Below are 72,089 nucleotides of genomic sequence, written 5' to 3'. Positions count from 1 at the left end.
CACCTGCAGATGGAGCCTGAGCCAGGGCTGAGTCCAAGACCAGACCATCTTGGTCTTCCTCCAGTGATGACTCCCCAGGCTGGGATCTAACAATCATTCACCACTGGGGACACTAGAACCTTCTTCAAGTGTTCAGTTTGGGCATGTGGAGAAAACTCCTACACATTCCCCAGCCGATGCGTGTTTGGTATTAACCTGAAGGGACTAGCCATATTTGTGCGGAAGATTTCCATGTGGATGGGACTCCTGCTAGTCCTTTTTCCACATTCAGATGGAATGCCTGAAAAGAGCTTATTATACAGCCACGAAGGTGACTGTATACTATAGTCAGTAGGGATTTTTCACGTTCTACCATGTTAAATGAAAATACCCCCTCACCCCTTTCTGGTTCTTTCTATAGTCCCAATTCAAAACAAAAACTTACAAGTCTTATACTGCTGGATTCAGAATCGCTTGCTCTACAACTCTGAAAGTTTTCTTGGTGATACACAACCCCCCCCCACGGAGAATCCACAGGTTAAAGTGAAAAACGGGAGAGAGAAAAACAAGAAGCCGTTTGGACTTTTTTCTTGAGAAATTCTCATAATCTGTTGAAATTCATTAAAAATCAGAGATGACTGTAAGGTATCTCTAATCAAATCCCTGAGCTTGCCCCAAACACAAACCTTCATCTTCAGTAGGTTTAAAGTAAAGAAAGGCATGGTTTGTTTTTAATTAATAGATTAAATTGCATTACTGTGGGTTATAACGTCACGCAGGCGCAGTAGAAAGCAGGAGTTCTTTCATTTCACTCCCCCTCCCTCCTCCCATTCCAGTTACTTGGAGGAAGCAGGGAAGTCTGCTCCTGTGATTGGTGGGCAACAGACATGTGACTCACACTGGCCTTCTGCTGAGCTTGCTCTTCCCTCGTGCTCTGTGTGAGGAAGCATGAGACAGAGAGAAAAAAATGGCTGGTGGAGGGAGAAAGCCAGGGGGCAAGGATGATGGAGAAGGCAGCAGCAGAATGGAGGTGAGTAACAGTGATGTGTGTGTGTGTTCCCACCCCAGCTGTCTCCCACAGCCTGCTCTTTCCGCTGGCTCAATTGCCCTGCCACCCCCACCCCTTATCCTTAAATGGGTTTATAAATGACGAAAGCTCAAATACTTTTTGTTTGCAATGTGTGTGGCTGTTTGACCTGTGCTCATAACATTGCTGTAGTTATTTTGAGATTTGATGCAACTCTTTGTTTTTAACACTTTAATCTTGAATTTAGCTTTTGGTTGTTTAATCTTAAATCTCTTTCACTCACTCACTCACTCACTCACTCACTATCTGAAAATAGTCCTGTGTTGAAGCCCCCATCTGAAATTAGTGCTGTGTTGGCTACTGCCTCACACTTTTGTGAAAGCCTTTGCTGTATAGGGAAGAGGCATTTTCCTCTTCATCTTTTGCAGAGAACAGAAGGTCTTCATCAAACATTTGCAGGGGCATCAAACATTTGCAGTTAGTGTAATACCATATTACACTAATGAGGTGGCCAAGTGGTTTTTCTTCTTGTGACCAGTAGTGGAGTAACAAATTAAAAAGTGCAGGGTCTCTTCATGATAGTCACAGCCATGCCCCTCCTTCTTTTTTTGCTGCTGGGTTGAGAATGAGATCCTTTTTAATGTCGTCTCCCATAACAATAGACGTCCGTAGGATAAGCACAAAAGACAAGAGTGTTAGCTACTGAAAAAAGTCTTCTCAGTGACTGACTCACCTCCTTTCACTCTGATTGGCTCCAATCAGCAGGAAAGGACAAGAAAGCATGTTAGAAGACTCTTCTCAGGAGCTAACACATTCCCATTTCATGCTGATTGGTTCATAAGATGCTGGACACATAAGGACCCTGCTGGGACTCTGCTCCCAAAAAAGTAAAGGGTCTAAGACCCTGTGAGACCCTGGACGAGTACCCTACTGTTTGTGACTTAAACAAAAAATCCTTCTGCATCCATACACTGCAATGTAGAGTTCACCCCCACCCCCACTCTCTCCCCCTGTCTGTGTCTCTGCACATTCAATCGACCTGCCCCCAGCCCCCTGCTCTCTCCTCCCGCCTGTCCTTGCTCACTCACTCAATCGCCCTGCCTCCCCAACCCCACTCTCTCCCTCTTCCTGCATCTCTGCTCGCTCACTCGTTCAATTTAAATAATAAATAAGTTAGAGGTTGGCTTGGAAAGTGACTTGGCTGTAATATAGCCTTCCTTTGCAACACTGCTGTTGCCTGCTATGATTTAATTTTAATCAGTATTTTCCATATTGTAGATAATGTGACTCTTTTCAGGTTTAAGAATCTCAGAACACACAGTTGCTTCTTAAGTGTATAATCTGTCACAGTGAGCCTTATGACTGGCATTCAGAGATTAAAGCAGAAGAGGTAGTAACTGCTGATACTTTGCAAAGTAATATAGATTGCAAGATGCACAATGTTTAAAGAAAGAGTCTCAAGCATATTTCTTTGTGTATCCCCTGTAGAGTATAGGAAACATAGGAAGCTGCTTTATACCAAGTCTGGCCATTGGTCCATCTAGCTCAGTACTGACTGACAAAGTTTCAGATAAGGATCTCTCCCAGCCCTAATTGGAGATGCTGGGTATTGAATGTGGGGACTTTTGCATGCAAAGCATGTTCTCTGCCACTAAGCCATGACCCACTTGTAAAAGTAAAGGCATTCCTGATGATAATATAACATTTAAAATACACTGCTGAACTATTTCTGTCACTGCTGGTGCTAACTTGCACAGGATCTCATCTCTTATCTCCCGGATTAAAAAGCAGGGAAATTCACTAATAGGCAAAAAACCTTGCGGTTTAAGAATGTACCTATAGCCCACAGATATTTCTATCAAACTTTAAAAAGCAGGGAAATTGGGCAGCTATAGTGAATGCACCAGGGGAGCAGGAGACCTGACCTCCTCTCTGAGATATTGGACTGCCCTACAAATTGGTCAAAATGCAAACACAATTTGAGTTGCTCTTTCACAGTCCAATCCACTTCCTGTGTAGCTTGGAAGAATTTGGTAACATGTGCCTCTGAGCATATGGTGAGTGGTGGCAACACCTGCAATCAGCCCAAATAATAGAAAGAAGACGTGCTGTGCTGATCTTGTTTTAGCAGGGCGGAAGCAACATTATTAAGACAGTTGATATAGTTCAGATGGTCACTTTGAATATGTCTGATTTCCTTTGCAATTTTAGTGAATTTTCCTATAGGAAATAATTTTCTTTTGTTTCTATTTCTGCAAATATGTGAAGTACAGCAACATTTTCCAAATTTACACTAAAAAAACTCCAAACATAATAATGGCACTGACTTCTGCAGAATAGTCTCCAGTGGACCTCAGGGGTGTCTCAATTTGCACAAGATAAAACAATGGGAGGTGAAATATATTCTAGCAAAATGCTAGGTGTGCTCTATGTTTTTATTTGACCGTGCCCACCTTGCCTTAAATGAAGTGGTTTAAACATAGCAGGCTGAAAACATGCATCTTCTTTTTCCCAGCAGCTAGAGTCATTGCTGAAGTAGCAACATATTGGAATCAGTCTGATTTTACATCAAACTACAGTTTCAGATTCCACTGTTAATGCAAAAATATAATTATCTTTGGAGATGGCAGGTGTGGCCACCACTCACCATGTGCTCAGAGGCACATGTTACCAAATTCTTCCAAGCTACACAGGAAATGGATTGGACTGTGAAAGACCAACCCAAATGGTGTTTGCATTTTGACCAATTTGTAGGGCAGTACATTATCTCAGAGAGGATTTCAGGTCTCCTGCTCCCCTGGTGCATTCACTATAGCTGCCCAATTCCCCTGCTTTTTAAAGTTTGATAGAAATAGCTGTGGGCTATAGGTACATTCTTAAACTGCAAGGTTTTTTGCCTATTAGTGAATAACAATAAGTACTCTGTGTACTTTGACTTTGTTTCCCGTTAAAGGTAGAAGGAAATCAAAACAAAACAATGAATCAACATAAATTAACAAAGAGATCACATCCAGTTTTGAGATAAAAGCATTTAGTATGACCAGAGGAAACAAAAGTTAACAGTAGTATATAAGGACATAAATATACGTAGCCAAATGCTTCTTTCCAAAAAGATTGATTGGCTAAGCAGGGTTTATGAAAAGATTGGTTATGATTGTATAAAGGGATATTGACCAGCAGAGAAGATATCAGGTTTGACTAGACGACTAGGGAACCAAGTCTGATAGGTCAATTTCTCAATTTATTATTGTTTGTTTGTTAAATGTATTTTCTGGCTTCCCACCAAATAGTGCTCAAATGAAATACAATAAACAACAATAGAATACAAAGTAAAATAAAAATCATAACAAGGTACAGGGTGAAATAATAATTAGATCAATTAAAAAAGAGAGAGAACCATTAAAACATGTTATATCTCTTTTTAATGTTGTAAGTCGCTTTGAGTTTTCTGGAAAAAAGGGCAACAAATAAATATTAAAAATAAATAAAAATAAAACCAATTGTTGTATACACATCTCAGTTTATGGGCCTAAGGTCTGTCCAAATAGGTCTGTGAGTAGGAGCCCTGGGCTCCTCCTGGGAGGAAGGGCGGGATATATATTATAAATAAATAAATAAATGTATTTGCCTACATGTATTTGTGGGCTGCCCCCCATACTGTTTTAACCCTTCACGCATGCCCCAGGACACCAGTGTAACATGTCATAGATCTTCAATACCAGGTCTTTAGAATTATGTGCGCTTGTTAACTCTAGCTTCTCAAAGGCATAGTATTTCCTGAGTAGGGTTTGTGAAAGATCTGACTTAGTGCAACTGAAACCAATGAAATCTAATGGGCTGGAGACACTCCTGCCAGGGCCAGCCTTACCGTTAGGCAGAGTGAGGCAGAGACCTCAGACGACAGATGATGGGGCGGCATGAACAGAAGCTCCAAGCAATCCGCCTAAGCCCCCTAGCCATTTCCCTCTGTTGCTATATCTCCTCTCCTGGACCCTCTAAATTGACTCGCTGCCTCAGGTGCAGTGGGAGATGTTTTCTTGTCACCAGAGTTGAAATCAGATCCTGTATATGAATGGGCAGGGGGAGGGCACCATCTTGTCTATCTTGCCATGGGCTTAGGGTTGCCATATTCCAGTTCCACAAATCCGGGCAGGTTAATTTGCATATTATGTAAAGTATTTGCATATTATGCAAATATTTGCATATTAATATTTGGATTGTCCAGTTGTTTTGTTTTTGTGTCTAGGAATTACCACCAAAAGCTGGGGAAAGATGTGAGAAATCTTTTTTTAAAAAGCAACATTTTCAGCCTTAAATGCCTAGACTCTAGTTTCCAGCACTATGGAGTATTTATTGATTGATTAAGAGAATTTATATCCTGCCCTTCTGCTGTTAAAAACAGAGCTCAGCACAGCTTACAAATATAATAAAAACAATAAAATACACAATCAATATAAAAACATAATAAAAACACAAAATAGCAACAAACATAAAGTAAGTCAGGGCAGCAGTACGGTTAACCATATACAATATATTTCAAAGATGCGGTGGGTGGAGAAAAACAAGAAGCCAAAATGTTAGGAAAAGGAGTCTTTCACACCACATGCTCAGTTCTAAATACTGTTGCAGCAAGTTTTACAAGTTTCTCCAGTATTCCGCTGGTGCAGGCACTCAGACATTCAAAGTATCTGTATGTTTCTTAGGTTTTATAAAAGCAGAGCTTTGCTTAACTCAAAATTTCTTCTCTCTTTGATCAACCACATCTACAGAGGTTCCACCTCCATCCTCAAAATGAAACTGGGCCTGGAAGTGTGCAACAACCCCACACATACCTTGCTAATTAGATTACCAATGCCAGGATGTCTATCTTATCGACTACTCTCCCGCTCCCCCCCCCCGGGCATCATGAAAGACCCAGTCCTGGGCTCAGAAACAAAATAAATATCTGGTCCTCTTCAAAGTATTGATAAGCCTCTTGTTTTAATTGAAATAATAATTATAAATTATTGTTCTTATCACTAATGGGAGTTAATTATCTTGCATATGCTGCTGTTGCTTCTATGGCTGTAACGGAGTGAGGTTAAAGATAAGTGAAATGCAAATAGGAAAAAAAAACACAGAAGGCAGTAACACTTTCCTAAATGTAATACCATACCAACCACAACAAGATTCCTATGAGTAAGGCAAAAAACTAAGCATCTCACAACCAGTCAGGATTCCTAACCAAAAACCAAAAATATGATAAATGAAGAAATATTTATATAAGCATGACTATCAAATATATTTATTATTTACACAAACTGTAAAGATATTTATAGTGCAATCCTAGGTTTATTTATTCAGAAGCAAGTCCCAGTGTATTTAGTGGGGCTTACTCAAACAGGGACAGATATTCAACTTCAAGTGATAAGCAACTTCATTCACACAACCCCAAATTCCTAATCATGCCACTTTACGCTGTTTTGCAACTGTTTATACTTGTTTTCATGGTTATTGGATTTTAAATGGCTTTATTTCTTGTTGTGAGCTGCACTGGTTTCCAACCCTACCTCACAGGGGTGTTGGAAAGACTCCATACACACACACGCACACACTGCAGATGTATAAATACATACAGCCCATATAATAATTTATTGTCAAACCAGTTGGTCATTGCAGAAAACTCAGTATTAGTTTTAAAAAAAATCAGTATTACTTTCCTACAGAATAAAAACTGTAATACCTAAGTAAGCCCTGCCTACTTGCTTTAAAATAGGACTGGGGGGGCGACAGAAAGGGTTAGAACACAAACACAATTCTTTTTTACATTCACTCCAAAGTCCCAATGATTTTGAGCACATTCATAACCATGTCTAGTCAAAAGTAAGTCCTATTGAATTAAATGGGATTTACTCTGGGCATATGGGATTAGCAATGCTTTTACAAAAAGCAAGTATTGGGAAGGTTTTCAAAACACTGCCCAAGCTCTGACTCCTGCACACAAGAGGAAAAAAAACTGAAATGTATATACTTACCCAATTTATGAGATTTTCAGATAAACAGGGGTGGGTGGGTGAAACCACCATTTTGTTTTCTAGACACTGCCTCAGGTCAATGAAACTGAAACACAATCCCTGATTGGCTGCAATGCTGAACGGGCGGGGTTAAAGCTAGGAAGTGCTGTAGTACTGTATACAGTACTGTTTAAAGAAAGATTTAACAGTCGGGGGGGCGCCTGATGTTTTTATGCATATCTCGAGAACTGGACCACCTAGAAACTTAATTTTTTAAAAAAATTAAAGCTGAGAATCCGGGCCACCTAAGGGGTTAGCCGGGCGCCGGGTGGCATGTATAGAATCCGGGTAAAACCCAGCTAACCGGGCAATATGGCAACCCTACATGGGCTGGCCCTGGCCCCTGCAGATGTGCTCCAGAGGAGGACAACCATATGCAAACATACTGTGCAAGTAATACAAACTGCACTGCTTCCATTCTTTAAAATCATAATTTCATGCACTTCCTGGATGGTCCAAAAATGGGAGCAATTCCTGGCTTGGCCGTGAAGCTCACTGGGTAACTTTTGTACAAGTAACTATCTCTCAGCCTGTTTTGTAGTGGTGCTGTTAGCCCTGGACTTTGGGGCATAGGTCCAGGGCCTCTGAAGTTCAGGGGTGGGGGTCACGTGACTGCCAAACAGGCAGTGATAGTCAAAGGCCAACAATGGCAAGCTCGTCTCCTTGCCACTGCAGAACTCATTGGCTCTGCAATCCTCCAAATGGCATTGGATTGATTGACCTCGTTGCCACTCTCCTCACTGGGAAAAGTTTGTTCAATTGAAATGGTGTTGTGCACTGGCAGTTACCCTTATCCATTATCTGCCTACTCCAGCTGGCCAGCCAGTGACCTAGGCAGCTAGGCTGAAAGATATGGTGGTAGCAGTTGGGGAAGACTGGCAATCTCAGAGAAGATAAGTGTTTGACAGGACAATAGTGGCCCTGCTACCCAACAAAGGTAAAAAATAAGAACAAAGGTGGCCATGTTTCAGGGGGTGGCACCTGGGTAGCAGGAGTGGCCAATGTGGCGGTGGTAGTGGTAGAGGAGGAGGACCTCCTTCCTCCAGAAGTCACCTTGCCTGAGACCCCCTCAGACCCAGCAGAGCTTTGGGGTTATCATGAGGATAAATAAGTAGCAGCGCAATCCTATGTTTGTCTGCTCAGTACCAAGTCTAGCTGACTCTCATGATTTCAGCATGGATCTTTGACAATTTGGATCTTATTCTGTATGCATTTCATTGACAGCAATGAACACTAAAATTTTAGAATGTCAGCATTTCAGCTGCAACAAAATGATAATGCTTAAACTGCAAATTCTCATCCAAATAAATACTTTATGACAGAGAATTGGGTGGAGTTCAGCTGACAAGACCAAGCCCCGCCTCGTGTGTGTGTATGTGTGTGTGAGAGAGAGAGAGGGGGAGAGCGTGTAAGAGAGCTTTTTTTACCCTTTAAATCATGGGGCCGAAGAGTTATGCACCAAGGCAAATAATTTGATTTCTTTGTGCCACAATTCCCCAAAGTTTAAAATAGAATTAATGGAATTTGGCTCATAGTGATTGAACGTCTTAATGAATGGTGGCTGTAAAGAACTTCAGGGGGCTAAAGGCACTTTAGAAGTGCAAGCGCTTTTATTATGACTCTCTGTCAGTTTTTTTAACAATGTCTTGGAGGCTTCTACAGCTGTATAGCACACTTGGTTCTTAATTTCATCCTGAGGGACTCTCTGGTTACTTTAATGCCCAGTAGCTTCAAAAGCACATTTACGTCCAATGTGCTAATTTTTTCCCTTGTAGTGTTTTTGAGCACATGTTTGAAGAAATCTATATAACGTTAGCTGGCTGCTCCAAATTGCCTTCCCTGACACATCCCTCTGGCACAGGAGATGTCACTACTGGGCTTCCTGTAGAGAAAGTAAAAGCTGGGAGTATGTTTTATTCATATATAATATCTGGATTCTCCTTCTTGTTTTTTTAAGTGTCCACAGATCAAGCAAAGGACATGATTCATTGGTCTCTAAAAAGGCAGGTTATTTATTATGGTTGTAAAAGCTTCTTGAAACCTTTTTGAAATGACAGTGCCTAAGTAAGTTGTTTGAAATGAAAAACATTTACTTGAATCCTAATGTAAGTCCTATTTTGTTGATTTTCAAAATGATAGGCGAAAAGCTATGCCATTGCATACAGTTGTCAACTTAAAGTCACTGCTACAATTCAGTTAAGTAGAACAGTACATGTTAAATCCTGTTAGGAGGAGAGAGGGTATATGCAATTATGTAGCACTTCTGATCCTAACCAGATCCAGCTTCTGCTATGCTACAGAAAGAACATGCCTTAGTCCCACATACAATATTCCTGACTTCTTTTACCTCATCCCCCATAAAAGCAACAGCAGCCAGGTACACATTCTCCATGCTGCTTAACCTGAGCTCTCTCTTGGCATCTGCCAAAATCTGGGTTGAGATGGTATCACAAGACTGAACAACATTTAATGAGAGAGCACGGACTGTAGCTCAGTAGAATAACTGGTTTACATGCAGAAGGTCCCAAGTGTAATTCCATGCATCTTCCAAGAAGGGCTGGAAATGTCTGCCATCTTGAACCCTAAAGAGCTGCTGCCAGTCAATATGGACAAGACTGAGCTAGATGGACTAATAGTCTGACTCCATATAAAGGCCGCTCCAAAATCCCTATGTTCATGTTCCAGATCTGAATGGGCCCTAGGCAAGCTGCTCTCCACCTTCTCAGATCCTTCCTGGTCCCACCACTCCCCTCCACCCAAGAGAAATAAAAGTAGTTGTTAACACTGCAGAGTCATGTTCTGGACTAACTGCTGTTTCTGAACTGGCTTCAAAGCCCTATGTCCAGCACTTTACAGCAATCTAACTTGGAAATGAATATGGCATGAATGAGTGAAGCCAGGTCCAATTTCTCAAAGAAAGGATGTATTGCAGAGTAGCAGAGAAGCACCTGAGCGAGCTTTCTGTGAATTTGAATTCTTGTTGAATAGCACACGTTTCCTGGAATTAACCACAATAAGATTGTAAGCTTGAAAATAAGAAAACGACTTTATTCTGGAAATACATACTTTATAGGAAAGAGTTCTACATCTAGCTAAGTTGGAGATGCAAACACTGAATCCAGGGTTTTTCCCCAAGCTGTGAGGAGAGAGACAAAGACAAAATGTCTTTGCTGTCCCTCAAGAGAATGAAGAAGCCGGCACATGTGGTCAGCATCCTAAGTATATCAGTTTACGTAGGAAGGAACAGTTAGCAGCAGATCAAAGGAAAGGTGTAACCTAGGAACCAGGAGGCTTCCTTTTTATCTACCCTTTTTACCCCATGAAACCCACCATTTCAAGTATTTATTTATTTATTTAATATCCTGCCCTTTCTCCCACAATGACCCCAGGCACCAACCATGTATTTCCAACGGGATGCAGCTGAATCAGCATACCAGCTAAAGCTTGTAAAAGGAATTCCTGGCTACCACTGCTTCCTTATATTCCAAGAGTAGGACTCGGTCCAGGAGCATCATGAAGCTGCAAACCTGATTTGTAAAGTGGTTTGCATTGCAACCATATATAATCAAAACAAATTCAAATAGCTCAAAGTAATAACAACAATCTAGGAACACCCTTGAAGTCACCTGCAAATTTTTTTTACTGACTGTAAAAATACTCTTTTGAACGGCAGATACAAGAATAATAATTAATAGATGGTTAACATGCACACATACACACTGTATGTAGGTCTATGTGTGTGTATACACACATATCTCATCAATGAATTATTCACACATTGTCTGCCTCTTTTCAGATGAATTGTTTCCAATTAATGATATGAAAATTCTGTTCATCTTTTTTCATTGACTATGACTGTTTCATTCACAAACATTTGTATATATAAAGAGTTATACCCCCCTCCTAATACAAATGTATTGTCCAAGGCAGCTGACAGTGATTAAAAACAGGTTACCTTGGTCTTCCTATGTTGTTGCACTCATGGAAAGGAAAACCTAGAAAGCTGCCTTATTCCAGGTTAGGCTGCTTGCCCACCTAGCCCCATACTGTCTACTCTTAGTGGTGTGGTGGCTCTACAGGGCCGCAGGGAAGGGTCATTCCTACCACTGACTCTTTTCACTAGCAGTGCCAGAGATGAGAAAGGGGATCTTCTGCATGCCAAGTTATGATCCTTCCCCAAACCTGCATGTCTGAGCACAGCTTTAGACCCAAAACCTCTTCAGCAGAGACTTCCCTCACTCCATTCTACTATTTCTCCATTTGCCATTGAAGGCATCTGTGGAGCTACAATGGGAAGGGACAACATATTCCAAAACAACAAGGGGAAAATTCTGACTCCCAATAGACCATTACGGAAAAACAGTCTCATATTTTTGGAACTACCAAGATTCTTGGATTTCCAGACTTTCACCCATTGAATGTTTTTAAAAATCTTCTGATCTTCAAGCTAAATTTATAAGCAGACAAGTTGTCCATTAATAACTATTTCATTGCTCATTTGAAAGGAACCAGATTTTCCATGGGGCTGAATAATTTCATCACAGTGTTTCATTACCCTTCCAATGTGTTTGACTATTATATTTCAAATTATGGAAAGAATTCTAGGCTACCACACCTGGCATTTTGCTCTTTGGAATAACACAAATTACCTAAAGGTACCAGGAGTTTCACATCAGTTAGAGCCATAAATGACTAGAAATAGAATTACATGTATATTCCTAAATAGTCAGTTCAAGGGTTTCAGAATTGTGGACACCAGAAGTGCCTCTATTGCCACCTGCTGGGCTTTTTTGATTCATAAACTGGACAGTTTGGTTCCTTTCCAAATACAGAGTTGGGGCTATTGCTGGCTGGAATGTCACTTGTACAAACAAGCCATGAGCTATTTTTCCCCCCTCAAGTGAGGAGGTCTGTTTCAGAAATAGGAACATCAGCTTTTGGTGTTAATTTATAGAGCTAATCTTTTGCAAATATTTAAAGCACATGTTAGCTCGCACAGCTGAGAATTTCTTGTCTCAACTAAAATTTCATGTTGAACATTTCTTCTCTCAACTAATCAATCATGCTTTTCCCACAAGATTTCAGTGATTTTATTTGGGTCACACATGTGTACAGTATTATTAGAATAGTGCAACCCTCCCCCGAAAAGGTTGCAAAGAATGTTGGTCAGTGCTGAATGAAACATGTGCTATTTTCCTTCTGCATTGGAAATGTTTTTCATTGACTTAGTACGTATGCTTAAGATTGCCACCTCAGACATAGTGCTAGGTCAAACATGGCTCTGAAATAAACAGGATTTATGGAAGCGTGATGAGATATAGATTTTGAGCTTCAAGGGCGTGTGTGGAGCCTGGACGTTTCAGATGAATTATTGTGATCACTTTAAGTGGTAGCAAATGGGAGGGGGGCATTTTAATCCACTGATATACTGTTGAAAAGGATTGTAAACTAAAAAAGGGGGGGAGTCTTTACACAAAAGAGTATAGAATCACAAATCCAAAACTCAGACAAAGATGTTCCACTAGGTAGATACAGAGAATAGTTTAATGAAATACAATGTATGTTCCAGTGCCTCTTGAGATTCCTTGCAAGCATTGTAAATCTCAAGATAACAGCAATATAAGCACAACTGCATCCATTAAAAAATGACACTCATAAAAATACAAAATAGATAAATGTTTATTTATTATTTAAATTTGCCCATTGTCTCATAGCATGAGTTCTCAAAGCGACAATTAGCATAACATAATTATATCAAAATAACTGCTATCAAGTAGGAGTAGAGAAGAAATTTGGTTTGCTTAGGATTTTAATGCAAACATTTCTAATTCACACTTTCTGAAACTATATGCAAACTGAAACACAGCTATCACTCAAGATTCACACGTCCAAATTTTGGGATATATTGTTCTTCAGTCAAATAATACTGTATATTAGAGGAAATGTGCATAAAAACGCATGTATTACTGAAAATAATATATATGTAATGCATTATATTAAAGGGAAATTGCTTGCAAAATTATTACGATTGTTCTTATTAATTTAATTTATATCCCATCCTTCCTCCCGAAGGAGCCTGTGTGAGTGTGTCTATATATTTACAGTATATACCAGTGGTTTCCAAACTCCCCTCCCCCATGGACTACTTGAAAATTGGTAAGGGTATTGGTGGACCACTTAATGATTTTTCCACCCATTGTAGCAATTGTAATGCACTGTGCTAGATGCTGAATGATTTTTAATTGTATTTTTACAGATATCTCCAGGGCTGGCTCCAGGTTTCTGAGGGAACCATGTCAGTAGAAAGCTGGTCTCACTCCTCCCATTCCTCCTTCTTGCCTATGTATTTCCACTGGACATGAGGGGCCACCAGGCTGGGTCTACCATCTGCTACAGTAGAAGGGGACGAGGATGGCAATGGTAGTGGTAGCAGCACCAGTGCTCCTCTGATGAGCAGCAGGTGGCTGCCATTGTGATTACCTACAGTGTTCCAGAGCAAAATACCATCACTGCAAGGCAAATATTGTGGTGGTCATCTGGCACACATCACGGCACTAGGAAAAGAAGCCCAGGAAAGGAATGTCTGCAGCAATGTGCTGTCTACAGTCGCTTGAGGTTGCTACCGCTGATGCCAGATCTGCATGATTTTCCTCCTTAAAACTCTTCTTTTCTCTACAACCTTGGCTTAATCCATTAGTCCTTCTCACCAAAATGAAGGCCATACTCCATCCTAATCCTTCACCCTCCATTCTTTCTTCTATTCTCCCCCACTGTTGAAGTTTAGACCAACAGGGGTTCTTAACCTGTGGTCCATGGACCAGGGCATGAGAGGGGCCTGTGAACTGAGCGCAAACACAGAAAAATCAATTTCCAATGCAATAACATTAACTGCATTTATTTATTTATTGAAATCCGTAGCTTTCATCAGATTCTCAACATGACCTCCAAAAAAAGGTTACGAACCACTGGTTTAGACAGTAAATTCTTTGGGGCAGGAAACCAATGTATTTTGGTTTTGCTTATGTTGTTCTTTAAAATGTAAAAAAACCCAGAATTCCACCTCCCACCCCAGATTCTGGATACTTTTGAAATATTGCTATAATTCAGGTTGGCATTACTAATACATATAGTAAAGAAATGACATTATAAACCTCTGCACGTTTTGGAAAAAATATTTTCAAGAATTATTAATGAGAGTTTTTAAGCAATTTTTAAAAAGTTATCAATTAATACATTTACATATAAAATCTCCCAGAAGCTAAAATGAGTGCATGGCAAAAGGATTACAAAGGACAATCCATGACACATGCTGTGTTTACACATGTACATTGATGTCATTTTCCACTTCAGTGAGTAAAAGCAATTATGGGGTGTTCACATTTTCTAGCTGATGAGCTTTTGCCATATGCTGCCCAATTTTATCTCTGTTAAGAAATCAGGCATGGAGTAAAGATGAAATCACATTTTAAATACATCTGATCAGTTCTGAAATATGTCAGCCTTTAAAAAATTGTCCCAGGATTACATATTCCACTGTATGAAAATCCATTCCTCAGTTTACTGCATTAGGATTTATGCTTGGTATTTTTTAATTTTAAATTTTAGCTGGATCATGACTTTCTCATACAATTTTCTCAGTGAACAGAAATTTTGGGTAGCAGCATTGTAAAATCTGATTTATTACCCCATTAATAATATGGCTTCTAGTTTAAAAACTTTGATGTACATCAGTTGGTATTTGATCATGTTTTTCAGCCATATTTAAAATTACATTATTTTGTCAAAAGAACAATATTCATTATCTGCTTTTCCCCTTTAGAGCAGAAATGAGGAACGTGTGGCCCTCCAGATGTTGTTGGACTCCCAGCTTCCATCAGACTTAGCCAGCATAGCCAATGGTCAGGGATTATGGGACTTGTAGTCCAAGAACATCTTGAGGGTACTAGGTTCCCTAACCCTGCTTTATAAGTGTGCCCTGTCCTTTATACTGAAAATAGTAGCAGATTTAAAGCTGCAATCCTATTCCCACTTATCTGTGAGTAACCTTTGTTTAAATAATGGGACTCACTTTTGAATAGGCATTCATAGAATTGCATTGTACACTGTGTTTTGGCATCTACAGCTTTTTACTAATTTCTGACCAGAATCCCGAGATCCCTATAGATGCTAACACCAAGGCTTATACAATTTGCTCTTCCCAAATGAAGCTTGTTGTGCTGCTCCTGAGGGTTCCCTGAATTCTAGGAACAACTTTTTAATTGAAAATGCAGCAATTACAGAAAAAGAAAATTAAGTGAATGGACTTACATTATCACTTAATTTTTCTTTTCAATAAATAAACAAAATCCAGTTTTAATAACTTTTTTTGGCTATCGTTCACTTCTTAACTGAACAAGATGAGCCGTTTTGAACCTGTATACGGTGTCCCAATCCTGTAATGCCAGTCCAGAAGAGAGAGTTGTGGGGAGGCTTTTCTCTTTCCAATGAAAAGTAATTGACATTTGCTGATCTCTGAGCCAGTGTGGTGTAGTGGTTAGGATGTTAGACTTGGATGAAACCGACTTTCAAATTCTCAGCTAGAAAGCTCACTAGGTGGCCCTGGGCCTGTCACTCATTCAGCCTAATGGGTAACAAGTTTGCAAGACACTTTGAAAATAAAATCGCTTGCATCTGTCACAACTTTGACTCTACAATTAGTGTAGTTCTATTCATAGAAGCATCCAGAACACCAGCAGGCCTTGTTTTATTAGATGGCTTTCAGTTGTTCACACCTGAGGATGTGGTCAAGGTGCTTGGCCCAAGTCCAGTCAACCACCTATGTGTTTGATTTTTGGCTTCATGACTTATAACATCAACAGGAAGAGGACATCCAGCAACTGTAAATTTCTCCTTGAGTGTGGGAGTGGTACCAACTTCTTTAAAAGAGGCAGTAGTGATTCAGTCCTGAGGAAGCCTAACCTGGAAGATGTAAACAGCTACAGTTGGTTGCTAACATCCCTTTCCTGGGCAATATGTTTGAGCACGTGGTCACCAGCCAATTCCAGACATTCATGGATGAAACTGGTTTTCTAAAATCAGGCTTTAGGCCTGGTTTTGGAATGAAACTGTCTTGATCACCTTGTAGGTTGAATCTGACTAAGAGATTGTGGGACTGCAACTCTGTTGAGTCTCTTGGACTTCTCAACACATTTCAATACCATCAGCTATAGTATCCTTCTAGATAGGCTGCATGAGTTGAGTGTTGGATATATTGTGCTTCAGTGGTTCCATGCCTAACTGAATGGCCGACGTCAGAAGGTAATGCCCCTTTCCCCTGTAAAATCTGGTGGGAGCTGCTTGAGTATGTGTTTTTTTTTATTTGCTTCCATGAGATTTTATTTATTATTTATTTATTGCATTAGTATACCGCCCCATAGGCGAAGCTCTCTGGGCGGTTTACAACAATTAAAAACATTAAAAACAAATATACAAATTTAAAAACACATTTTTAAAAAGCAATTTAAAAACACATGCAACATCAACAGATAAACCTGTTCTTCCTCTGGGTGTGGTTAATGGAAATGCTTTGAACTGGCAACTAGTGTGTTTACAGCCTATAATTTGCCAGGCTCTGTCCATTCAGGAGGAGTTACTGTACATTTTTTCTAATTCCATCACAAGGGGGAAAAGTTAATTTGCCCATAATAGTGAATGAGGAAGGCATGGAGTTTTGTTTTTCTAAAGCAGGATTTGGATTTTGACCCAGACAGAACGGAGCAGCCCCTGAAGTGTTTCAGACTGAACTGAGTTGTTTTTCGAAGCACTGAGTCAGGATCTAAATCAAATCTTGTGATCAGTGCAACCCCTACTGCAGTTATCCATTTTGTGGTAACCTCTCATTTGGACTACTGCAAAGCATTTTATGAGTGGGTGCCTTTGAAAACAGTCTGGAAACTTCAGCTCATCAAAAATAGGGCAGCAAGATCAGAGCTGCCCCTAGGCACCGGGAAGTGAGACAGTTGCCCCGGGCCCCATGCTTTGCCCCCCCCGTGTTTGGTGATCTGCTCACCAGCCGGCTCCTCCTTCCCTGCCTGCTCGCCTTCGCCATGCCAGGAAGAGTGCAGCACTCTCTCTCTCTCTTTCTCTCCACCCGGGACAGGGGCTCCCTTGCCTGCCCGCCGACCATGCCGAAGCCGCCACCGCCGCTCCTGCTGTGGTCAGCGAGCGGTAGCCGCCCCAGGGACAGCGAGCTGGGCCGGCAGTTCCGGGACTGGTGCCTGCGCGACTTGGCCAAGACCAAGATGGTGACCCAGAGCAAATGTGTGTGGGGGGGCAACTAAGCTTTTGCCCTGGGCCCCGCACATGCTAAGGGAGGGCCTGAGCAAGATTATTATGCAGGACTGAATGATACATTCATTTAAGCTAGTGCTTTGCCATCTGCACTGGCTTCCAGTCCATTTCAAGGCCAATTCAAAGTGCTGGTACTAACTTTGAAAATCCTAAATGGCTTGGGGCCAGGTTACTTGAAGGATTGTCTCCTCCTACATATATCTCCCCCAAACCTAAAATCACCTTCTGGGGCCCTTCTCTGAGTACCTGGGTTTCAAATGAGGCCCAAGAAGTGACAGCTAGAAATGTCCTTTTCAGTGTAGCACCATTCCCAGACAGCCTCAGCTGGTCTTGTAGTCTTTTCCGCATCTTCCTTTTCTTAGTTTTATTAATCTAAAATATTTTTAGGACTTTTAAGATCTATTGTATTGATATTAATTTCTGCTGCTGGTTTTATTTTGTTGCTAGTTTATGCTGCATTTTTGCATGTCCTATGGTTTTAATATTTATATTCAAACTTCCCAGATGTTTGCTATTGAGTGGTATATAAATATTGACAATAAATAACCTACTTCACAGGGTTTTATGGAAATAATATGTGCATGTGTGGGTTATACAAGTTTTTACACACTGTTCATCACAGGAAGAATGCCAATAAAATTGTATTTTTTTAATGCTGAGTATCAGCAAATGCAGCATCATTTCTAAGTCACTATTATCTACTTGATAGCACGAATGACCAAAGAAGACTGTTAAAGGGTCAAGGACAAACATTCAGGTGGTGGAGGGGGCTTCATTATGGAGCTTCCATATAGTCATTTGGATCTCAGCCTGTCTGTTGAATTGCTAATGGCTAGTGGTGCGTAGATAAAAACAGCATTTAGTTAACGAGACAGATTTTTAAACAATATGTTCTGCAAAATGCTGAAGAGTTTTTTAGGCTTTTTGCAGTGTCTGGCAAAAAAAATTATCTCCTAGATGTGTGGGGAAAGCATGGAAACCGGAAGCACAAGACACAGGTACTTCCTGTTCCCCTCAGATCTTGGGCATCCAAAGGTGCTTTCAGTGCTAGGAGAGTTCCTTTACCAGTTGAAGTTTCTACTGTGAAGTCATGATGATCAAAGTGTTCTTTTAGGTTTATGCAGTGCAGAACTTCAGTACAGGAACTGACCTGTTGTTTTAATAAATTGAACATATTTCCTCTTCTGCAGATTAAAGGGACTCTTGAAGTGCCATTGATTGATCTGAAAACCTTATTCCTCAAAGAATATGGATATCAAATGCAATCTGAATAAACTCAGAAGGAATGAACGTCCTTCAGTGTCTGGGGATTTTGAATTTTTTTACTTAAAAACCTATTATACTATTTCTTGTTTTCATTACAAAGTAAACTGTGAAGCATGATAGCTTGGCAATGAGAAGCAATTGAATCTCATTTAATTTTAAATTATACAGAGACTTCCAGCACACTTCATCTGGAAGCATAGGTGTTGATGACAATTCTCCCAGAACAGTCAAATTTGTTACAAAATACCCACGACCATTTTTGTGACATGAAAGTGAAAACTCAGACAAGGTTCATTTCCTTCTTGCAGTTCAGGCAGTTCACACTATCATTTCACAACACAGATTGGATTTCAGCACATATTTCCAAATATTTTCACTGGCCACTTAATAAAACACTTTCTGCAAGTAGAAAAAAGTATTTTCTGTTTTTTGCTACCCTGTTAAATTGTACTTGGCTTCTTCATACATTTAAACCTTTCACATTAACATTCACTTTAGTGAGCTGTTCCAAAACCAATTACAATTCACAAATAGGCAAAAAACCTTGCGGTTTAAGAACGTACCTATAGCCCACAGATATTTCTATCAAACTTTAAAAAGCAGGGAAATTGGGCAGCTATAGTGGATGAACCAGGGGAGCAGGAGACCTGATCTCTCTGAGATATTGTACTGCCCTACAAATTTGCCAAAATGCAAACACAATTTCGGTTGGTCTTTCACAGTCCAATCCACTTGGTCTGTAGCTTGGAAGAATTTGCCTCTGAGTTACCAAATTCTTCCAAGCTAGCCTCCCACCCAAATTTAAAACAAAGCTGTCCCTGGCCACATCCACACCAGGCCTCTATTACACTTTGGACAATCATGGCTTCTCTCAAAGAATCCTGAGACGTGTAGTTAGTGCTGAGAGTTGCTAGGAGATGCCCTGTCCCCCTCACAGACCTTCAATCAGAGTGGCTCAGTGTTAAACCATTCTCTCAGGGGAATAGGAGTCTCCTCTCAGCACCCTTCACAAACTACACTTCCCAGGATTCTTTGAGGGAAGCCATGACTGTCTAAAGTGAAATCAAAGTCTGGTGTGGCTGTGGCCCCCTGATTAGCCAAGCCCAGCAGCTGTGAGGCTTTTAGAACACTGACAGTTGGTTCTTACTGAGCATGCCCAACGTTATCATTGGCTTCAAGCCAAAATTTCTTAAATTATTTAAAAATCAGCCAGGCATTGTTTAAACTTTTACACTGCAGAAGATGAAGGTCAGAGTATGGGGCAAGGTTAGTATTAGGATTACAGGTACTCTATGAACATGGCTGATTTTTAATGAATTTCAACAGATTATGAGAACTCAGAGAAAAAAGTCCAAAAGGGCTCTGAGGTTTTTCTCTCTCTTTTTACACTTTGAACTGTCTGTTCTCTCTGACTGTTTTGTGTATCGCCATGAAAATTGACAGGGTGTTAAGCAAGCGTTTCTGAGTTCAGGACTGTAAGTTTGGTAAGGTTTTATTTTGAAATGAGCTTATAGGAAGCATCAGAATGGCATGGGGGTATTTTCAATTTATTGCAGAATGCAAAAAATCCATGCTGGCTATAGAATACAGCCACTCTCTTGACTGTATAAGAATTATAATGCTAAATATAAATGGTTGTCCAATGTAACATTGATAATAAATGTGATCTTTTAAATTATTGTTATTTTAATATTCTCATGGACACTGGACAGTCCTATTGCTTTTTAAATTTTGTAAATTTTTAAATATTTTAATTTAACATTTTAAGCTTAATATGATCTTAATTTAAATCTCAATGGCAATTTTATTAATGTTTTATAATTGTACTATATATATATATTTTTTCCACACTTGCTCATATTTTAATTGTGATTTTATTTGTTGTACACCGCCCTGAGAGCTTTCTGCTATAGGGCGGTCTAGAAATGTAATTAAATAAATAAATAAATATTGTCTGTGTGTTCTCAGCAGAGCCTGCTCTCCTCTTAGAGTGAGGCCATATCTGCACCTTAAGTTTAAAGTAACATTTTACCACTTTAACAGTCATGGCTTCCTCCACAAAATCCTGGGAGCTGTAGTCTGTTATGGGTACTGATAGCCCTATTCCCCTCAGAGAGCTATAATAATAATAACAATAATAATAATAATTAGATTTATTAGTTGCTTGTTACCCAAAGATCTCCAAGTGATTTGCACCATTGTTAAAAACCAAAATAAATGTATTATACCATAAAACAAAATAATAAAACCACTGTGATGTTCCTGTATTAGTGTATATATGGTAAGTGCTGTTTGTATAGGAGATACATGGTAAGTGGAATGAAAGAGGAGGGGGGGGTGAATGGGCAGTAGAATGCTGGATGATTGGCTGAGTGTTGAGAATGGCGGAGAGTATAAATGGAAGGATGACAGTTAAATCTAAAAGGACATGAGAGCGTTGTTTTGGTGGGTTTGTGAGAGTTGTTTGAGAGGTGGATGTCAGGAGAGTGTGGAGAAAGAGAGAGTGGGAGTTCTAGTTTATGATAAGTCAAGTATCATAGTAATAGATGAAACCATATGCTTATGTGCCTTTATAAAGTAATCTTGTTATCTTTGTTATTTAATAAATACTGTATTTGGTTTACCAAAGGTCTGATCCTTGGCTGGGGTTTCACAGACCAGAAGGGAGGGTAAGGTAATAACCAAGGCTGAAGAGAAACTGTGACAAATGGTGGCAGCGGGGAAGGGAAGAATAACACCACAAGTATTCAGAGCAAACCAGGATTATCTGCATTGATACAAAGGGATTGGGACAGCTTAAGCACGCAGTCACAGAGGTAACCTGATAGAGAGACTCAGGCAGAGTCTCTGGGAATACGGGTTATAGGACGTGACTGGTGGTGCTGCCTAGCAGGGGGATCTGGTGAGGTCTATGCTAGAGCGGGGAGAGAAACCATAAAAAAGGACAGTCCGGACTGGTGGAGTCCCTGGTGGTGCCTAGTGACAGGCAGTAACCACGAGCAGGTAGGAACTTGACAGGGAGAGCCAGGGAAGGGCGTCACAACCACCCCCACCCCGATATAGCCATAGAAAGCATTGGCAGCACACTAATACAGATGACATAATTAGTCTATCAAATGCCTGGGGGGGAAAATAAGGCTTGATGTGGTGCTGGAAAGATGTCAATGAAAGTGTCAGGTGGGAGTGTATTCCACAGATGGAGAGCCACAACTGAAAAGGTCCTTTCCCTTGCCACCACCTTCCAAGCCTACTTCAGAGGGGGATCCTGGAGAAGGGCCTCAGAAGAAGATCTAAGGGTCTGGGTAGGTTCATGTTGGGAGAGATGTTCCATAGATATTGGGTGTTTGAGCAGTAAAGAGTTTTATAGGTCAAAAGCAGCATTTTGAATTGGGTTTGGAAGCATATATGCAGCCAGTGTAAGTGGAACAGAATTGGTGTTATATGCTGTATGGTGTTATATGATGAACTCATTAACAATCGGGCAGCCACATTCTGCACTAACTGAAGTTTCTGAATCATTTTCAAAGGCAGTCCCACATAAAGCACATTGCAAAAATCCAACCATGAGGTTACCTGTAGCCAGGTTATCCCTGTCCAGATAGGATTGCAGGTGGGCCACCAGCCTAAGCTGATGGAAAGCACTCCGTGCTACTGAGGCCACCTATGCCTCAAACAACAGCAATGGATCCAGAAGAACCCCAAAATTACAAACCTGCTCCTTTAGAATAGACCACACACCACTCAGCGGGTCAGAGAAACCATTTACCAACAGCACCTCAGTCTTGTCTGGATTAAGATTCAGTTTATTGGCCCTCATTCAATCCATTTTCACAACCAGGCACTGATTCAGCCACATCCACTGCCTTACCAGCAGGTGATGAAAAGGAAAAATAGAGCTGCATTAGGGTTGCCAGGTTAATAGCTTGAGACTGATCCTGTATCTTTAGGAGAAGAGAAAGTCAGCCAAGTGCGGGTGTTCTTGCAACTCTGTAATGGGAAAAACCACAAGATGGAATTCTTGCCAGGCCCAGCCTCCAAGAGGTCTTCTGTATCTTTAAAAGTTGTGCAGGGGGAAGGGAGAATTCCATCAGTCTCAGGCCATGAACCTGGCAATCCTAAGCTGCATGTCATCAACATACTGACAATGTACTCCAAAGCTCCATATGACCCCATTCAGTGGTTTCACATAGATGTTAAACAACATGGGAAACCACTCTCTGCGGGGTCCCATACAGGAGAACCCAAGCAGCCAAACAATGCTCTCCAAGAACCATCCATCCAAGCAGGAGCTGAATCACCACAATGCAATGCTCCCAAAACCCAATTCAGACAGTCACCCCAGAAGAATATTATGGTCAGTGGTATCGAAAGCCACTTGAAAGATCACGGAGGATCAACAGAGTCGCACTCCCCCTCTCTCTCTCCCAGCACAAGTCATTGTACAGGGTGGCCTAGGCAGTTTCCAGACTTCCTGGGAAAGAGGGATTGATTGTTAAACCACTCTGGGAATTGTAGCTCGGGGGGGATATGGGTATTCTAACAACTCTCAGCACCCTTCACAAACTACACTTCCCAGGATTCTTTGGGGGAAAGCCTTGGCTGTTTAAAGGGGAATCATAGCACTTTAAATGTAAGGTGTGTGATCAGTCTCCTAACAGCACCCTTTCCAAACTACAGTTCCCAGAATTCTTTGGAGGAATCCAAGACTGTTAAAGTGGTATACTTATAACATTGCTTTAAATGCCAGGCACTGATGTGGTCTGAGGCAATTGCCTGAGGTGGGAGATGCTGGGGGTGGGGCAACAGCTGCCCCTCCAGTTCCTCCTGAGCCACCTGACTATTCTCCTCTGTTGGAGATCAGAGCTATGTGTTCCACTAGCCCGTCATGCACTCCCTCTTAACTAGCCTCCTGCCTTCAGGTGACCTGGAGGATGCTAACCTGTTGTCAGTGCTGAAGTAAGATTAAGCTACCACTCCAGTCAGCTTTTGTTCAAGGAAGGGGGGGGGAGAGAAGTGTGACTTTGTCCTTTGCCTCAGGCAGCAAAATGACTTGGTTGTCAAATATGTCAATTCTGAACTCTAAGTAAGTAGAATATTCAAATCCAGACATTTTCATTTTAATATAACTCTTACACCTAGAGGTGACCTCTAAAAGTCTGGATTTGGTAAAATTATTTGAGCAAATTTGTGTCTAGAGGTCTACTTTAAATAATGTATTGCACTTTGACAAAACTGGTTTATCAAATGCCTACATATCAGATAATAAGGGAAAAGGGAAATACATGAAGCTTGATAGAGCCATGCAAAAAAGCAGGAAGAAGTGGGAAAAGGGCTATTGCAGAATATGAGAGAACTGAAAACACTCAGTCCTCTCTGGTTATGAGGCCCATCATATGCAGCCTGTGTGTTAAGGCTGCCAATCTTTTCTCTGTAACTATCAACTAGAGATGTGCTTTCTTCAAAATTAAACTTAAGTCCTTGCCCCGGAAACAAGTTATCAGATATATGGAATGCACTACTAGAACTCATAATTCCTCTATATTGTGATATTGCTTGTGTAAAGCCCACTGTGAATTTGGGGTAATAATATTTTCCAGAATATCAGAAATGAGAATATGTATTCTCACTTCAAATTGGGAAACTTGCAAAGTGTACTTAAAGCAAGTACAACTTCCTGCATGCTATTAGAGGTATATTTGTATATCCAAAATAAATAGATGCCCTGTGTTTGGTGGCCTACTAGGCCTAGTGCAAACACCTAAGGAACGTTCCCTAGGCAATTGGGTCAGGGCAGCCATCATGGGCCTTATTCCCTGTTTCCTTTCCCTTGAGAAACCTATATAGCTGATGCAATCCAATGGTAAAAAGCATGAACAATGACCTAATTCTCACAAACAGCAGATGAAGTGATAAGCCTGTGTGTGGACCATGTGTGTGGGAGTTTATGATGTAACATTCCTCTATGCCAAAGAAAAGTATACACATAGAAATCTAGATCCCAGGGAGAAAGGTTCTAACCTGTCCCTCTTTTTGACAAGCTGGTGTTCCATGTGTAAGAATATGTTTTCATGAGGGAGCATTCTATCATGTGAGCCCTCAGTCACAGCTTGAGATAATTTATTGCAGACACAGTTTAATCACTCATCTACTGTTCATAAGGACTAGGCATATAAACCAGGTATCTTCAGTCACCATGGCTGGAATTCACAGCATAGACATCATAGGCAAGCCAATCTCCTTCAACCTCAGATTTGCTTTTTATAATGACCACTGAAATAATATGAAAACTGCTTTGCATGCTTAAAAGCACTATAAAAATATTTATTAGTAGTAGTATTTTTTCAAATCTAAGAGAAAATGTGCTGTGGAGATTTTGAGGACACAGGGAAACCTTTTGGGTTGTGGGGAGTTGGAATAGGCAGGAGGCTCTGATAGGCCTAGGATTTGGACCTTTGTACAATTGGCTAGTTTCTTCACACACACTCACACCCTTCTCTATTCTCCATTCAGATAAGCAAGAGGCATTATCAGAGTTCAAGGTCACATTCCAGCTAGGCAAACACACTTGGAGTGTGAAGCAGGGGCAGTGAGTGGTGTGGCCCTTGGGAGAGTTCCAAGGGCCACACAGAGAGGCCTGGAGGGTCTCATTTAGCTCCCAGGAGTAAGGTTCCCCACCCCGGGCACATGGATGGTGGGGACAGGGAAGTGATAAAATGGGCCTTGAAATACTGAAGAGACAAAGAACAAACTGTAGGGTTTAAGCGGGCACTGTAATGTGAGTAGGAACTCAGGTGAATTAGAAATAGTTGTATGGGGGAATCAGTTGGGGGTGGGACCAGCAAGAAAATGAAAGAAGAGCTCTCTGTCTGGGTTAGGACATTACAGGTCTTGGTTCTGCTGCAACACACTGTTAAGTAAAGTTTGTTCCTTCTAACCACTGTTTGTAGTTCATTTCAAATCTTGTAAATATTACATGGTGTCAGAAGACTACCTGAAAACATAAGGCAGTGAAAAATGGACCAGCTGAAGCCTCCAGGAAAGTTGGTGTTTGAAGGAAATGCAGCAGAGAACTGGAGAAGATGGAAGCAAGGGTTTGAATTGTACTGCATTGCAAGTGGAGCAGATAAGAAAGATGAGAGACTCCATTCAGCATTATTTCTGCATGTGGCAGGTGAAGAAGCAAGAGAGGTATTTAATACTTTCCAGTTTGATGACAATGCAGATAAATATAAAATTCAAGTTTTGATGAATAAATTTGAAGCATATTGTGTGCCCAGAAGAAATGTTACTTATGAAAGGCACAGGTTTTTCACTAGAATACAGAGTGAAGGAGAAAGTATAGACCAATATGTGACTGATTTGAAGCTTTTGGCTCATATCTGAATTTGGGGAGCTGTGTGATTCTCTTATTAAGGATCACATAGTGTGTGGCATTCAGAAAGACAGATTGAGAGCCAAGTTACTGAGAGAGAGTGATTTAACCCTTGAGTGTGCAGTGAATATATGCAGGGCAGAAGAAGTGGCTGCGAAACAGATGAAAGATTTTGGGGCAACGGATAAACAAATGGATGCCTTACAGGGCAAAAGTACCTTTGAAAAGCCAAAAGTAAGCCAGCCTCAGAGCAAAGGGAGCCCTGGCACTACTACCAGCCCCCAAGAAAAGGAAATGCCACAGAGGCCTATAGAAGCCGCAAAGGCCTGCTACAAGTGTGGTATCAGTCATCATGACATAAATGTTTGTCCTGCATATGGGAAGGAATGCAGAAGATGTGGCAAACTTAATCATTTTGCTAAAATGTGTAAAACTAGAGATAGAAAACTTCAAGGCAGACAAATGTCTGGGGCGAACCCAGAAGGTGGTCATGGGGGATGCCTGTTCGACTCCTTGGCCATTGACCTATGGGGTCCCTCAGGGTTCAGTTTTGTCCCCCATGTTGTTTAATATTTATATGAAACCGCTGGGAGAGGTTATCCGGAGTTTTGGGGTTCGGTGCCACCAATATTCAGCTGACACCCAACTCTACTTCTCTTTTCCACCTAATGAAGCCAAGAAAGCCATCCAGACTCTAAACCAATGCCTGGTATCAGTGGTGGACTGGATGAGGATGAACAGGCTGAAACTAAATCCAGACAAGACAGAGGTGCTCCTTGTCAGTCGGAGGACGGATCAGGGAATAGGGATCCAACTTGTGCTGGATGGGTTACACTCCCCCTGAAATCACAGGTTTGCAGCTTGGGAGTACTCCTGGACTTGGCTTTGAGTCTGGAGGCACAGGCCTTTGCTATGGCAGGGAGTGTTTTTGCTCAATTAAGACTGATACGCCAGCTGCGCCTGTTTCTTGATTTGTCAGACTTGACTATGGTGACACATGCACTAGTTACATCCCGATTAGACTACTGTAATGCGCTCTACGTGGGGCTGCCCTTGACGACTTCTCGCAAACTTAAATTGGTACAAAGAGCTGCAGCCAGAATGTTAACTGGTGCTGGACTTAGAGAACATACAACCCCTCTGTTGTACCAGCTCCACTGGCTGCCAATTTGCTTCCGGGCACAATTCAAAGTGCTGGTTTTGACCTATAAAGCCCTATATGGCCTAGGCTATCTGTTAGATCGTATCTCCCCTTATGAACCTGCTCGGCCTTTGAGATCATCTGGTGAGACTCTTCTCACTATTCCACCTTCTTCGCAAGTTTTTCTTGCACAGACACAGCATAGGGCTTTCTCAGTGGCTGCCCCTAGATTATGGAACTCCCTCCCCAATGAGGTTTGTATCGCTCCCTTGTTATCGTCTTTTCGTGCCCAGTTGAAGACTGTTTTATTTAGACGGGATTTTAATTAATAATGTTATTCCTTTTTAATCTATTTTGGATTTAATGTACTTTTAATTGTTTAATTGTATTCTTGTTTGATTTTAATTGTTCTGGTTTTTAATCTAATTATTGTTTTAATTGTAAGCCGCCCTGAGTCTTTGGAGAAAGGGCAGGGTATAAATAAATAAATAAATAAATAAATAAATAAATAAATAAAATGTTCCCAGTAGCAGATACAACTAAAAATGCTCATGATTTCTTCATTGGCACATTGAATTCTACAGCTCTGGAAGATGAATGGTGTGTGGATCTCAGAGCTTGGAAAAGTTACTTTTTTGCACTACAACTCCAATCAGCCCCAGCCAGCATGGCCACTGGATTGGGCTGATGGGAGTTGTAGTGCAAAAAAGTAACTTTTCCAATCTCTGGTGGATCTTCTCATAAATGATCACAAGTATGTGACCTTTAAGACTGACACAGGAGCATAGGCTGATGCAAAATCTTTAAAAACATACAAAGCCTTGCAAGCTGAACCACTTCAGCATTCAAATACCAGATTAATAACCTACTCTGGAGAAAGACTACATGTGTCTGGTAAATGTAACCTGGATTGCAAATATAAAGATCAAAGAGCTGAGTTGGAATTTCACATAGTTGACTTTGATGCACAAGCTGTACTTGGTCTCCAGGCTGTGACTAATTTAAATTTGGTGCAAAGAGTTAATTTAATGCAAAGAGCTGCAGTAGATCAATGGGATGTTGCAGTTGAATACAAAGATGTATTTGAAGGCTTAGGTTGCTTACCAGAAAAATACGCCATCAAAATCAACTCATAGGTTTCACCTGTAATTCATGCACCTCAGAAGGTCCCAGTGGCACTAAGGGATAAAGTCCAAAAGGAACTGACTCGTATGGAGCAATTAAAAGTCATAGTTAAGGTAGAAGAACCTACAGAGTGGGTGAATTCAATTGTGGTTGTAGACAAGCCTGGCCGGGACCAGATAAGAATATGTTTAGATCCAAGAGATATGAACAGAGCAATTTTAAGAGAACATTTTCAATTGCCTACTGTAGAAGATATTACCAGTAAGCTAGCAGAATCAGAATTGTTTACTGCTCTTGATGCCAGTAGTGGATTCTGGCAAATTCAGCTAGATGACAACAGTTCCAGTCTATGTACATTTAATACACCTTTTGGCAGGTACCGATTTAAAAGAATGCCATTTGGTATCTCTTCAGCTCCTGAAGTCTATCAGAGGATTATCCAACAGACATTTGAGGGTATTGATGGGGTCACATGCTACATAGATGATATCCTGGTGTGGGGGAAGACCAAACAGGAACATAATGAGAGACTGAAGAGAGTTCTGGACAGGTGCTGAGAGAGAAATCTGAAATTGAACAAAGTGAAATGCAAATTTGCCATGACTGAAATAAAATATCTAGGACACATCTTAACCAAAGAAGGACTAAAACCTGATTCATCTAAAATAGAGGCCATCACTGAAATGCCCAGCCCAAGTAACAAAGCTGATCTTCAAAGAGTTCTAGGGATGGTGACTTATCTAGCAAAGTTTATCCCAAATTTGGCAACAGTAACAACCCCTTTAAGACAGCTGTTGGCCCAAGATGTTGAATTTTGCTGGATGTCAGTTCATGAAACAGCATTCACACAGTTGAAAGAACTATTAACAAAAGCTCCTATTTTGAAATATTATAATGTGAAAGAACCTGTAACTCTGTCAGTGGACACTAGTTCTACAGGCTTAGGTGCTGTACTGTTGCAAAGAGGTGCACCTGTTGCATATGCTTCTAAAGCAATGACTGCGGCCCAACAGAACTATGCTCAAATAGAAAAGGAAATGTTGGCAATAGTGTTTGGATGCATAAGATTCCATCAATTTGTCTATGGCAAAAAAGTGACTGTGGAAATGGACCACAAACCATTGGAGGCAATTTTCAGAAAACCTTTGCATATTGCACCTCCAAGAATCCAAAGATGGCAGTTAACACTGCAGAAATATCAATTACAAGTGCACTGTAGACCAGGCAAAGAATTAATAATTTAAACCTCATGTTATCTTATTTACTAATCTCCGAATTAAAACTGAAAGAATTTCAGGTGGCTATTGAAAATGATAGCATTTTGCAAATCCTGAAAAATGCCATTTTGCACGGGTGGCCAGATAGAAGAGTAGAAGTTCCAGAATGTATATGTGTTTATTGGAATTACAGAGAGGAATTAAGTATTCATGATGGACTCATTTTTAAAAGTGACAGGATCGTAGCACTACAAGATTTGAGGAAAGAGATATTGAATATTATACATGCGAGTCATCTTGGTGTTGAATTATGTAAAACGTGGGCATGAGAAGCTGTATATTGGCCAGGTATGTGTGCCCAAATTGAAGAATTGGTACTGTCATGTATCATATGTCACACCTTCAGAAATAAAAACCAAAAAGAACCAATGTTACCTCATGAAATTCCAAGAAGACCTTGGCAGAAGCTAGGAATGGAATTGTTTGAATTTCAAAGAAAGGACTATCTACTTTTGGTTGATTATTATTCAAAATATGTGGAAATATGTTTGCTTGAGGACACTACAAGTAGGTCAGTAATTTTACACTGCAAATCTATATTTGCAAGACATGGTATACCTGAAGAGGTTGTCAGTGATAATGGCCCTCAGTTTTGCTCTAGAGACTTTAAAATGTTTGCCAAAGATTGGGACATTGTTCACACAACATCCAGTCCACTATTTCCTCAATCCAATGGAATGGCAGAAAGAGCGATCCAAACAGTAAAGAGGATTCTTAAGAAATCTAGTCTGAACAACACAGATCCATATCTTAGTTTATTGGATTACAGGAATACGCCTACAGTAGATACAGCCTCAACTGCACAACTTTTAATGGGGAGACATTTAAGAACCAGGTTGCCTATCTCAGCAGCATTGTTACTACCTCAGCAGGTAAAAGGTGACATACAGACACATCTGAAGATAAGACAAGAAAAACAGAAGCTTTACTTTGACAAAGGTTCAAAGCCTTTACCACCTTTGCAGGTTGATGATTCTGTTAATGTTTGGCAAAATGGAGTGTGGAAACCAGCGAGAGTGACTGGACAAAACATGACTCCAAGATCATATTTGGTTCAGACTGATGATTTAGCTGTCTACCAAAGGAACAGAAGAGATCTTCAAAGCACTCCAAGTTGTGAACCAAAAATGGATGAGACTACAGAGACTGCAACTGCACCTCCATCAGAGGTAGACCTATCAGAGTCTCAAGACAACAAAAGTGGAACAGTTGTAGCACAAAGTGCCAGTGATATACCAGAGAAGATTTTGGACTCTGAGCTACCTGTTACTACATCAAGAGGCAGAGTAATTAGAAAACCAATTTGATATAGACAGTAGTTTCTATCTTTTTATTTTTTAAAAAAGGGAGATGTAATGTGAGTAGGAACTCAAGTGAATTAGAAATAGTTGTTTGGGGGTGGGACCAGCAGGAAAATGAAAGAAGAGCTCTCTGTCTGAGTTAGGACATTACAGCTCTTGGTTCTGCTGCAACACACTGTTAAGTAAAGTTTGTTCCTTCTAACCAGTGTTTGTAGTTCATTTCAAATCTTGTAAATATTACAGGCACAAAGAAACTTGTGAATGATGTGGGAAGTAGAGAAATGTGGGGAGTCCTGAAAATGAGATAGGTGTCTAGATTAAACAGTAAAATTAGAGCCTAAAGCTGGACATTTAAATCTGAGAATGGCTTGGAGGAAAATTTGACCATTATCCCAGGTCCTTCAGCCTATGGAGACAAGGTAAGTGGCTCAGATGCCTGTAAACTCTAACATTACAGATTAAATATCTGAGGAACAAGATATGAGATTCAGTCTTCCAAACAAAATGTCCACTTTTGAGGAAGGCTGCTGAAGCTTTTATTATCCTTATTTTTGCTGCAAATAGAACCTTTTAACAGAAACATCATCAGGAAGAATAAGTGTTTTTACACATGATTTACTTAACCCTTGGGTCTGAAAATGCATAACCACTTCATAACAGAGAGCACTGTCCTGAAACAATGGTATTCACTCTGCAATCTTAAGGCCTCCGTCTATTCTGAAGACTGCTAGAGATGAACTCTGGTCATCTTTATGGACTGCATGGTCAATACCACTGTTGCAAAACACCATTAGAAATGGCATGCCCTACATTTTACCTACATAATCAATATTCAGAAACGAACACAGGGCAAGTTTGGAATTTGATTCTACATGGTGCTATGATTCTTCAGTGCTGAGACCTCCAATATATAGGTCAGAGAGGGGTTTTGTTCTTTAGGACTTTGGATTGAAAGGAGGAGCATCTTATTTTGGTATCTTCGGTTTACATGACCGCTGGTGGACGATCAGTCTGTCTGGCAGGAAGGTACGACCACAAATATTGCATGGAACTAACTGGCTCTGGGCACTTTGCCAGGCACACTCGTTTAAAGCATCAAGATCATAGTAACCTTTGCCTGGAAAATTAAAAAGAGAAAAATATCAGTTTTCATTCTGGAGAACTATATTCAGCTTTTATGGAAAATATTTTCAGGAAATACCTGTTGACTGAGCCTTTCAGTTTTAACTAAATCACAGTCCTTACGAGAGAGAGAGAAAACTCACAGAAACTCTGCTTATTGTCTCTGGGGTCAAATAAAGTTAACTACAAACTGAATCATCTTGCATGCGTGGAAAAAGCATTTCAGTATGTGCTATGTTACACATTCTTAACTAATTATTAACACATTTGCCTACACTTAAGTATCAGTGAGTTTTACCACTTGGCCTTCTTACAAATCTTTTCTAATAAGCCAAAATGATCTGACCCAGGAGATGGAAGAGAAAGCCCAGGGTGTTCTATATTTCATTACTCCCTCCTATTGCTGTCCTTAGGGTACAGAGTCCCATTCTTTCAAAACTGCTTTTAGGTAACTTCAAGTGAAGCTCACACAAAGACCCAACAGGCAAAAATCAGCAAACCTAAGTTCAAATCCCTTTCATCCGCACCCTCATTTCAGCTGGGGCTTTATCTACAATTAAGACCAGAGACTTGAGGCAGCTGAAATGCATGTTAAACCAAATAATTTCTATCAAAAACCCTGCCCTGTCTTTTGCTATAAAATGGGCTTTAAGCCCTTTTCCTTTTCACAGAGCTACCTTGAGCTAAAATTGTGTAAGCTTGCACCAGCATCCGCATCTTGTAATCCTCCTTGGCAGCACACAGAGAGAAAATGATAGAGCTTTATTTGAAACAGCAAGTGGTTTGCCTTTGCCAAAAGGTACGGTACTTTAGGCAGTAACTTTTAAGTGTTCAGACACTGAGCCCAAATCTGTTTAAAGCCTATGCTCAAAAACAAAACACAACACAACTCTGTTGTTTATATGAGAGGCAAGAATATAGATTTTTCCATAAGAAGTGATAGAGCTGTGATGTGATTCATGTTCAGTGCTTCATCTAAGAGTAAACCTTTGAGGTCTTAATGCTTGTGTTCCTAATATTCCTTTTCACTACATGAGCAACCAACTGGTGTTCCTTTTTTGGCTGAAGCAAGTATTTGCAGGAAATGAATGTGTACTCTGTATACTTTGGAACATTCAGGGCCTAACTACACATTACACTGTAGCCACGTTAGCCTGATGGCCCCTTCTCCATTGCAAAATATCTTTGAGAGAAAGTGCTTCATGATGGAAAAGTGGATGCTTAACCCTTCCCTTGCTAGTCATTTCCCTCCCTGAACTGCTTTCCCCTCCACATAGAGTTTAGGGTTCCAGTCCCATCTTTGCAACACAAATAGGGATTCACAATACTGATCAGGGTAAATCAGGTGGAGGAGGGGACTTCATTAGGGGGCAAGAGAAGGGTCAGGTTCTCCCTTTTTCTCTGTTTCCTTCGGTGTTTCCCAGCAGATAAGAAGCCATAAGACTAATATTACAGGAAGTTGTGGTACAAGATGTAGTTGGGCCTGCTCTAGAAACAAAGGGTGAAAGCTGAGGATGTCTTACTGCATGGTCTCTGCTTACAAATTTCCAACTTGGTTGCTCTAACCATATTAGACCCAAACAGTTTTCTGTAGACTCCATTCATGCAGTGAACAGTAACATGTCTGCCCCCTGTTATTTATTTATTAATTAAATTTATATCCCACCCTGGAGCCCAGGGTGGCAAACAATGATACCAAAAGTACTTTAAAACATCCTAGAAACAAAATACTTTAAAATATATTAAAACAAAACATCTTAAAAACATCTTTAAAAAACAACTTTAAAACATCTTAAAAAGCAATTCCAGCACAGACACAGATTGGGATAAGGTCTCAATTTAAAAGGCTTGTTGGAAGAGAAGTTTTTGGGTAGGCACTGAAAAGATAACAGCAATGGCACCTGTCTAATATTTAAGGGGAGGGAATTCCAAAGTGTTGGTGTCACTACACTAAAGGTCTGCTTCCTATGTTGTGCAGAATGGATCTCCTGATCAGATGGTATCTGCAGGAGGCCCTCATGTGCAAAGCACAGTGATCGACTGGGTATATAATGGGTAAGATGATCTTTCAGGTATCCCTTCCCAAGCTGCATAGTGCTTTGTACACCAAAACCAGAACCTCGAACTTAGTCCTGTAGCTAATGGGCAGCCAGTGCAATTCTTTCAGCAGAGGGGTAATATGTTGGCAATACCCTGCCCCAGAGAGCAGTCGCTCTGCTGCATTTTGCAGCAGCTGCAGCTTCCACATTAACTTCAAGGGCTCCACATAGAGTACATTCCAATAATCCATCCTGGAGGTTACCAGTGTGTGGGAAAAGTGGTCAGGCTTTCCCAGTTCATAAATGGCTGCAGCTGCCTTACCAGCTGAAGCTGGAAAAATGTGCTTCTAGCTAATGAGGTCACCTGGGCCTCTAGCAACAAAGATGGATCCAGGAGCACCCCCAGACTATGAACCTGCTCTTTCAGAGGGAGTACAACACCATCCAAAGCAGGCAATTGACCAATTATCTGAACTCAGGAACCACCAACCCACAGTGCCTCCATCTTGATAAGACTCAAACTTAGTTTATTGGCCTCATCCAGCCCACCACCAAGTCCAGGAATTGGGCCAGCGCTTGCACAGCCTCTCCCGATTTAGATGTTACAGAGAAATAGAACTGGGTATTATCAGAGTACTGCTGATAGCTCACCCAAATCTCCAGATGACTGCTCCCAAGAGCTTCATATAGATGTTAAACAGCATTGGGGGCAAGATGGACAACTGCCAAGGGGTCGAAAGACAATCATCCAATGCTATTCTCTGAAAGCAACTCTGGAGGAGATAGGATTGGAACCACTGTAAAACAGTGCCTCCAATACCCATCTCACCAACTTGGCCCAGAAGAATACCATGGTCAATGGTATCAAAAGCTACTGAGAGATCAAATAAGAATAGCAGGGTCACACTCCCCCTGTCCTTCTCCTGATAAAGGTCATCCATCAGGGCGACCAAGGACAACCAAGGCCGACTGAGTCCCATAACCAGGCCTGAATCTAGATTGGAATGGGTCAAGATAATCTGTTTAATGCAAGAGTACTTGCAATTGCTGCACCACAGCCCTCTCGATCACCTTCCCTAAAAAGGTATTTGCAACCGGGTGGTATTTGTCACAAACCAATGGGTACACGATGGGCTTTTTCAGGAATGGTTGGATCACTGCCTCAGGGCGACTGGGACTACGCCCTCTCACAAAGAGAAAGATTAGTAACAACTTATCACATGGGTGGGCACACACAGAATTGTTTCCCTGTGATCCATGCAAGGCATTTTAAATCAGCAATCAGTTAAGGTTGTTTACAGACTTTCAGGGGGGATTTTATCCCAGGTGAAATCCTGTGAGAAACCCACAATTAGCTTTTAAGGATAAGAGTGGAATCTGCAACAGATTCTAGCTAGTTTTGGAAGACTCCCATTATTTAGAGGCCTTGCTAGAAGATATGGTTGTAAAACCTGGCTAGGATTTCATTCCCTATTCCCCAAAGTTTGTAATGCCTCTGTGGTTTTCAGTATTTATTTTGTGTTAATCACTGTAATCATGGAAAACTGTTATACAGTTTTAAATATCATTTTGTTTTTGTCTCTTTTTGTTTTACATAGGTATCCCTGCTGTTGTATACTGGATGTATTTGTAGTGAAGAATGTTACAAATGTGTAGGCTGATTCTCAACCAAGTGGTGCTGTAACAATGTGGGGCAACACAAATGTTGCATAAATAGCCTCAGGTTAGGTCAGTGTTGTTCTGGTGTTGTCTGATCTGTATGAAAGTATGAAAAACCAGATGTTCCTCTTTCAAATGGTAGAATCAGAAAGGTTGGAAGCAATTGCCTTCTAAGCCTCCAAAGGCTAGAAGGGTAAAGATATTTACAGCTCATTGCTGCTATGACTCTGCTGCATCATTTTGTAGCATATACTGATCCACTGTAAACCCTCTCCAGATTCAAGGCAATATCAACTTTCCTTTTGCCAGCTCAATGTTTGTGTGGTCAATGGAGCAATTAGGCGATTTTAGACTCTGGACATAACTGTCTGGTGGCAGGGAAGGTGTGTTCTTTAGATGGTGATGTGGTTTGCTTTTTTTCAACATGTTGTTAAGCTAACTGTGTTGCATTTGGGGGTCCTCTTGACTCTCAGTAGGCTCTGGAGTTTTGCCCTACAGTTGTTGCTGGTGGCACCATTGGTGCTGGGAGACCATGTGCCACAGAACTTAGTGGATCTAAATGCCATTTGTTTTCTACTAAGGTGTTCATGAGTCTGGCCTATGTAAGACTGTCTTCAAAAATATATTCCATTGATTTCTTTGAATGAGACAATAGAAGCTTTAAAACTAGGTAAATGGCATCACTTTGATGAGCCAAAGTAAAAATTACATGTGACATTTTAACGAATGTTCATGCTGTCCCTTCCCTTTCCATCTCTGCGTTGATCTTTTAAGATGGTAACTTACCTCCTATGGATTTGATCTCTGGCTTTTTTGGTTCTGGTCGTCTTAAATATTTTGGCAGTTGATCATTCTCGATGTGCCATTTTTTCAGACACTGCGGTTCATGGATGCTTATAGATTGAGTTCCATACTCTCGGCCACAAATGTAACAAATAACTGTTGGGGGCCGCCGTATCACTGCAGGCTGTAGACAGGTTCAGTTAAAACAGATAATTAAATTTAGAAAATAATTTAAATTGCAGGGGGTTGTTGTTAAAAAGAATCCTGCTGACAAAGTGGACGATGCAGATGCAGGTTGTGTTGTTTTTTTAAAAAAAATTGCTTTATAATACATTCGAATGCCTGCAAAATACAGATTCAGAGGCTAGTAGTTGCTAATTCCTGGCCGAAAAGTCACACCTATTACTATATTTCTTTTAGATTGCATAATATTAAAAGCTTTCAGATTGGCTAGTATTACAAGTTTTCAGGTGGCCTCTTTCTGAAGAAATTGTCCTATGAAATCTACTTTGGACATGATGGGTAATCTTTAATATAACTTTAGTAAGAAAATGAATCAAGGTCACAGCTACCTGAGTTATTGCAACAATTTGTAACTTGTTTCTGTATAACCTTTTTCAAAGTGTACTTTAAGATGCCTTAAAATGAACTGGAGCATTGTGTATCTAGCCTAGGACTCCCCATTGTGATTGGCAACAATTTTTTAGGGGCCTGGGTATGTAGTATTTCACATGTTTTTTGTTTTTTGTTTTTTTTACTAAAGAGCCTTTAACTGAGATGCTGATAGTGAATCTGGGATCTTACAAATGCAAGGCATGAGCTCTTCTGCTATAGGAGTCCCCAGGGCAGGCACCAGCATAACTGGGCTTTTGGGCACCAGATTGTGCTGGGCCTTTGTCATCATGCTTCCCGAGCCTCCTCCCAATACAGGTGGTGTGGGCTTAAATAGGCCCACCTGTCTCACCTATTTCACATGTTGCTGCATCAGTGTGCTAGTGTGCCATGCGCACACTCCTTAAGGACAACCCCTGTCAACTTGGGTGATGGCAATCATGTGCACACAGTGCGCTGTTGCGCTGTTGCAGAAAGTAGGTTCAGGTGGGCCTATTTAAGCCCACACTGCTTGCATTGGCTGGGAGGGTGGAGCTCCTGCTCCACAGTCACAATAGTGTTGGGTCACTGTGCGCTGTAACCTGATGCTTGCACAGATTGCGGAGCAGAAGCTCCACTCTTCCAGCCTAAGGAGGGGCCCCTAAGGGGCCTTCAGTAAGTGTCCAATCTGGCTGCCTGCTGGCACTGGGTCTGGGAGTCCCCAACTTTTTGGGACTGAGGGGTGCATTTGGAAAACTAAGAAAGTGTTGTGGGAAGCACCAAATAACTATTTCACAGAAAGGAAAACTGATAGTTCTCAGAAAAATACATCCCAAACAGACAAACAGCCACACACACACTCCAAAACAAACAGAAAATCCACAGCAAAACACTTCCACCCCCAGCAAAGAAACAATGACATCAAAAGCAAGCACACACACATGCACATACCAGAAAAACAAACAATACAGGCAAAACAAAAAAAGCAGGCAAAAGGCATTCATACAGTCAAATAAACAAAGCAGGCAAACTGTCAGCCAAGAAAACACAAAGCAAAATAAAAGAAAACACAGGCAATGCACATATCTTCCAAACAAAATAAAAAAGGCAGGCAAAACACCCCTCCAAACAAACAAAAAAGGCGAAATACTACCCCTGCCCACAACAAAGCAATATGTAAGGGCAAAACAAAAAGCAGGCAACCCTCCCCCCCAAAGATAGGCAAAACATGCCCCTGTGGTTAGCCTATTCATAAAATGTACCAGCCAGTGGCAGGTTTCATTTTCCCAAGAGTTTTAGGGGGAGGCTGCAAAACAAAACACAGGCTTCCAGCTGCCCTGCCCTGTCCTTTGTTATGCAGACAGCATTTGGGCCAATAATACAAGAGGGTAATTATGACTTGATAGGTATAACTGAAACTTGGTGGGATGAGTCCCATGACTGGAATACAGCAATTGAAGGATATAACTTGTTCAAAAAGAACAGAAGGGATAAATAGGGAAGTGGAGTCGCACTATATATTAAAAATATATATCCCTGCACAGAAATACAGGAAGATGAGTTTGGTAGCTCCACCAAGGGTATCTGGATTAAAATTAATGGGGCAAGTAATAAAAGGAATGTGGTGCTTGGAGTCTACTACCAACCACCCAATCAGGGAGAAGACGAGAATGTAACTTTTGAAAAGCAAATTGCCAATGTTTCGAGGAGGCATGATGTAGTAGTAATGGGGGATTTCAATTATCTCAATATCTGTTGGGAGACAAATTCTGCCAAACACGGCCCCTCCAAGAAATTTCTGACTTGTGTTGGAGATAACTTTCTCCTACAGAAAGTGGAGGAAGCAACCAGAGGATCAGCTATCCTGGACTTGATTCTAACCAATAGAGGTGATTTGGTAGATGAAGGGGCAGCTACGGGAACTCTGGGGGAAAGTGACAAACCATACTTGAATTCCTGATTTTCACAGAAGCAAAAGCTGAGAATAGCCATACATGCACCCTGGACTTCAGAAAAGCTGATTTTAATAAACTCAGAACAATTGTAAGTACTGTTCCATGGCAAGCCACCCTAATGAGAAAAGGAGTCCAAGATGGGTGGGAGTTTCTAAAAAAGGAAATTCTAAAAGCGCAATGGCAAGCAATTCCAACAAGGAAAAAAGGGGAAAACAGCAGAAGAAGCCAATGTGGCGTCACAAAAAGCTTAGAAATGACCTGAAAACGAAAAAGGACACATACAGGAAGTGGAAAGAAGGCCAGGCCACAAAGGAAGAGTACAGGCAGGTATTATGGAATTGCAGGGATGGTGTCAGGAAGGCTAAAGCTGAGAATGAGCTGAGGTTAGTGAGAGATGCTAAAAGCAACAAGAAAGCTTTCTTCAGGTATGTCCATAGTATTTTATTTATTTATTTAATTAATTTGTATCCCACCCTTCCTACCAGCAGGAGCCCAAGGCGGCAAACAAAGCATTAAAACACTTTAAAACATCATAAAAACAGATCTTAAAATACATTAAAACAAAACAGCATTAAGAACATTTAAAAAAAACAAAACAGACAGAGAAAAGAAATGGTGGCAGAGCTACTCAATGAGGATGGCAAAATGTAACAGATGACAAAGAAAAGGCAGAAGTGCTCAATTCCTACTTTGGCTCAGTCTTCTCCCAAAACATCGGGAAACATGAAGTAGAAGGGGCAGGATTGGAGCTTGAGATTGATAGACAAATGGTCAAGGAATACCTAATCACTTTGAATGAGTTCAAATTGGCAGAGCCTGATAAACTGCATCCTAGAGTATTGAAGGAACTGGCTGAAGAACTCTCAGAACCACTGCCTATTATCTTTGCGAAATCATGGAGGACTGGTGAAGTGCCGGATGACTGGAGGAGAGCTAATGTTGTCCCTATCTTCAAAAAGGGCAAGAAGGAGGAACTGGGGAACTACAGACCAGTCAGCCTTAACAGAAGTATAGTTTCCAAGTTGTGTGAAGTATTAGTTCTCCTCTATTCAGTGGTTAGGCCTCATCTTGAGTACTGCATCCAGTTCTGGTCTCCGCAGTTCAAGAAGGATGCAGACAAACTGGAACAGGTTCAGAGGTGGGCAACAAGGATGATCGGGACTAGAAACCAAGCCCTATGAGGAGAGACTGAAAGAATTGGGCATGTTTAGCCTGGAGAAGAGAAGACTGAGGGGAAATATGATAGCACTCTTCAAGTACATGAAAGGTTGTCATGGCCCTTTCAGAGGACTCCTCAGAGGAGGAGGACGACGACTCGGGGGCAGCAGCAGCAGACCCAGGAGAAGGAACAAGCATCCCTGAGGACACAGCTCCAGCTCTCTCTCAGTGGAGAGTGTCCAGGACACGGCTGAAGCACCTCAGTCGAATTCAGGGAATGAACAGGAGGCTTCCCCCCCACACACAGAGTGAAGACACCATTGAGTATTGCAACAACGCCATCGGTCTGACCGTTTAAGACAAGCAAGCTCTTAGAAGCCGGGAGGGCGATTACCTGCACCTGTCTTAGGGAGTGGGATTTAAAAGGCAGTTTGTGACGGCAGCAGGCTGCTGACTACAACATCGGTCGTGACCTCCACGTGAGACCTAGCTTCTAGAACCCAGACCCTCGGACTGAACTCTTGGCTCACTGGACCCAGCTTTCCTTGACTGCGCTTTTGGACACTGATTTTGGTATGTTGCTTGGAAACTCTCCTCTGACCTTCCCTTGTCCTGTTCCTGTTATCTGCCTAGCCGTGGCAGATTTTCGACCTAGCTAACTGCCGGCTAATTAGTTTACGGCCCAGCTATCACCTCCCCGAAGCTGACAGTCACACAGAGGAGAGCCAGGATCTCTTCTTGACCGTCCAGAGTGCAGGACAGAGAATAATAGGCTCAAGTTGCAGGAAGCCAGATTTCGACTGAACATCAGGAAAAGCTTCCTGTTAGAGCCATACGACAATAGAACCAATTACCTAGAGAGGTAGTGGGCTTTCTGACACTGGAGGCATTCAAGAGGCAGCTGGACAGCCATCTTTCGGGAATGCTTTGATTTGGATTCCTGCAATGAGCAGGGGGTTGGACTTGATGGCCTTATAGGCTCCTTCAAACTTACCTATTCTATGGGGCCAAGAAGGATTCTGTGGAAAGAAAACAGTAGCAGCTAGAGGCCTGAATTCTTCATTTCAGTTAGCCCAGCAGTCACCCAATGTAACAACTCCCCCCCTTTTTAAACAAAGACTTTAAAAAGAAGAGTGGCAGGTAGCATTGGCAGGTGCCTGTGGGTGCCATGCGGGGGACCCCAGTTCTGCTGAGCTATATGGCCTCTTCTCCTTTTAAAATGTGAATTGGTTTCCCACACTTGAAAGAATGCAGAAAATCCAAATGTGTCAGAAGAAGAGAAGGGAGAAAGCATTTTAGCCAGTGAATAATACATGCTGCTTGAGAGATGTTAAATATTTTGTGATTAACACCACAACCTAAACCCAAGATCTGCTGGGATGAGAAAGTTTGGATTTGGCGGATCTTGGGCTTTTGGTGTAAGACCCTCACCCCAGCTTAGCTAAAGCTCAGCCTGAGGAACTTAAGCTGGCGTAATTAATGCCAGTGTAAGTCACCAAAAAGGGGTGTTCCAGGATCAGGACAGGACTAGGAGGAACTATTCCAGACCCTGTTCCGCTCAGTCATGTGACCTAGGGACCAATCCTTAAAACTTTGTCTCACACTTAATTGGCCTGCTCAGCTGGCAGTATTCCCTCCCAGGGGGTTTTGAACAGTGTTAGGAATAGGGGCAACTTACACCAGAGTAAGTTATGTTGGCTTCCTATGTTAGGATTGTTCATTAAGCCGTTGAATATTCATATTGACTGTATTTGATTCAGTTAAAAGGATGTTCATATTTCATTCTTTTGGACAAACGTTACAAAAGCGCTTTATAGAGTCGCCATCAATCCAGAGTTACTTGATATGGAGCAAGTTTCATATTTTAAGCCATAGTAGTGGTAGTAGTAGTAGCAGCGGCAGCAGTGGTAGTTGCTTCAGGTCAGCATTTGTTTTCTGAGCAAACTAGCATTCCTCAGTAGACAGACATTATGTATAAGGGAAAAACCAAATTAAACTGGCTTTCATCTGCATGCATTAATTCATCTAGAATAAGTCAGTCCAAGGTTAGTCTCCAAATGTTTGAGCTTCTGAGTAAGGTGACCTCTTAACACATTAGCAAAATATAGTAAATGCATAACAGACATGTTTCCAGTGCTCTCCGCAGTGTTGAAACTATAACTTATTATAGGACCCAGGACTATAACTAATTACAGGACCTGAGTGATCTGGATGTAGGAGCTTCTCTCTGCTTGATAAGGAAAGCATGAAAGAGATGTTTTAAGAATAACTACTGCCTTCTCCACTTCTTATCTCTGTCGGTCCGGCTTGGCACTAATCTACGTAAGTTGTAACTTCTACTTACTTCTAAGAAGATTCTTGGAAGATTCTTGTCTGGCACTCTTGATTTAATGGGGTCCTTGAAGCCTCTGCTTCTATAAATTTTAGCCTATTTTACGGCTATTAAGGGCAGAAAGGAGACTTTGGAGATAAAACTAAAAGCAGATGAAAATGGCGACCTGAAAGACCTGAAAGACAAGCTTCTGTTTGGCATGGATGTAACGGCAGCTGGGGCTCCTTGCAGTAATTAGTTCTGAATCTGCATTTGGACTACAGTTTTTACACCTAGTTATCAGCCTATTCTTCAGGCAATGTGTTTTCTGAAAGGAAGCAGGGATAAGCAGGAGATGAGCTGTGATAGAACAAATATGGCCAACTACTCTTTTTACTTTTAAGAAGAGGAACATCGCCACGGTGCAGGGAGGGAGAGCTGTTATCATCACTGCCCTTCCCTGTCGGACTGCTGTTGTTGGCAGGTGCCACACCTTGCAGGACCAGGTCCCTGGTTCCAGCCAGCTGGGGCTAGTTTCCTTTTTCCATCTGTCCCTCCTCGGAGGGATCTATAGGCTGGCTGGCTGGGGGTAGCTTGGGGAGACCATCTGCCTGCTGGAAGAGGAACATCGTCGGAGGAGGAATATCGTCGCTGCCCAAGGAGAGCTGCTATTGCCGACGTTGCACAGAGTACAGGACTATGTCTGACGTGTTGGTTTGAATTGGAGGAGTGAGTGTGCATATGAGTGTGTGTTGTGAATGAGTGTATGTTTGCATTTATAAATTGTTTGCACATATAAGTGGATAGTTTGTGATTTAAACTATTTCATTTTTACTGCAGTCCTAAAGGAGTGGCTGGTAGTCTCCGGGGTATATGGGGTGGGTCTTGCTTTTATTATTGTCTTAGGTAGGCCTGTCCATTAGGCTGCAGGGATAGGGGCATGTGTAAACCAAGGGGGGATGGAACAGAGAAGGATGGGGGCCAAATTATATCAAGATTGGGCGGCAGGCGCTGGACTGATGCTAAGGGCAAACCATGTCAATCCAGAAGAACAGGGGATAGATGCGTAATACCCATCCCCTGTTCTGGGTCCGCCCAAAACCAGAGGTTAACTGGGGGACGCAGGATTCCTACCGACCTTCGATTGCTGCTATGTAATGCCAGGTCTGTGACACAAAAAACATCTGTCATCCATGATATGATACTGGATGAGTGTGCAGACCTGGTATGTATTATGGAGACCTGGCTGGACAAGGCCTCAGCTCCCACTCTTGAGGCCATGTGTTCGCCAGGTTTCTGCTATGCGCAGCAACCGAGGGTGGGAAGGTGGGGAGGGGGAGTGGCAGTCATCTAGCGGGAGTCCTTGATGTTCACCAGACCTCCGCTCCCAAGGACCAAGTTTGTTGATTGCATGTACTGGAGGTCGGGCCCGAAGGGCAGTCTGGGGATCCTGCTTGTGTACCGCCCGCCCCGCTGCACGGCAGACTCCCTGACCGAAGTGCTGGAGGTGGTCTCGGATGTGCGAAAGTTGACCCCAGAACTGTTAGTACTGGGGGATTTTAACGTACACGCTGAGACCACTCTCATTGGAGCCCCTCGGGATTTCCTGGAAACCATGGCTTCCTGGGAACTGCACCTTAGTAACACTGAGCCCACCCATGTAGCCGGTCATGCTCTCGACCTTGTATTTGTCCTGGGAGTGGTGGGGAGTGTTCTGAAGTTGGGGGCCATTTCTTTTACCCCCGTGTCATGGTCAGAACACTATCTGGTGAATTTTGACTTCTCGATGCCACACACCCTCCGCAGGGGTAAAGGACCTATTAGAATGGTCCGCCCCAGGCGCCTGATGGATCCGGATGGATTCCTGACTGCGCTGGGGGATTTGGAACCTGCTGAAGGTCATCCGGTTGAAACCCTGGTGACGGAGTGGAACGAGGGAATCACCAGGGCATTAGACCGGGTGGCTCCGAAACGTCCTCTCCCCCTGAACAGAATTCAGACAGCACCGTGGTATACACCTCGGTTGCGAAGTCTGAGACAGGAGGTGAGACGACTAGAACGCCGGTGGCGGAAATCCCGCTCTGAAGATGCTCGAACACAGGTTAGAGCAGCAATAGCTGCCTACCAGGTGGCAATAAAGGCAACAAAGAAAGATTTCTTTGCTGCCTCTATTGCATCCGCAGAGTGCTGTCCCAGGAAGCTGTTCCAAGTGGTCCGAAGCCTGGTCGGTCCAGTCGCTCAGGAACCCTTGGAGCATTCAAAGGCTTCCTGTGACAAATTGGCAAGGCACTTTGCCGATAAAGTCGAACACCTGAAGAACTTGATTCCGTACGCTGTGGATGCAGTAGAGGATCCAGAGTTAACCAGTTGCAATCCGGTTCAGTAGGATCGGTTCCGGCCTCTTCCTTCTGAGGATGTGGACAAGGTACTTTCAACGGTGAAGCCTACCACCTGTCTGATTGATCCTTGCCCATCATGGTTCCTTATGAACTGCAAGGAGAAATTGGGCGAGGGGATCAGGGCGGTGGTAAATGCATCCTTGAAGGAGGGTGTAATGCCACCGGCCCTCAAGGAGGCAATTATAAAACCTATTCTAAAAAAGTCCTCCTTGGATCCCCAAGTTTTGAACAACTTTTGCCCCATTTCGAATTTGCCATTTTTGGGTAAGATCATTGAGCGAGTGGTGGCTAACCAGTTGTCAGCACACTTGGATGAAACGGATTATTTAGATCCATACCAATCGGGTTTCAGGACTGGACATGGTACTGAAACAGCCTTGGTTGCTCTGGTAGATGATATGAGGAGGGCATTAGACAGGGGAGAATTCACCTTTCTTGTCCTCCTGGATCTCTCAGCGGCTTTTGATACCGTCGACCACGGTATCCTGTTAGATCGCCTGGGGGGATTAGGAATAGGAGGCACTGTTTTACAATGGTTCCGTTCCTTTCTCTCTGACAGGCATCAACAGGTAGCATTGGGAGATGAGGTTTCAGACCCTTGGCCCCTCACTTGTGGAGTACCACAGGGTTCTATCCTCTCTCCCATGCTATTTAACATCTATGTAAAACCGCTGGGAGCTATCATCAGGGGTTTTGGGCTGCGGTGTCACCAATATGCTGATGACACGCAGCTCTATCTCTCCTTTAAATCTTCACCGGAGTTGGCTGTAGAGACCTTGTCCAAGTGCCTGGAATCCGTGAGTGGGTGGATGGGAAGAAACAGGCTGAAGCTCAATCCTGATAAGACCGAGGTGCTACTTGTGGGTGACAGGGGAAGGTTGGGTGTTGCTGACCTGAATCTTAATGGGGTAAAATTGCCCCTGAAGGATCAGGTCCACAGCCTCGGGGTTGTTCTTGATTCCAAGCTGTCCATGGAGGCTCAGATTTCGGCAGTGAGCCGGGCAGCTTGGTATCAACTACACCTCATACGGAGGTTGCAACCCTACCTTCCTATTCATCAGCTCCCACTGGTGGTACATGCCCTGGTCACCTCTTGATTAGACTACTGCAATGCGCTCTACGTGGGGTTACCCTTGAAAACGGTCCAGAAACTACAACTGGTGCAGAATGCGGCGGCACGCCTGCTTACAAACAGCCGCCGCCGTGATCACATCACGCCGGTGTTATTTCATCTACATTGGCTTCCAGTTGTTTTCCGGGCCCAATTCAAGGTGTTGGTCTTAACCTTTAAATCCCTATACGGTCTCGGCCCAGTTTACCTGAAGGAGCACCTCCAGTACCACCAACTAAGCCGCCCGACCAGATCAGCCACACAGGGCCTTCTCTCCGTCCCACCAACGAAAACAGCTAGGTTGGTGGGGACTAGAGAGAGGGCATTCTCAGTGGCGGCCTCCACTCTCTGGAACTCCCTCCCGTTCGATCTTCGCCATGCCCCTTCCCTAGATACATTTCGCCGAGCCTTAAAATCATGGCTCTTTGGACAGGCCTTTGGGGTCCCCGGGGTGGGCTAATTTCTTTATATTGTTTTAAAATTGTCTATTGATGGCCCTGTACTCCCGCTTTTTAAAATGGTTATTGTTGACTGCATTGTATTTTATTATGTATTGTATTATTATGTATTGTTGAATTTAATGTTGTACGTCGCCTAGAGTGGTTTCGGCCAGATAGGCGACACAAAAATTAAATTTATTATTATTATTATTATTATTAACCAAAAAAGAGGTCAATAATGACAGATTTGCATACAATTTGCATTTACTAATGTATATACGTAGGTGCAAATTTAGTATAAATTAGTATAATTTAAATAGAAATACAGTACATCTCACCATTGTGGGGAAGACTGTGACTAGGTGACCTTTGTGTCTGCTCATTCTTGTGCTCAGGTGTTAATTGTTGATGGCCAAAATCAAGGCCTTCTAACACTTCCCTTCTAACACTTTTATCTTTAAACCAGACTTGGATAGGGCAGCCCTTGAAATTTTGAGGACTACCCTCTGACAGCCCTTCAAACAGAGGGCCGCCCACTATAAAGTAGGATACATAGCTACCCTAATTTTCAGGAAGTCGGAAAGTGTTCTTCCACTGTAGGTGATGGGGAGGTGATATGTGGAATCAGCATTTAGATTGGTGGAAAATCCCACAAGCTGGAAAGAAGGTACAGAATATAAACATTTTGAAGGTTTGGTGTTATCGTAACACAAGTATAATAGGCCTGTGTGTGTGTGTACACATATAAAATGTCCTTTGTACTAGTTTATTATGTTTGTGGTATAAGCAGTGGTTTTATTCTAGTTTCTAGTAATGATTAGCCCCACCATACAAGCAACTCCCACCAGTTCTAATAAATCCTGCGAAAATTTCAATTTGCTCCCTGTTGCTATATCTAACACCCTTCACCACTACATGATCTGAAAAAAGGTTTTCCCTTGACTATTGAGTCTTTTTTCCTCTGAACTTTATATGTTGTAGCACTATTCCCTTCCCTTTATTTGACACAGAGAAACAAATATAATACATTTTGTCTCTCACTGTATCTATGCTAAGCACTCCATTAAAATTAAGATTTTGTTCTGGACATACTGGATGGAATCACAACAAAAACTATGTTTCTTGTGATTAAAGACTTGTACAATGAAGTAATGCTAGAATTCAGTTCTGGATATTGGGACAGGAAGCACAAAGGCTTCAAAAGTCTCCCAACCCCCCAATTCAGGGAAATATGGATCCAGCAGTTCAACTTTTAATGATAGAGTAGAACAGTCTTTGCCAACCTGGTGCCCTCCCATATTTTGGACTACAATTTCCTTGTCAGTGATGGAAGTTGTAGCCCAAAACAACTGGATGGCACCAGGTTGGTGTAGAACAAGTTTTAGACCTTTGGTTCTGCGCAGACAGTGACAGAGAAAAGACAAGAGGCTAAAGCATTTTTTTATTTTGGAAGCAGACATACAACAGGGAAAAACAGCAGATGGCCGCAATGGAGAGGCAAGATACAACCAATGAAATTTCAGTATGAAGTTTTTCCCATATATTGACAACATTGAAAAAGACATCAAAAGTGATCTATACAGGAAGTGGAAAACATTCCCTCTAGAAGAAAGCACCCTTTTTCTTTACCCTAAGGAACTTGATAATATGTGTCTATGGATTGCTTTCAACATTTCCCATGCAACAATTAAGTCCAAAGCAGGATCCAAGAAGAGGGATATAAAAACTGACTTGCATAGCCAAAGTAAAATAGGCTTAGGCTGTTTACTTTAGATACAGTTGGGCTTAGTTAATCCAAATGACCCCATACATTCCATTACAAACTGGATTACAAAACAACAACTTTGGCTTAACAAACCCATTATAGACACATTGGCTTGCTCTACAGCTCAGTAAATGTTTGGTGAGGGAATTAGAAGAAAATTAGGTCTAGCATAAAAATACAATGGGGAAACTCTATTGTCCTGCTGTGGGAACTATGCCCTGCTGAACTGAGGGAACACCCATGGATATCCTTTTGAGCTGACTTCACGAACTCCCATTACAGAGAGGAGCCCTATTAGAGGGCTCTTCAGAACAGGTTCCAAACTTCTTTGTGTGAAAACATGTTGTGGAAGTTATGATCTAACATCTGTCCTGTTCTGTAGGAGATGGAAATGCACATGTGTGCACGGACCATTGCTTTCTGTTCACCCAAGCCAGGATGTACTCTAGCCCTAATTTCCTTCCATATCTATGCCATAATCATCTTCTTCTAATTTCTATTCCTCTTTGGTTCCATTGGTAGAGGAAGGCTAGCTGCAGTTTCCACTGCTTCCATTCCTACCAATCATCCACCACTACCTTCCCCTTTCTCCAACAATCTATACTACAAATTTAAACTTGATTGATACCGATTTAATAGTTTCTTCCAAAGGAAACTTTAGGTTTTTGAGGGTGGAAGGACTTAGTGTTAGAGATACCTACCTCCTCCTACAGTTCTTTGAATTTCTTAGCGGAAAGCCATAACATTTAAACTGATTTGAAGCTGGTTTAGATTTATGATATAGATATGCCACCTTCCCAACTTAAAATTCTGTCTGGCTGACTTTAATGAAAATTCTAATCCAATGAAAAGATTCAGAGGAAAGGAAAAAAAGAAAGAAATGCAAGACTTTCAAGGAAATGCTGAGGGAGATAAATGCTTATTCCCACAATCCAGAAGTGTGCATACCATGAAATATTTCAGTAAGTCTTCTGTTCAAGAGCTCTTCCTGAAAGCCCTCAAACTTCTATGTTAACTTCCCAAACTTTAAAAAGTGTACAGAAAAAATAAAAAATTATAAGCAACTACATTTAATAACTATGGGTTGTGTTTTATAGTGCTGTTTTCCACTAGTGGAAAGCACTCAATTTTTTGCAGATCCACCATACCTACTGTATCATACCAAAAAGCTCTCCCAACCCTCTGGAGCTGCTTTTCAGAGGTCACGGGAGGCTCCAGTGGATAAAGGGGTTTGGCAAAAATGGGATGCTATTACTGTAAGTGCTTTCTGCTTAAGAGTACCCCTAGAGTTGGGGTAGCCAATGTGGTGCCTCCAGATGTGGTGGACTGTATCTCCCATCAGCCCTAGGCAGCATGGCCAAAGGTCAGAGGTGATGAATGTTGTAGTCCACAACATCTAGATGGCACAACAAACAGTAGATACAACTGGATACAACTCGTTGCTTTTAGGATTTACACACTGCGACACAAATCTAAGGGCATTATCCTTACACACGAGGGCACAATGCACTCATCTGAAGAATGCCAATGGGTCTCATTAGATCTTGTGTAAATTAATGTTCAAAGAAATGAACAACTGGAGATCTCTTGCAATGTTCTAGTGTACTGCTACTGCATGAGCTTTGTGTGAGCACATGCACCAAGGTGTGTGCTGGTGGGTGGGAGAAACAGAGATTTATGGAGGTCTCTAGGGATCCTGCAGATAGTTCTATGCCCTCATCTGGATGAAGATTGTGACCTAAGTACACAACAAATTGTCAATAAGTAAAAAGGAGAAGCTGTGAATTCTCAGTATGGATTGTTGGGGCCAGGATTCTGGAAAGTTCAGAAAAGCTAAAAATGTGAAACATTGTTAATTTTTTAGCCATATTTTCTTCTTTGTCACTTTCAGATTTAAAATGATAGGATATCATATCACATCACACAAATGAGTTTTTAAACCTTTGTCTTCTCTCACATTTTCCTTTTCATATGGAATTGTTTTTTTTTTTTTAAAAAGGTGGCTTATAAACAGAAAGGGAAGAACAGGAATATATATTCCAATGTAAAGAGGATGGCATATGTATCCCTAATCATGAACTGTTGCTCAGGAGAACATTACCAGAGTTTGGCCCGCTCTGCCTTGGTTCATTATAGAAAGAATTCCTACTTCCTCACTAGAAAGCCAAGCAGAAAAGAAAGGTGAAATCTGTTGTTGAATTCACTCAGCAACATCTTTCATATAGTGTCCATTTGTACACTGTTTGAGTACAAATGAATAACTCTGACAAAAGTATCTAATGCTGTTTGACTATGCACATGTTAACTCAACCTAAGAGAGATGCTAAATAAAAATCTGCACTGCATGGGGATGGATTCATTGAATTTATCGAGCTTAGCATATGCTCACAGCCTCTTAACTCATATAGGCTACTTGATGAACATATTTTATCTCCCGAATTCCCATAAATAAATCACAATTAGAGGGCAAGCTAAAGTGAAGGATTCTTTGCAAACCCTGTAGGATGAAAACAACAAGCATCTGTCCACATCCATTAAACCAATGTTCAGAATATATGGAAAGGATTTCATGGATCCTTTCACAAGTAGAATTGTATGGTGGTATGACCCTATGTTTTTGTTTGTTTAATTATGGTTCCTTCATGAGTTTCAGTGGAAAATCTGTGCCATCTCCGTGGTTATAGTTAAATTGCATCACAAATTGAGTTATTGGCCTTAAACTTACACATCATTCCATCGTTAGCTGAAGCAATTTAAAAACCAATGTCTAATATGGTTTATATTAACACTGAGCTTCATGTTAATTAAATAACTCCTACCACCACTACAAACAACAAAAAATGCTGTTATGATGTTTGTCTTATACAAACTATGTGCTATAACGTTTGCATCTCTGTTGATAACTTATCTAGAACATGAAAACTAGACTGGGCATCTTAGCTACTCACTCATTTATATTTCCTGAAATGAAATCCTAGCTTTATTGAAAGCACTAATAAAGGTTTTACCATTAACTTTAATGGCGACAGAATGTCATCTTGAAGTTTGTACATGGAAACAATTGTGGCTCTTTCATAGGTATGCCTTCTAATTTACCTTGTCTGAGATGGAAGATGCAGGCCCAGAACCTGTGGGTCGAAGTGATTTAGAGGACCTGTAGCCTGAAGGACCAGAACTGGTCTTTGGTTTACAACTCCTTTGGTGTACAAGAAGACGGTCTGGAAGAAAAGTACGACCACAGTTTTGACAGGGTAGGAGCTGAGCTTGATAACTTTGAGCAGCTGCTGCATTTTCAGCCATCGTACCATAAGATCCTCCAGGAAGAACCTGATATTTAACGGGTGCTGATCTTCTGAGATGTTTTGGTAATTTATCATTTTCAATGTGCCACTTCTCTAGGCATTTTGGCTCATGAATAGGAAGAGATTGTGACCCAAACTCTTTGCCACAAATATAGCATACCCTGAAGCCAGGTCTTCTTGGAGGAATGACAGGTCGATCCCACTGGTCTTGAGACATTCCTCCAGTACTTGATCGTTTTGATACTACCACAGTCCCTGGCCTCTTTTTCCCAGTGTTTATTTTAATGGTAGAATTTAAACCTAGTACTTCTGGCAAAAGTGTGGAAAGATCTGGCACAATGGATGATGAAGCTTGTTTTGAAGATGAACTAGTGGATATACTAACAAGGGCTTTTCCAGTATTTGGCACTGTTCTATTACGTTTGCTCAAAGTCTTTTTCATGAAAGCTGTTTCCATGAAATTGACAATGCTCCATTAACAGTCTCTCTGGATTTATGTAGCAATGCTTGTTTGGACCTTATCTTCTCTATGATTGTCTTTTGATTGACCTGTGGTTCCTTTAAAAACAGCTCAGCTCTCTGGGAAAAAAAGGTACAAGAATCTAAAATAGAGGCCAGCTGTGGTAGATCTGAGCACATTTGCAATGTTCTAACTGTGATGTTCCAGCAATGTTCCCTTTTTGGGGGTGCTTTTTTTTCCTGTTTTACTGTTTTTTTGTGTGTCTTTTTTTTAATCCTGGAAAAAAATAGGACAAAAATGTACATAAAAATATGGTTAGCAGTATGCAGATGTATAAATGTTTTAAAACTTTTTTTAAAAATAGGATAATGTAGCCAAATGTAATATTTTTATGTTGAGCATTTTTGCATACATAACGTTTCAGCTGCAATCTGTACACACTTACCTGGGAATAAGCCCCACTGACCATGGTGGGGCTTATTTCTGAGTAAGTACATATAGGATTGTGCGTGCTCAAAGATAACCTACTGCATGTTTTTTTTACTACCATCCTTCCAGGCATTTTTGATTCAGCATTCAGACTCTAAATTCAGAGCAATAACTATATATATAACCCACATTGAACAACTACATGTGTGACAAGGTTCTGCTACATTAAGTTGATTCTGTCCAAGAGAAAAAAAACAAAACACCTGCAATGAAAAAGAAAAGTAGATCCATAACACAGAGAAGGGCCAGTGACCATTAAAATGTTCATCTATTGCATTTGCCTGAATTCATATGACACATGACTTTTTACATGTGTCTGAATAAATCCCTTTGTATTTTATTAGTGAAGATCACAGAAGTGGGTGATCCTTCTTTCAAGTCTCCAATCTCCACAAGAATAGCTATTTTACTGTTACTGACTTTTCTTGTATTCTCAAAACATTTGTAGCTTTATCTCAGTCTGTGAAAAAACTTGCAAAACAGGATGTTAGTGAGCAAGTACGATAGATGAATGATGGCAACAGCCCTCAACCCAGGGGGAAGCCAAAGTCCTGGTGAGACCACTACTTTATTTGAAATTGTAGCATTATGTAACATGTTCTTAGTAACTGTAAATGTAAGTTGCCATCAACAGGTCACGCACAAGTAATCAGTGGGATTTCACCTATAAAGCCACAGAGTCTGACTTGACTCTTCTTCAGTCACAGCAGCCCATCTTTTAAGTAAAGACAGAACTGGTTTTCGTATCAGACCAACTGCACTTGCTTCTCTCCTGACCAGCTTGCTGCTTTCCAACCTTATGTGTTTACATACATTTCTGCCTATTCAGTGCCTGCCTTGCTTCAGCTCTCCCAATTTGACTCCCAGACTTCTGCCTGCCTGACATGGACATGGTGGTACCAAAAGGTTGTCAGACTCCATTCCCTGTCTTGCCTTGTCTCCTCTTTTGGAGTGACAGGGGAGTAAGCCTTCCTGTGCCAATAGACTCTTCATAGGAGAGAGAATTATTTTTAGACCAAACACTTGTGGCACATTGTGCAAAGGGCTTTTGACAACATTGTTTTTCGGTTAAAACTTTATGACAGAGATGGGAAACCTGATGCCCTCCAGATGCTGTTGGACCACCATGATGGGATGGGAGCTGTGAGTTGTATGGAGGGCCACGTGTTCTCCATTCCTACTTTATGAGTTATCTAAGTTCATATACCTATGAACATGTTTTTGCCTTTAAAAGGTTGCCTGCTTCAGTAGGCAGCCTCTTCACACAAAGTTCAATGTCTAATGGAAAATTCCACAAACTGATGAGTAAAGAAGCAAAGGGCAATTGAAATTAATGAACCTAAGTGAGTCATGTCTATAAAATTTAATGGGTCTACCCTGAGTAGGACTAGCATTGAACATTACTTTAGACTACAATCCAAACCTCCAAACTGCTGGGCTGGAGGGGGTTGGATGAAATGAAAATGTCCCTGTGTGCATCCCTGCTGGCTCTGCTGACAGGGGAGCTCCCCCAGCAGACAGCACCTCAATGCGCCTGCCCAAACAGTGGGCTGTTGGAAGCTACTGTTTATGATAACTAGTGTAACCCCCCCCCCAAAAAAAATAGGGCACTTGGGAGTGGGAGGATGCAGAGCTGGGCCAGCAAAGGACTTGTGGATACTAAATGGGTCGCTGTCATGTGACAGCAATGGGCCAATCCAGACTTCTTCAGTGTGCCAGCCTGGGAGCTGGCATAGTGAAAGGACACCTTCTGCCCTTTCTGGCATGAACGGCAGAACTGTGAATGCAATGGCAGCAATGCTGCTCTGTTAAGCCCTGCTGCTGCTGACCCGGAGTTTTAATTGCTCTTTCAGATATAAATTCTACATGAGCAGCTAAGTGGCTTTGTTACCGTGTCTCTCATTTTAAGATTTTTTTCTTTCTTCTAGTTTAGTTTAATTCCACATAATCATGAAGTTGCTTCAACTAGAAGTCTAAAAGCCCCACTGCAACCATTTTTTAAAAACTCTTTCCTTCCCAAATGTATGTATATTTTTAATTTCCCATATTTTTTGTTATAAAGTAATACATGAGTGTTACTGAATTTTAATGATTTTCTGTTACGGGAAGTCTTATTTGTCAATTCCTCTGATGTTCCCCACAACAATTCCATTAATGATTTGGTCCTGGTCCTAGACATCAGAATGTGTGGCTTATGTACTTTCTAGTGTGTTGCCACTTGAAATATCATTAGGAAGCAAATATGTTTAAAGTATTTGCACATCATGGTGGACAATGCCTCTTGCCATAGATGGGTACTTTTGTAGTAACAATGATGATGAAATAATAAAAGTGGTTCAATAATAGAACTTGCAATGCATCTGAGACCTTTTTAGGGACTGTGAGCAAGTGAAACTTTTTCAGGTCATGGAGAAAGACAAGACTTACTTATAGAATTATGGGAAAGGAGCATCAGAAAATGTACCTGCTAAGACTTTGTCCACCACTCCATTTTCCTTTGATAGATGTGCATCACAGATGATCAAGCTGGTACCCTTTACAATAATTTCAAGTAGTAATGCAGACTCTGGAGTAAAGAATGTTGAGTGAATCAAACTATGAATCAGTCAAGAAGAGAAACCATAAACAATCTGTTATCGATACAGCCTATTGTTGGACTTCCAAGATCTCTGTTGGATATGCTTCATAATAGATTTATGCTTTATTTGGGGGATTACACCATTTGGTCTCCTTTTCTTTCTGCCAAGTTGGAAATGGCCTGTAAGTTCACATCCATAAATTTGAAACCCTCTGTTATATTCCCTATAAACGATAAACCATATAAGATATTTAAAAGTAAATTAACATTTCTCTATAAAAGGTAAGATAAAGTGTAGTTTTCTTTCTGAATGTTAGGACAGAAGTGAGCAGTAGCCAAATATAGACCATCATTCTTCTTTCAGACAATACTTGATCCATCGTCAGTCCTCAGCAAAGGCCTTAATTCTTAAAACATGTGTTTTTAATGAAAATAAATTTAGATGTAATGGACTATCTGGATCCAAATAATATAATGTATAGAAATACAGAAGCTAATTCAGATGCTGTCAGAAGGGGGTACTTCATATATAACATCTCACAATCAAAGTGTAACTAACCCAAATCTAGATTATCTACACTTTGTTTAATTTTCTATGGATTAAATTTCAGTTTATCTTTTCAAAGCTCCTAACAATATGATTCTCACTAATCTTCAGGAATGACCTTTTCTCTAAGCAGTAATTCTAATGGCTGAGTCAAGTGCTTAGGAAAAAAGAAAGAAGTCAGTGAACTAAAATATATAGATTCTATGGGGGGGGAATCTTCAGAGAAGCTTTTCTTTTGTTTGTTTCATGGTTCTCTTTGGAAATAAAGCTCATTCGCATACACAGGATAACTCTTTCTTGCCTCCATCAGTCTGCCAAACTCTTTTCTTGAACACAGGTTTTCTCTTCCCACATCTCTCAGGATTCCCCTGTGCAAACTCTCCACACAAATCCATCTTGCAATCCTGGATTCATTTAACACAAACTTGTGTTGAAAAGAACATTGTCACACTGAATAGGGAATTAGGGAAGCCACAATACTGCATCCACTTGATTTCTGTTCGTTAAGAATTCTACATGGGAAAGCCCCCTGAAAAGAATATCTGCCTTCAGGAAGGCCTGTTAAAGAATGGAAGAGCAATCAATTGCTTCAAGTGTTTTAGGAGCAATGTATTTATGTGTGAGAGCAAAAACAAACAAACATGTCCCAACACCAACTCTTCAACTTTGCTATGATAATATTCTCATGGTATTATAGGAAATTTTGCCAGAACAAAACCTTCAGAATTTGTATTGATGCCTTTAGTTTCCTTCCTTTTGTTTTTGGAAACTTATTTGTTTCTTGCTGCTTATCAGCAGACACATCAGGATGACTCCACAAGCTTCAGAGGTCCAGATTTTCCATGCTGGCGAGCAATCAAACAAACATTGGTGAATACCTCTCCTCTCTGGAAAACCCTTAGCCCAGCCCAGTACAACTTTGTATTTGTTGTTCAGATTTTTCAGATCAAAACACGGGCAGAATGTAGATACCTTGAGGGAGCCTCAAGGCCTTACTGAAAGGCCTGTGGTTATTTTATTCATTCTCTGGAGCTTGCTGAAGAAGACTGAAATCTCCTCTGTTTATTTACATCAGAATTCTTACCTTGTTCTTTTTAAACATGCTGTTAACAAAAAAAAATTAAAAATACAATGTCTGGGCAAAAAAGGCAAGGGTTGACAACACAGCTTTACAGTGCCTGTCCTCAGAACTGACTTAGATGTTCCATAAAGGAGGGAATGTGGGGGAGTGATGGTAGTTTAACTCTCACAGAGCTTCAATTCTCAGCATCCTTAATAAACTACAGTCCCCAGGATTCTTTGGGGTGGCGGGGAGGGATGTGCTTTAAATGTCTGGTGTGTATGCAGCCAACTGTGATGATGTGTTTCTGTAATCCCTTTTTCTACTGCAACTTGCAAAATCGTTTAAGCAGTCTCTTAATAATTTCAGAAGATGTTATGCATGGCAATACAGACTGAAACAAATAGTATGAGAAACTTAGCATTATGTCTTAATACATATTGTCTGGCTTTTCTAGTAGAAATGCATCCCTGCTAATCAGCATATTATAGCTGCACCAGCCAGAAGCCAGAGGTCACTTTCTAAGAGCTGTTAGTTCTAATTCTTCTACCAATTATGAGTGATGTGAATATAGTAAAATATTAGTCTCTAAGCTTATATTTTCATGCCATTATAATGTGATTGTATTGTAATTTTCTTACCAATGAAAAGGCAACTATTTTTTTCCAGGTCATGTAGTCGTAAAAACTGACATTCTGTATTTTGCACCAACTTAATATGAATGACATTTTTAAAAAAATCAATGGAAGAACATATTTTCAATTTGTTACATCTGGCACTAAAAGTTACAAGAAGGCAGTGCTTCTTCCTGTGGTGTGGCACAGTGACATTATTATTAGTAATAATTTTATTTCCACTTTGCTTTTTATTATTAAGAAACCAGGAGATTCCACACATTATTTCCCTATTACTTCATGAACTAGATTCCAACAGTCCTATTAAAATACCAGGTGTCTCAATGCTGTATAAATTATGTAATGGATAAAACATATTACTAATTGCATGTTATGAACATGCTATTTCTTTTAAAATTTCATTTGGATCAATAGTTTAACCCCATCAAAAACAGAGAAGTTTTTATTGAACCCACCTCCTTCTAACAGTTACATTTCTTCATTTTATGTTTGTTGTTGCTTGTTCTTACCTTGAAATCTCAGTACTTAAACCCCCACATAATGATTCCTCTGTGCACACTGAGGAATATGCAGAAGCAAAGTGTTAGGTCTTAGTATCTCCTTTCTTACTTAATTTAGTAGGTTAGCATCTTGTGTTGCTACGGAAATGGATGTTCCTCTTTTGTCTCTGACATGTTGCCTAGCAACATATCAACAAAAGTGAATTCACAGAGTTCCTATGAAGCTGATTGGTCAACAGCGTTGTTCAGGGAGAGGAGGGAAAAGGTGTGTACAAGACCAATATTTAGAAGTAAACATAGAATTTTTTCCAGAGTTCATGTTTGAGAAACTTGATGGTTAGAATAAAACTTTCCTTTTCCCTACTGCTGCAGAATCACTGAAATGGGCCATGTCTCAGAGACAAGGAGCAAAGAAACTTGAACAATTTTTAATCACTCAGATATTTGATAGGGAGAGTCTGGGTGAGAAGGAGCTGCAAAAGCAACTCTAATTTTCTCAAATCCATTAAGGCAACCTTTAACCCTCAGCCTAATTTCATGTGGGTGGTGATTGGCCAGGAGGGGAAAATGGGGAGGGGGGATAGGAGAGAGAGAAAGAGAAGGGGTGACATCATCCATTTGACTTTGGCCTCACCCATTTTGGATCTGGCTTTACCCACTACTATGTGGCCCCTGACAGATTACCCCCGCAGGAATGAGGCCCTCGACAGAAAAAAAGTTGCTCAGCCTTTCATTAATTGCTTGCTCAGTTTACAGCTTCCTGCGCTTCTGTTTGGCAGTGTTCCATAGGAAGGAAAAACATTTTTCTAGCAGGTAAACATATCAGGCGTGCTCTTAACTTAACTTGCAGAATTTACTAACATAATATTTGGAAGTAGCCACTACCTTAGGTCTATTTAATGGCCTTTATTTATTTTAGCAATTTATATTCTACCTCACCAAATGTAATGAATACCCAATGACGCTGTCAGTCACAAAATCTGTTTTATTTTATTAGTTAGCTATCATAAACGTAATGAATACTTAAAATGGAACCTCCATATACAAAGGCAGTATATCTGATTCTTGTGACATACAATGGCAGTGGGCCCTCTTGCATACCTTGCTAACATCTGTGTTGCACTTGGCAGCGAAAAGCTAGAGGACTCTTGCCTGCTGATGGCTTTTTGTCACTGTGTCAAAATCTTCCATTTCCAACCGATCTTTGACGTAAAGTTGTTAAAAAGTGCCCTCTCTAGTATGTTTAGTGACTACTGTCTTTTGAAAAAAATTACATTTTAGGCTGCTCTCTGTTTTTAATGTGATATTGATTGTCATTACTATTGTGATGTTTTACTGTCAAATGTATTTTTATTGGTCACCTCCAGTCTCTCACTATTTTGTGGGAGTCAGTCACATACCAGAAACATAGGTTTGCGCAATGAGAGTGGCTTAAAGTGCTCTGTGGCAACAAATCTACTTAAAAAAAAAAGACAGACCTTTTGCAGTTAGGAAAGGGTTGGAGAAATGCACTAAAAAGTGAGGCCCAATGACAGATGGATTGGAAGCCATGAAAGCACCCCACAAATTGATCAGAACAAATGCTCAATAAAGAGCGGACACCATGTAACTGCCATGTAAGTTTTGTTCAAGTAAATTAGGATTAATCCTCAATAAAGATGGTGTAGAGGAGCTCGTTGTTTTTAGCTGCCTTGGCAAGCTTTGAAACAGAAAGATGGGTTAGACTGAAAATGGTCCGATCCAGCAGTATAGGGTAATTCCATGAAAATGTTAACCTACAGTTCCATTTTTCACTTTCATATATAGTTAACATGTTCTATATCATTTTAAAGATAATTCCCGTCATTGTCAGACCCAAGAGCTCTGGCAGTGGTGGGCCTTTGCAGTCATGCCGGGGGAGACCTGGCATGGCTTCAATGCCCCTCCCCTTTTGGGCGTGGCATGGCCATGCATGCCTGTCACATAGGGGGTGGAGCAGGGTGGCTATTTAAGCCCTGCTCCACCTCCCCTCAGCCTCTTTCTGGCCTGAAGCAACGGCGGAGCAGGTTGCTAGGCCACGTTAGGTGCTTTAGGCCTTAGGCAGAACAGGTTGCTAGGCCACGTTAGGTGCTTTGGGCCTTGGCTGTGCTTTAGGCCTTAGACGGAACAGGTTGCTAGGCCACGTTAGGTGCTTTGGGCCTTGGCTGGTTATCTGTTTCGGCGGCGCACAAGGTGGGAGAGAGAGGACCTGGTGGGTCAGCTTCTCGGCATTGGAGCGTGAGAGAGAGGCTTGGAGTTGTTGAGGCAGGGGGCCTGCAAGGTTTGGAGTCTGGGCAGAGAGAGTCTCTGCTAGCCCTGGCAGGCCTGCTTCACTTAGCAGCCTCCTGTGCAGTCTGGCTGGCCTGTTAAGGGCCTGGAGGGCTGGCATTGCAAGGTTTGGAGTGGGGGCAGGGAGAGTCTCTGCTAGGCCTAGCAGGCCTGCTTCATTTGGAGGCCTCCTGGGTGGCCTGGCTGGCTTGTAAGGGCCTGGAGGGCTGGAATCATTTGGGGCCTACAGTTAGTGTTGGAGCATGGGTGGTAGTTTGGGGCCGTGTGACTGTGAGGCAGCCATTTTGGGAAGGTTGTCATTTGATAGGTGATTGGCAGCCATTTTGGAAAGGTCATCTGGAGGACATTTTGGTGAGGTCATCTGGAAGGCAGACATTTTGGTGAGGTCATCTGGAAGGTGGCCATTTTAGTAAGGTCTTCAGGAAGGTGGCCATTTTGGTAGGGTCTTCTGGAGGGTGGCTATTTTGGTAGGGTCTTCTGGAGGGTGGCCATTTTGGTAAGGTCTTATGCTGGCAGCCATTTTGGTAAGGTAATTTTTAGGTAGTAGCCATCTGGGTTGTGGGCCATGCCTCCTAAGAAGGGTGAGGGTGGCCCTAGGAGATGGGCAAGGCCCCAAAGCAGCCTGCTCAGCAGTGGCCTCCTTCACTCAGGACATGTTATCCTCTGTGGATTAGGGCCCTGATATTGTATCTGCATATTCAGGGGCAGTATTTGCTGGATATGGAAGGGGTGTTTCTCCTTCTGCCCAGAAGCAGCCTATGAGTGATGATTGTAGATAGGTTGGGGCCTCTGTGGGCAGGGGCTGCCTACCTCACTGCCGACTCTTTGTCTTCTGTCCAGGTTGGTGCAGTTCCATTTGGGGAGATGTCAGCTCCTCTGGGGGCCCATTTGCTGTTGGCAACAAGGGAGCGTGTTTGGAGGGAAGAATGCATGGATGTGTTTTCCCTGTTATACTGAGAGCCTGAGCAGAAGGAAAGGGATAAGCAGGAGGAGAGAGACAATGAGAAATTTTAAAAAGAAAAGGTGGATAGGACCTGGGGTAATAGGATGGCAGGAATTTTAATTTATATGGGGTGGTGATTCAGCACCAGCCTATGAGGGCAGCAGCGCCAGCCTATGAGGGCAGCAGAAATACCTGGACATAATATTTAGGGTGCATACAGAATTCATGGGGTCAGCATGGCTGGCCTATGATAAATCTTTTAGGATGAGAGTGGCAGTGGATATAAACCTACAGTGGAACAGAAAGGACCCTGATTGTGGTTGCAGTTCATGATTGCAGCTCGACCCGTGCAAGAGGATAGGGCAGATAGTAGGCATTTACTGGGTCAGTCTGACACTGTGGCGCCTTCCTGTGGGTCCACGGGGCAGGGGATTCAACCCTGCCTGCTCTGTTAGGAGTTCAGTGTTAAGGGCTTTTGCAACAGGAACCTGTGTAAAGTTAGTGTTCCATCTGAACTGGCTCCCATCCTTTTACCAGCTGCTCTAGAGCTGAGGGGTTTAAGGGTTTTCAGAAAGGGAAAAAGCTCGGATCTGGAGGGCAGCCTTCAGGTAAGGGGTCCCACCCTGATTAATATTTGTGGGTTTTGGCTTTGCTCCATCAGCATCCTAGGCAGGCGGACGCACTCTGCGTGGGGAAAAGTTTTTGGTTTGGTTTTAGGATTTCATTTGTTGGGGAGCATAGCCCTTATGGAATTTTAAGTTGGTAGTTGGAATGGAGCTAGTGGTGGAGGAGAAAATAGATAAGGATATTTTTTTAATTGTTTTAAATTTTTAAATTGAGTTTTAAATTGTTTTTAAAAGATGTATTTTAAATTTGTATATTTGTTTTTAATGATTTTAGTTACTGTAAACCACCCAGAGAGCTTCGGCTATGGGGTGGTATATAAATACAATAAATAAATAAATAGCTGAGAGAAGGGTACTGGGTCTATTTGACTATCCTACTATGCTTGCTCACAGCAGTGTTTTGACCTATGTCTGTATTTTGACTGGTGTCTGCTGAGCCATGGGAAAAATGGAGGGTCCTTCGCCTGTACTTACCTTTTTGGGGAATTGAGCTTGACTTAGTGGTGCAAGCTTGCCATTTACCAGCAGTGAAGTTAGGGGAGTTGAAGTGTAGCGTGGCCAGCACTAGATGCATCAGGAATTTTGGAGCAATTTAATTGGGTTTCTTTTGGCGATGGAACTTATTATTGGAGGCAGAGTGTAAATTCACTCTGTTGCCTCTGGGGCTTTCGGTTTTGGGGTTATTTTTCAGGATAACTGGTGTGCAAAGGCATAGCCAGTGGAATGGGCTGAGGCTGTTGGGCTTTCATGGGCTTTGGGTATTTTTATGTAGTTCTAGCTCTGAAGCAGTCTGATTTCATGCAGTGCTGTTAGAGCATGTTTTTGTTTGTTTTGTTTTGGGGTGGGGGTTTTGGATGGGAGACTTGCTTTGCCCCCTTTTTAGAAATGACAGATCTTGTCGGGCTTTGGAGGAGGTGATGTTTTGGTAAATGGCAACTGTGTTTGGATTTAGTTGCGCAAGTCAGCTCCACGTGGACAGCATGCAGGGAGAATCACCATGTGAGCAGAAGACGTCTTTTTTCAGGGTACCTGTACACGTGGTGATTTTTGAAATCACCACGTGTAGACTCTTTCTCAAGAGCAGCTGTACCCAGGTACAGGGGGCTTCTATCTGGGTACAGAGTAACGTGTGAATACCCCTAATTCAGTTAACAAACAAGTAGTTTAATGTTAGAGTTCAAATAATATTAGCTAAACACAAAATATTGTGTAAAGAAGCTTGCAAATGTTACACTGGTCACTGTGGAATTACCCTATAGTTCTTACATTCATATGTGAACTGCCTGCCTGTAAGGGTGCCTGTCAGTGTAAGCAAGGATGGGCTTCAGCACCATGCACATCTGGACTGCAATGATCAAAAACACTAATTGCTCTGATCCTCACATAGAATCCTCTTATTCTTCCCACATTTGCTTCCCTAGGCTTCTTGCTTCCTATGAAGTGTTCTTCATCTTGTTAAATAAGAGTTACATTGACTATAACTCTTAACTTATTTCTTTAAACATGCAGTCCCCACCCACAATGCTAGCACTTTGAAGCTGAAGTCTGTTCATGGTTCAGAAAACCACTTCCTGGTAGCTTGCAGGCTAAGCAATAGTGAATGCTTGGACTGGGTAAGAGCAATAACTGAAAATAGCCAAAAAGGATGGACGGGGGGGGGGGAGGCAACGGAGATAAGAGGAACAGAAGGGAGGCTTACATCTGATAGCATTGTGGTTACTGTTCCCAGTTGGTCCAACAACACTTAAATCTTGTGGCAGAGTCATTTCCAGATGACCTATTTATTGAACATTCATCCTGATTTGTTTGCACAAAGTTTGTGGGAAAATTACATGACTTGGGCTGTGGGGACACTAGTCACTTCAAAAGTAGCAAGAACATTTTTATGGCTGTGTTTTGAAGTGACTTTGCCCTCAGCTAGACACATCTTCCTTGCTGACTTCAGGCCTTTCAGGACTGCCCACAGCAAAGTGTTGGGTCGATCACTGTCTCTGCCTGAGGCTACAGTAAAGCATTTCCATTGGCCACACCTGGAGGGGCAACAGGTTGATCTACCAATCAGTTGTGAAATCTCTCTGAAGCTGAATTTTTAAAAAATGAACTGGAGCTGATCAGACTAGATTTTAGAGTAAAAAGGGATGGAGTTTGACTAGTGTTGTGCACCTGTTTTCAGAAAAGGGAGGTGGAGACTCACTGGAACCGGCACAACAGTAAGTGTGTCTCTACCCTTGGGCTGTTTATTGAGCATTCATTCTGATTTGTTTGCAGGGAAGTTATATGACATTGCATCAACCAGTTATTTTCCCACACTTTCCTCAATGCATTTTCATATCACTTTTCTGACCACAAAAAGTCTGAGTTTGGTTTGGAGGGGGAGGAGTCAGTTTTTTGCACAAGAGTGCCAAGTCCACTTCAGTTGCACAACCAGAATTTGCCGGTTTGTGATACCACCCACAAAATAGTGACATATCTGAAACATCACAGATCTTGGGCAGCACGTAAATCTAGCGTTGCCCCCTCTCTGGTCAGTTCCATAACCAACTGCTTTAGGGCACAGTCATTTAGGCTATCTAGAAATGTTACCTCTCTGTTGTGACTGGAACACACATTTAACCAGTCAATATGAGGGGTGTTGAAGTCACCCATTACTGTAACATTTCCTCCTCTAGATGCCTCCTTGATGTCATTCTTCATCTCAAGACTTCCCTGGGCACTTTGGTCATGGGGGTGATAGTGCAAACCCAGTACTGATTTAACCTACAGTGATATTGTGGGGGATTCTGCTCCTTTTAGAATTTCTAGCTTGTTGGAATCTATGTCCTCTTTGACATACTGAGCTCTACCCCTTCTGGTGTGCCGCCTCCCTGCCCTTCCTATGGATTTTGTATCCAGAGGTAACTGTGTCCCACTGGTCATTCTACCAGGTTGCTGTTATGCCCACTACATTTATGTTCTCCTTTAAAACCAAGCACTCCAGCTTGCCCGTCCTGGGTGTGAGGCTCCTAGTATTAGCATTTTAGCTTTAGCACTGGTAGCCTGCTAAATGTATATCCCCATCCTTATTCCTTTCCAATAACTTTCTGTTAACATAATCCATTGAATGGTATTGCATTACATCACATCATACTTCATACAGTTAAACACACACAGTCACAAGGTGTGTTTCCTGTCATGGAACTGGAGTGGAAAGAACATATTATTTGACAGCAACTGTACACTGTTGCTTTTGAAAAGACAAGACCACCCTTAGATTTTATTTTTTCTCCTTCTGATTAAATTATCCCCAGTTTGCTAATGGCGTTGGCAAGAACAATGTTTTCTTTTCTGCTGCTGAGCAACATGGGTCTATTTTAAACATAGCCCTATACCAGAGCTGTTGCAATGAGGCAAGGACACAATACAAGTGTTCAAACAATAGCTAATTCTTCTCCTGTGCATGAATTGAAATCATGCAACAGTTTCTTAGTGGTGTAAGAATCATGCTCTGGATAGCCTGCCTATCTATAACGTACAAGCACATTGGTGGTTTGATGTGTGATAGCCTGCTGTTATAACTTTCCAATCCTGCTAGAGCCCAGTGTGCATGAAAATAAATTTTGTTATTCTATTTGTTGTTGTTAAAACTTTTATTCATTTACTGGCTCATTTGTTAGAACTAATTAAATTTGTTTTGTTACTGATTTTCCTTGTTCTGCTGTAGCTGGGCATTGTCTGTATTTAGAAGTGCTGTAGTTTTCCCTCTGTAGATCAGTTAGCAACTGATTAGGCCTTATTGTCTGTTGTTATGAAGTGATTAGTTTCAGACAGAATTCCATCCTTGCTTAGACCAGTTCTCCTCAGAAAGAAGAGAGCCTCCCTTTTGTCTTGATCAGTGCCACTCTGAGTTGCACCCAAGAGGATCTGGCTTTGCATAGTCTTTTCGCCTAATACATATGATCTTTTTTTTACCTCAGTAAATCAGATTCAGTGTTCCATTAATCCTGCTTCTACAGCAAATTATTGTTAATTAAGCAAATTAACTGATTGTTAAACCACTCTGGCAATTGTAGCTCTGTGAGGAGAATAAGAATCTCCTAACAACTCTCAGCACCTTTCACAAACTTCACTTCCCAGGATTCTTTGGAGGAAGCCATAATTGTTTAAAATGGAATACGAGTGCTTTAAATTTCAAGTGTGAATGTAGCCTCTTTGTGATCAGAAATCCTGATATGGCAGGGTTCCTAATCCTGTGGAGGCATCTATTTGCATTGAGTTGAATGTATACAGAAGATTGCTTCAGACCTTCATGCTTAGTATCTGAAAAGAGCCAGTGAACTGGAGGACATTGGGGAACAGGATTTGCATGTGCACCCGTGCTCTACTACCTACATTTAACCCCAAGTTCAGGCAAAGGACTGAAGTTGAAGATTTATATTAAAGTGTGGATTGTATGTGAGTTATCTGATTAGATAGGCATGTACCTATTGTGTGTTGAGGCCAGAACAATTATTACTTTCCCGTTCTGCTGGAGCCCCATAAGGATGTGCAAGAAAATAAATCTTATTTAGCTACCTCATTTGTTATTGTTAAAAGTTTCATTTGCTTTGTTACTCATTAATTACATTTGCTTTGTTTCTGATTCAGACTAGTTCATTTGTTTATGTAACTCACTTTTGTTTGCCATTGATTTCAATGGGAGACCCAGTTGCCCTTCTGATGCCTGGTGCTTTCCATCTTGTTGGGATGAAATTTCCAGATACTCTACTATCCCTCTAAAGGATCAGACATGACACATTTAAGATTGATACAATGTCACCATTCTATAGGCAGTTTTATAAGGCACAGAGATATACCTTGTACACATCACTCTAACCTTTCTGTGACCTGTACAGGCTGTTGCATCAGGACTTCAATGGAAAAGAATTAAACAAGAAATAAATGGATTCAGAAATCACTCAATCTGAATTCCCATTCATTTCATTTGTTTTAAATTAATGGAGCTCATGTGTTTTGCTTTCCATTCATTTTCAAACCAGCTGCATCCCGCCCCTGAGCCTTGCTTTCTTAAGGAGTTACTAGTTGCCTACTATACTGTATATCACAGTATGCTGTTTTAAAACAGAATTGAAGCTGCTTCTTGATAGTGCTATCTGCAACACTGTAACCACTGTAACAACTAGAACACGTAGCGAGCTATCCTCAGTCACTCAGCCTAATATAGAACTTTCTCCCTGCATTTGTGGTGTTTTATCTGCTGTTACAGATGTTCTGTTGCAGACACTGTCTTGTGTGCATTTATTCCCATTGCTTACACAGATGTGTAGATGTTGCAACTAGGGATACAATAAGGAGAATTATCATTTCTAGACATCATATATTTGGAACTGAAGGTGGACAGGATATTATAGAAAGCTGCCCAGCAGATAGGATAGATTACATTGCTACTAAAACACATCTTAAACTTTAATAAGCAACGTTTGGTTTTGAAGTTTGAAGGATTTCTGTAGTTCTGACCATTGCTGCAGCTGAACCAACATTTTTGGGGTTATGTCAAAATACTATTCTGTATGCTAAAGTCTGGACATGATCAATCTATCAAATTACAAATTATCCCTTTCTCCCAAATAATTTTTGGTGCTAATTTATTATTTAACACACAGTGTTTTGATTTCAGTCACAATCAGTCTGCAAAGCTAGGCAGGAAAAGGTACACCACTTTGTTAGGACATATCTCAGAAAGAAAGAAATGGCCCAAAAAGTTGGTTTTTAAAACAATGAAAGCCAGAAGGTTTGATACAAAAGAGAAAGAATGCAATAAGAACAAATTGTTTTCAAATGGATAGGCCACCACAATAGATGAGAAGTCATCACTTTATCTACAATTCAGTTAGCAACTGATTTCTCTAGAACACCAGTATTTCAGGCATAGAAAATTGTCGTTCAAGACCACTGTGGCCTGCTGGCAAACCTATCCTTCCATCTCCTGGCTATATTTTTTCCTGTCTTCTTTACAATCCTCCTTGCTGTTTATGGCAAGCTAACAGGAGGCAGAACTGTAGATGGGTGGGGCTGCTGCCTGACAATAGCCCCATGTGTCAATAGTTAGTTACCTTACACTCCACTTGGCATAAACAGCCTTCTTTTTTCTTCTTGCAGCTGCATTGGGCAAGGAGTGATGGTGGAGAAACTTAGACGCAATGCCAGGAGATCTCATTAGGTGATCAAATTTGCCCTGACAGTCCCACTGCCTGTCTACATTGTTGCTAGAAACTACTCAAACTCTCTTTGGAGCATTTTTAATGAATAACCAATCAGAACTCCCACTCCAAATGTCTTATTTAACATTGCTTAGGTTGTCATTAAAATTTTGTGTGAGCACTTCTGCTCCCTGATGTAGGATGGATGTGTTAAGAGAATAATGGAAACCTTGTAGCATGCATCAGATAAGAACTTGCTACCTCAAGGTATTTGCCCTGAATGCTTACTAACAAATAGATAACTTTATGGTTCTTAGTTCTCAGCCTGTGCTTCTTTCCACTTTATTTTGTCCATAATGCTTATAGCCCACTATGTAGTACCAAGAGGGTCTCCCAGTGACTTCTAAAAGATCCTCATTATAAAAATCCCACTAAACAAGTATTGGATCAGAAATTGCATGGTGTCCCTATGGAGCCAGAATTATTTAGGCAGCATTTAGTGCCTTTGCCTTTTTCTGGTATCTTACAAGGCAGCAGTTCCTACCCAGATCCTCTGAAACAAAGGAGTAGGGCTGAGAAGCAGTGGGATCGCACTCAGCTGGTGACGGGTGTGGTCTTCCCTTGCTGGCAGTTGCGAGGCAGCGGGTCCTCTGGGGCACAGGAATGGGGTTGAGCAATTGCATCTTGCTCAGGTCATGGTGGAAACAGTCTTTCCTTGCTGACAGCATCACTACCCTGCTCTAGGATGGGTGAGAAATTCAATTCAGTTCTCATTTTAAGCTGAATCTATCAAATCCACACTTTCTGAAACTATGAGAACCGAAACACAGCCATCCTTTGAAATATGCACTTATTCGAATTTTGCAATGCAGTTCACCAACAAAACAATGTTTACAAAAATGCATATGTTAGGGGAAAGTGTGCATAAAAATATATGAGTGAAAATAACATACAAAAATGCATTATATGAGAAGTTGCTTCTAAAATGTGTATATTTAGTCAAAAGTACTTACAAAAAATGTGTTCATTAGGAGAGATTTGCACTAAAATCCTGGAGAATTTTCAGGAGGATGTTTTAAAAAGAAAATTGCAAATTGCTGCAGGAATGTGGAGAATTGAATTTAAGATTAGAAAAATGAGAACCTAAGGGAACCAAAATCAATAGATCTTTCCATCCCTACCCTACATCTTGCGTTTCTTCATATTTTACAAGACCTTTCTTTTCAGAAAGCTACTTGTGTTGATTCACAACTGTCTTCCCATCCTTCCTTGCCAGGATAAAAATTCTTACCACATACATAAGATCATACCTGTGATAACTACCACCTCATTGAACTGTACACACAATAATTTGTACAAATTACAATTCCATGTCCATCTAAGCTTTGTGTGAATGCTAGGCAACTGACTCTGCTTTGGGTCTGGAGACAGATAAACCCAGGTTGGAGGAGAACCTTTCAGAAAGAAAAAAAGTGGTGTGCTAGTTATAGTCCATGGGGTGCTGTGCACAATACATGCTACTATCATCTCTGTTCATACATTTTGCACACATTTTTAGTGCTTCAAACCCCTATAAAACCAGCTCAAGAAGAGATAACAGTAGGTCAAATGTGCGTGTACGCAATGCAAAATGATGCCTCTACTCCAGGGATAGGAAACTTGTGGCTCTCTAACTCCCATCAGCCCTAACCACCATGGCCAATGTAGTCCAACAAAATCTGGAGGACCACAGGTTCACTTTCCCTGTTGTAGTCTATCATATAGCCTTCAGCTTTTGTAAAATTTCTCTCTCAGTCTCTCTCTGTCTCTCATGCCTGTCATGAGATCGCCCTTGTTCAAATAGGTGGAGGGATGTCCTGGGATCAATCCCTGCATCCTCTGCCAGCCACACACTTAAGAAGTGTGTGTGTATGTGTGCACACACACACGCACGCACACCAAAAATTTAAATGTCCCATTTGCAAATAGCAGAGTCCTTGTATTATCCTCTCTTTGGGTTAGGATGGCAGTCTTGGCCAGCAAGACAGCATGTCTTGCTGTACAAATATTTTTCGTGAAAAGTTTGCCAAGACCTGTAGGAGAAAAAGGAACAAGTGGCAATAATAACAAGAAATAAAAGCCTCAAAAACCATCTTTTATTTGACTTTGCTGGGGCTTTCTTGTTGCTTTTGGCTTCTGACAGCATTTCCCTGCAGGCTGATCAACATCTGGTATCTGCAGCACTGTCTGCACATTCTGGATAGGATTTGGTATTTTTCATTTCTCTAGCCTACCATTGTAGGTCTATTTGTCCTTTGTTGATAGCGTCTCTTTTTGGCCAATGTCAGTCAAAGTGAATAATGCTAATGGGAAAAATACACAATCCTAGTTTCCTCCTAGCTGTTTTTGAATAATAAATTCTGATTGTGTCAGGTTATCCATTCTGTCTGCATAATAGCGACCATTTTGAGGAGCAATACATGAACAAGTAGATATTATCATTCATTAAAGCTACAGTTCTATGCATTGGGAATGTGCATGGGTCCCAAGATTCACCTTTTATCTGGGCTTTTTAAAAAGTTCAGCTGTTTCCGAGTTGCTCTGTACTTTCTCCTCTTCAGTCTGCGTTTTGTGTTCTGAGTCACTCTGTATAGAATGAAGTTTTGTGTTTCCTCATTTACTATAATGGGGAATCAAAAAATGGCTATTCCTTTTGACCAAAGTGGATTAAATTTACAGGCACAGGAGTCCCTCCTAGTGGATTAAGCCTGCCAAGTTACAGACAAATAGGACCAGGGCCTTCTTGTGGGGAAAGTAAAAGGGATTCACTTTCCTCCATAATCCCTTATGGGGGAGGGGAGTTGGAGTTTGCCTCTTTCTTATCTTAAAATAATTAAGAGGTGTTGCGCTAGAACAGGGAATCCCAAGATTCACATTTTCATTCAGCAAGGAAGCTTACTGAGTGACTTTGGACTCTTCGGTGTGGAGGGGGGGAAAATATAATATTGCACTTGAAGAAAAATGTTGGATTGAGGACAAAACCCACATGTACCACTACTGACACAAAATGGTCTCTACCAATAGGAACCCTATATGTGTGTGCATGTGTGTCTTTCTTTGTGTAATATATGTTGGTAGCTTTGTCTTTAAGCATTTACTATCTAACTAGCTAAATTCTGATAATGTGATGTTTGGTGAGTATGAGTTGAGGGAGCCATGTATGCACACAAAAGGCTTTATGCAACATATAGACTACCATCTACATATACTCAAGCCATCATTAGTATTTCATTAGATAGGCAGTCATTTCTAACTACTCGCTCACGCAGACTGCTGAGCATGGCCAAGCCCTCACAGCACGTCAATCAGGAGTGGGGAACTTTTGGCTCTCCAAATGTTCCTGAACTGCCACTCCCATCAGCCCCAGTAAGCATGGCCAATAGCCAAGGATGATGGGAGCTGTAGTTCAGCAACATCTGGAGGGCTAAAGATTCCTCACATCTGATGTAAAGGGAAGCAGCCAAAAAACCCTCTAGGTTTCAGGGGGATTTCAAGTAATACTTTCACTGGCATTGTTCTGTTGGACTAAGTGTGTCACTCAAGTGAAAGTAATAAATAAATGAGCACTTAGTAGTGCTCCATTATTTAATCAAAACCATGCCCCCCCCTCCAGGGGAGTTAGCTTGCTTAAAAACCTGGGAGAGGAAAGAGAAAGTACCACTGTTCTGAATTTAGTATGTGAAAAATAGCTATTTCCACCCAATGAAAAAGAACATTTGTCTTAGAAGATTTTCTGACATTAGTGGATAAGACGAATACTAAAGCTCAGAAAATTGCAATGCATTCTAATTGTCTACAAATAATGCTTCAAAGAGAGAATATGACAGATACAATATGACCTTCATAATTTAAGTGGACATAGAATCAAAATGTTTCCATGTAGATTTGCATGTAGGTTGCCACTTAAAATAAACTAAAATGTACAATCAAAGCAGACTGTTTTAAAAACTGGATCCATTCAAAGATGGCACAATATACTAGGAGTTATTATTCTTTTGAAAAATCAGGCTGCAAGATGTTTCTCATCATATATCACTAACTTCCATATGTTGGGCATTTTATTTCCCTGTTGAGATATAATGACATTTCTATTGAATATTTTAAATGGGATGAGCGATGCTACAATAAGGACTAAACCAGAAACAGTTTTGTTATTATTTTAAAAGGGCATTTCATGTTGAAGCACTTAAGGTTTACTTCTATTTTGCTTGAAAATCCATCTTA

The 72,089-nt window shown here is 41.3% G+C and overlaps 1 protein-coding gene across 2 annotated transcripts; it reads right to left on the bottom strand.

Moving 5' to 3' along the window:
- Positions 1-31,382: 31,382 nt before the first annotated feature.
- On the bottom strand, positions 31,383-55,020 carry ZNF475 (zinc finger protein 475). Of its 2 annotated transcripts, XM_061624812.1 has the most exons (4): positions 54,919-55,020; positions 51,300-52,241; positions 36,477-36,657; positions 31,383-31,987 (listed from the first exon to the last, which is right to left on the bottom strand). In XM_061624812.1, the coding sequence occupies exons 2-4, from the start codon at positions 51,960-51,962 to the stop codon at positions 31,836-31,838; spliced, it is 996 nt and encodes a 331-aa protein (XP_061480796.1). In that variant the 5' UTR covers positions 51,963-52,241; positions 54,919-55,020; the 3' UTR covers positions 31,383-31,835. The 2 variants fall into 2 exon arrangements, with proteins under 2 accessions (XP_061480796.1, XP_061480789.1); XM_061624805.1 differs by lacking the exons at positions 51,300-52,241; positions 54,919-55,020 and adding an exon at positions 42,886-42,962.
- Between the last annotated feature and the right edge of the window lie 17,069 nt (positions 55,021-72,089).

This window comes from Rhineura floridana, chromosome 1 (genome assembly GCF_030035675.1).
Source record: "Rhineura floridana isolate rRhiFlo1 chromosome 1, rRhiFlo1.hap2, whole genome shotgun sequence".
Classification (NCBI taxonomy): Eukaryota; Metazoa; Chordata; class Lepidosauria; order Squamata; family Rhineuridae; genus Rhineura; species Rhineura floridana.
This window is presented reverse-complemented; position numbering and strand designations above follow the sequence as displayed.

Coding starts and splice junctions, on each gene's coding strand:
- ZNF475 (XM_061624812.1), bottom strand. CDS start 51,962: ATGGAAACAGCTTTCATGAAAAAGACTTTGAGCAAACGTAATAGAACA. Junction 36,658..51,299: donor CATCTTCCATCTCAGACAAG/GTAAATTAGAAG, acceptor ACCTGTCTACAG/CCTGCAGTGATACGGCGGCC. Junction 31,988..36,476: donor AGAGATCAAATCCATAGGAG/GTAAGTTACCAT, acceptor TTAATTTTCCAG/GCAAAGGTTACTATGATCTT.